The sequence below is a fragment of the Ranitomeya imitator genome, chromosome 6 (genome assembly GCF_032444005.1).
Source record: "Ranitomeya imitator isolate aRanImi1 chromosome 6, aRanImi1.pri, whole genome shotgun sequence".
Taxonomy (NCBI): Eukaryota; Metazoa; Chordata; class Amphibia; order Anura; family Dendrobatidae; genus Ranitomeya; species Ranitomeya imitator.
In genome coordinates, this window is record NC_091287.1 from 278,214,934 (window position 1) to 278,287,022 (window position 72,089).

Sequence of the window (72,089 nt, forward strand, 5' to 3'; positions counted from 1 at the left end):
ACATAGACTCCCTTGCCTAATTGACACTGCAACCTATATACTTAGTTATTAGCCCTTAAAAGGACTGTTGGATTAGCTGGATTTGTGGATTGAACACTAGTAGACCCACATTAACTAATAAATGCATAAATCTGACCCTATCTTAGCAGCTGAATGCGCCGAGCAGGGCGGTGTCAGGTCTCTTATAGACCTGATGATGCTGTGCGGCCAGCCAATCACTGTATTACCACAAAAAAGATGGCTAAGGTATTACAGTGCATGGCAGACAATTCCTGCATGTTGATTGGCGCTCTAAAGACAGCCAAAAATGCGGTTAAAATTTTTTGCTGGGTTTCGTTTCTCAGCCATACAGTATTATGTGCTCTCGGATACATTTTGTTGGTATATAAACCACCAATAAACATTTTAAAAATGTTATTGTTATTATATCGATCCCCATAGGCTATTCCTTGGTTTGAAGTCCATTTTGTTGCTATATAAACCTCCAAAAACTTGTTCCAAATTTATTGGTATCATATTGCTCACCCACAGGGGATTACATCTTCTTGGGGACATTTACTTGCTTTTTAAGCCTCCAAAAACTTGTCCAAATTTATCGATATCATATTGCTCACCCATAGGATAGTACATATTCTTGGGTACATGTCTTTGCTATAAAAGCATAAAAAACTTGTTGAAAATTTATCGATATAATTTTCCTCACCCATAGACTATTCCGTGGTCTGCAGTTCATTTTGTTGGTATGTAACCCTCAAAAAACTTGTTTAAAATGTATAAGTATTATATTGCTCATTCATATGGTATTATTTATTCTCAAGTACATTTTGTTGCTATATAACGTTCAGAAAATATGGTCAAAGTTTATCTGTATTATATTGCTCACCCATAGATTATTCCATGGTCTGGTTAATTTTGTTGCTATAAAAGCCTTAAAATAAAACTTGTTAAAAAAATGTATTGTTATTTTAGGATGCTAGCATAAGTTGCAGATTTGGTGCATTTTTGTCTCGGTTTTTCTTTGCACAGATTTGTGACAAAACCTGATGCCAGCAAACTGAATAAGAAACCGAAAGTGTCATGCACACTTTGCGGATTTTTGACTTGTAGATTTGGTGAAGAAAATAATCTGCTGCATATCAATTCTCTCTGCATTTTTGCCCTGTGTTTTTCACCATTGACTTTGCTCCAATCAATCAAAAATGCAAACAAAAAAACACCAAAAACTTGGCAAAAATATGCATTTTGCTGCTGTCTTTTTCTTGTCAAGAGATACAGAAATGGTGCAGAAATTTTACTCAACGTGCACATACCTTTACTGGTGTTATGGTGCTCACCCGTAGACTATTCCGTAGTCTGGAGCACATTTTCTTGGTCATTCTTAACTTTTTTTTCCCTGTAGAATCCAATTTCTTGTGGGTTTGGAATGTTTTATTGTCATTCCTTAAAATGGAGTAAAAGCATGACACCATTGTTCTCAGATACTATATGGGAGCCAGAAATGCTTTCAGGTGTCTTCTCCATGTTGTTCTCCTTCCATTCAGTAGTTTTTTCCATCCATTTAAACATTTTAGCTGCACACAGACCTCTTTGAAGAGTCTGCTGTAAAAACGCTTGGCTTTCCCATTGACTCTCATTATACTCGTTACTCAAAATGAGCATGCGAGTATTTTTAATTGTTCAGTTCGAGCAACAAGCACCCGAGCATTTTAGTGCTTGTCCATCTCTATTCCTAAGACAGAAAAAAATATCTTTCAAAAATGATGTTGATGTAAAGTAGATATATGTGAAATGTTATTATAAATTATTTTGTTCAGCATGACAGCATGACTAACTAGTTTCAGGATATATTCCAATATTTTCACAAATAAACGCAAACAATTTTGACCTAAATTTACAAGTAACATAAAGCACAAAGTGTCACGAAAAAACAGTCTGAAAGTCACTGGGATTTGTTGAACAGTTCCATACTTATTACCACATAAAGTAACTCTGGCCAGAATTGTAAAATTTGGCCTGGTCAGATAAGTGAAAACAGGCTTTGGGGATAAAGTGTTAAAATGAACGGGCAAGTATCTGAAGAAAATACTGTATCTACAGTGCATATGCTGCAAACATAGATTATACATTTAACTTGCACCATCATGCAAGAAATATTAATGTGTTAATTGATAAGTATTATTAGGACTTTTGCTGTCAGTTGCCACAGAGAAGATGATCATGAAGATTAAAATATAATTAGAACTGGCCGGGAATTTTGTGTTTCCCTGCTGGACTTGTTCCATAATAAAAATAATATTTATTTTGCTGCATACTGTGGATATTTTCATCATACATAATAAAAATATCAATATCATCTCAAGCTCAATATCATCTAACGTTACTTTAAAAGATCTTAGCTTAAAAACTTGATTTTATGTCAGAACAATGTAGTCTCTTGATAATCTTTCTGTTAGAGCTTATATTATACTTATTTTTGTAGATCAAATTTCACCAAAGATTCCTGCTGTTTGAATTTCTGTAGTCTCAAATATTTGCTCTCAAGGCATGGTGGCTTTGATCTAATGATATACTATGAGCAGTTCATTACGCACTGTGGGACGTCAAGTAAATACTGTGCACGCTCATGCCTCAAGCGATAAAAAATATAATATCAAAAGAAAGATATAGCTTACAAAAATGTATTAAGCACTTAGTAGGCAAGACACTGTGCAAATTCAAATTTGCAATTGTGATTTCATATTCACTATTCCTGTTACGGAACACTATTACGTATATATGATGAAATGGAGGCTAAAAATATATTCACGTTTGGTTTTTATTGTTGTTATATTGTAGTTATTAACAATAATACTATATTGTTTTCAAAGCAGTCTTAATTTTAGGATTCTGTACATTCTAAGACACCTTTCACATATATGTGTTTCCTGTACATGTGACGTCCATCTTCACCCATAGCGGAGACACGTACACAGGCACACCCATTAAAATTCATGGTGCTGCTTACATTTCCGTGTTTTCACATGGACCATGCATCTGTGTGAACCACTTGTAGACTTGTTCATTTTTTACAAGTCTATGGGTCTCTGTAAAACACTTACTGCTCACCGACGACATTCATGTGACATATGTGTGCTGTCCATGTGGCGCATTCCACAATGTAATACATTAAAAAAATACTGATTTTTAGGAGTTAAAAATGTGTAAATATAATAGATAGATAGACATGAGATATATAGATAGATAGATTGATATTAGTTTGATAGAGAGCTAGATAGATATGAGATAGAAAGATAGATAGCTAGATAGATAGCTAGATAGATAGATAGGTAATATTTGTTTGATAGATATCAAATATTTAATTCATCATAATCTTTTTTCTTCTATTAATCCACAATTAGAACAATATAAACTTGGATTGATTTTATTTTCCTACAAAAATTGTATTTACCCTTGAACAGTAATTATCCTTTTGTTGGTGTTATTCAATATGGACATTGTCATTACAAAAGGCAATAGTAAGGCTGTGTGCACACGTTCAGGATTTCTCACATTTTTTTTCGCGTTTTTTCGCTTTCAAAATGTGATAAAAATGCTTAAAAATGCATACATATGCATCCCATCATTTATAATGCATTCCGCAATTTTTGTGCATATGTTGCGTTTTTTTCCGTGAAAAAATGCATTGCGGTAAAAAACGCAGCATGTTCATTCATTTTGTGGATTTTTCGCGTTTTTACCACAATTTAATTGCATTGGGAAAGCTCCGGAAAAAAACGCAGTAAAAACACAGCAAAACATGGTAAAAACGCGAAAAAAGGCATGCGGATTTCCTGCAGAAAAATTCCGGTTTTGTTCAGGAAAATTTTGCAGAAGATCCTGACGTGTGCATATAGCCTTAATGTTTTTTCAGGATACAACAAGCTTCCTATTGGTAAAATAATGATTTGCATATTAAAATGTGCGATATGGAGAAGCTATCTGCATAACATTTACATATTTACTGTAACCATAAAACCCAGAACAATTATTAAAATATGGCCAAAACACCAGGAGGCTTAAGAATTAAAAAACCTTTTTCTACATTCTTTGGGTCCGGCTTCATTCTGTGCACCACCTGGCTCATTAGGACGTGGATTTTGTCTCCATAAAAGAGTGAGCTGAAATTGCATCTTGTTTTTACATTATAAACACATTTTCTTAGACTTTTTTCCCTAGTCCCAAAACAGGATTTCTACTTTCACTAATATAATTGCGAATCTAATACATAGTAATATAAAGGAAATGCAAGGCATCAGACTCATCTGATTGTCATGGGCAGGTAGCACGCTAAACCATGCTGTAACGGGGCCTAACAGGACACTGTAGCTGACCTACCTTTAGGTTAGTACTGAGCATGGGTCATCATTAAAACCATCAGCACCACCTGATTGTGCTTGCAGGATACTAATGGGGTTAAAAATGAAGACCCCCCTCAAACAAATACACTGTGTGCAGAATTATTAGGCAAGTTGTATTTTAAAGGATTATTTTTATTATTGATCAACAACTATGTTGTCAATCAACCCAAAAGACTCATAAATATCAAACCTTAATATTTTTGGAAGTTGGAGTGTTTTTTTTTTTTAGATTTGGCTATCTTAGGAGGATATCTGTTTGTGCAGGTAACTATTACTGTGCAGAATTATTAAGCAACTTAATAAAAACCAAATATATTCCCATCTCACTTGTTTATTTTCACCAGGTAAACCAATATAAGTGCACAAAATTTAGAAATAAACATTTCTGACATGCAAAAACAAAACCCCAAAAAATTAGTGACCAATATAGCCACCTTTCTTTATGATGACACTCAACAGCCTTCCATCCATAGATTCTGTTAGTTGCTTGATCGGTTTATGATCAACATTGCCTACAGCAGCCACCAAAGCCTTTCAGACACTGTTCCGCAAGGTGTACTGTTTTCCCTCCCTGTAGATCTCACATTTTATGAGGGACCACAGGTTCTCTATGGCATTCAGATCAGGTGAACAAGAGGGCAAGTCATTATTATTTCTTCTTTGAGACCTTTACTGGCCAGCCATGCTGTGGAGTAGTTGGAGGCATGTGATGGAGCATTGTCCTGCATGAAAATCATGTTTTTCTTGAATGATACCAAATTCTTCCTGCACCAATGCTTGAAGAAGTTGTATTCCAGAAACTGGCAGTAGGTCTCGGAGTTGAGCTTCACTCCATCCTCAACCCAAAAAGGTCCTACAATTTCATCTTTGATGATACCAGCCCTTACCAGTACCCCACCTCAACCTTGCTGGCATCTGAGTCGGAGTGGAGCTCTCTGCCCTTTACTGATCCAGCCTATGGCCCATCCATCTGGCCCATCAAGAGTCACTCTCATTTCATCAGTCCATAAAACCTTTGAAAAGTCAGTCTTAAGATATTTATTGGCCCAGTCTTGACATTTTATCTTATGTTTCTTGTTCAAAGGTGGTCATTTTCAGCCTTCCATACCTTGGCCATGTTCCTGAGTATCGCACACCTTGTGCTTTTTGTTACTCCAGTAACGTTGCAACTATGAAATATGGCAAAACTGGTGACAAATGGCATATTGGCAGCTTAACTCTCAATTCATGGGCAGTTATTTTGTGCCTTTTTTTGCCCAACATGCTTCTTGCGACCCTGTTGGCTATTTGCCATGAAACGCTTGACTGTTCGAAGATCACGCTTCAAAAGTTTGGCAGTTTCAAGACCACTGTATCCCTCTGCAAGATATCTCACAATTGGACTTTTCAGAGCCCGTCAAATCTCTTTTCTGACCCATTTTGCCAAAGGAATGGAAGGTGTCTAATAATTAAGCACACCTTATATAGGGTTTTGATGTCATTAGATAACACCCTTCCTCATTACAGAGATGCACATCACATGATTTACTTAATTGGTACTTTGCTCTCAAGCCTGAACAGCTTGGAGTAGGACAACATGTATAAAAAGCACAATGGTTTGCAGAAATGCATTGCTTGCTGCACAATACATATACAATAGATTTTTGTAAGGTGGAAAATTGTGATTTGCTTTCTTATTAACTTTTTTTCTACATTTACAATATTCAGTAGTCCCACAAGGGATCTTGAACATGCAATCCTTTGATTGCATTGATAATACACTGTGCAACCTATGTTGTAAAGTGTATTATCTAAATTGCCATTGTTTGAGTGAGAGGTAGCCACTTAGGCCTCACCTTCAGATGGATCTGATAGGCTGAGTTGTATGACATGGAGGCCATCATTAGGCCTCTTGCTGCCATAACAAATCCTCAGCAGTCAGTTCAAAAGGGTTAGTATTGTGTCCCCTTTTGTTAAGAAATGTAGCTAAAAAGGTCAGCTCTAGTGATGAGCGAATATACTCGTTAATCGAGATTTCCCGAGCGCCCTCGTGTGACTTTCAAATTTTTCTTTAGTGCTCATAGATTTAGTTTTCCTGACCTCAGCTGAATGATTTACATTTGTTAGCCAGCTTCATTACATGTGGGGATTCCCTAGCAACCAGGCAACCCCCACATGTACTTATGCTGGCTAACAGATGTAAATCATTCAGCTGCGGCAATGAAAACTAAATCTCCGAGCACTAAAAAATACTCGGAGGTCACCTGAGCGTGCTCGGGAAATCTCGAGTAACGAGTATATTCGCTCATCACTAGTCAGCTCTCTTATGTTCAAGAATATATTAGCATCACAACATTATAGATGAAATTAAATGTCTCTCTTGCCTAAAAGTTATGTAATAAATGTCATCACTTGTCAGGTTTTTTCTACTAGATTACTCTTGATTATTAGTTTTCTAGTTGCCAATCCATGAGATATTCCAGATAGTGCTGTAAATGATCAAAAAAGGTGAAAGCTATTTCACCAGTGCCAAGGTATACCCTGTTGCGACATCTCTAACCTCTAGTGTTAAAATCTTACTATATGTCAAAAATGACCTAAATGCGAATAAGTTTCTAGCAGGACCGGGCCCAATTGTGGACACCCAGCAATGGCAAACTTTATAAACGTAATGTCTATTAAAAAAAAAGGAGGCTATACCCTTACCTGCAGTGAGTGCAAAAACCTAAAGCAAAATGAAAAGAAAATAACTGATGTATAAGCATAGTGTTTGATTCACTGGCCTGGAGTGATGTCATCTGTACAATCCAATGATTATATGCTGATCTAAATACTATTGCAATGTACATATTTTGAGTAGTATTTTATTGTCTTGGTAAAGCAATATAATTCTGTTTAGGGAAAATATCTATGCTGAATCGTATGATATTATCACCTTATGTTAATTCATTTTTTTTATGATAAGTGAATCTGCTACTAGAATAGCTGACCAAATAAATCTACAAAATGAGTTAATCCCTTCTCCAATTACTGCCGGCAACTCATCACAGTAAAATATCTATTGCTGAAATAGATTTTACAGAGGCAGCATAACATATCATGTCAAGTAAAAATGAAAATTTGAATTATATGTATCCTTCATAGCCAAACCGTTCTATGCACAATGTTCTTAGTAATAAATAAGAAAAGGGCTCTGGAGATGCAGAAATATTTTACTGTAATTCAGATCTAACATTAACAGGAATATGAACATATTTGTTCTCTTCCCTATTTACTATATCTGCTTTCTCTATACAAATTGAAATATTTTAACGTATAAAAGTGTACGTAATTTATTTAATTTAATTTTTATTTGCAAGATTATTTTTAGAAAATTACTTAAAATTACCGTATATACTCGAGTATAAGCTGACCCCCCTAATTTTGCCACAAAAAACTGGGAAAACTTAATGACTCGAGTATAAGCCTAGGGTGCAAAATGCAGCAGCTATCGGTGAATGTCAAAAGAAAAAATAGATACCAATAAAAGTAAAATTAATTGAGACATCAGTAGGTTAAGTGTTTTTGAATATCCATATTGAATCAGGAGCCCCATATAATGCTCCATAAAGTTTGATGGGCCCCATTAAATTCTTCATATTAAAATATGCCCCATGTAATCCTGCATAAAGGGTAATAAGGGCCCCATAAAATGCTCCATACAGACACTTGCCCCTTATAGTGCTGCACAATCGTTATGGCCCCATAAGATGCTCCATACAGTCACTCTCCCTTATAGTGCTGCACAATCGTTATGGCCCCATAAGATGCTCCATACAGTCACTGCCCCTTAGAGTACTGCACAATCGTTATGGCCCCATACAGATGCTCCATAAAGACACTGCCCCTTATAGTGCTGCCCAATTGTTATGGCCCCATACAGATGCACTTGCTCCGTATAGTGCTGCACAATCGTTATGGCCCCATACAGATGTTCCATACAGTCACTTGCCTTTTATAGTACTGCACAATCGTTATGGCCCCATACAGATGCTCCATACAGTCACTTGCCCCTCATAGTACTGCACAATCGTTATGGCCCCATACAGATGCTCCATACAGTCACTTGCCCCTTATAGTACTGCACAATCGTTATGGCCCCATACAGATGCTCCATACAGTCACTTGCCCCTTATAGTACTGCACAATCGTTATGGCCCCATAAAGATGCTCCATACAGTCACTTGCTCCATATGCTGTGGCTGCAATAAAAAAATCATATACTCACCTGTCCGTCGCTCAGGACCCCGGCACTTTTACCTGCTCCTCGTTTGGGTGCGGCTCCGTCCTCAGCACTGACGTTCAGCAGAGGGCGCGCACTGACCACGTCACCGTGCCCTCTGACCTGAGCATCACAGCCAGAGGATGCTGATGACGGAGCTGCACCCGAATGAGGAGAGGTAAATAGCGCTCCCCCTCCCAATATACTTACCTGCTCCTGGTGCCGTCCCTGCGCGTCCCTGCTTCTCCCGACGCTGCATATTCTTCCTGTACTGAGCGGTCACCGTTACAGCTCATTACAGTAATGAATATGCGGCTCCACCCCTATGGGAGGTGGAGCCGCATATTCAATACTGTAATGAGCGGTACCATGTGACCGCTCGGTACAGGAAGAATATTTAGCGCTGGAAGAAGCAGGGACGTGCAGGGACCGCGCCAGCGGTAGGTAAGTATAATTAGTTAGCCCCCGCTCCTCCTCCCCTGTCAACCCCCGGGTATGACTCGAGTATAAGTCGAGAGGGGGACTTTCAGCCCCCAAAAATGGGCTGAAAATCTCAGCTTATACTCGAGTATATACGGTACTATTTACGGGCTGGACAAATGTTAATTTTAATACTTTCATTTTTTCCTCTCATTCTTCCAAGACCAATAACCTTTTTATTTTTTAGTTCACATAGCCCTACAAGGTTTTGTTTGGGCAGAGGGATTGTAGTTTTGAATGGTATAATTTATTTTAGCAGTTTATGTAATAAAAAAATGAGAACAAAAATGAAAGTTGGGTACATTAGAATCGGGTTAGTAGCATTTCCTCTAATGTAAGAAATTACTACATTTATGCACAGAACGCCTACATTCATGTAGGCTATAAGATAACAAGCACTTCAATATTCTTTACAGAGCTTTGGAATTCACATGCCTGTGTATGTATTTGTTTTCATTTGGTGCTGACTGAATCTCAGAAACTTGTAAGCTGTAGCTAGAGCAATTTGGAGGTACTGCTGAAATTTCCAAACTATCTTTGAGACCTCAGAATAGGCCTTTTTTGGAAAAGTGGACATTAATTTGTAAAAAGTAATAAACTTTTGCCTTAAATATGTTCTCTTCTTAAGATAATTTACCACCCTCAGTATTGTGAGATTAGTGAGAATTAAAATAACTTATGACATTCTATGCTATGTATGCTTATTAAGTTTGCTTTAAGAGAACAATTGAATTTAGCACTATCTAATCACCTATTTGATAGTTAGGGTACCGTCACACAGTGGCACTTTGATCGCTAGGGCGGCACGATCCGTGACGTTCCAGCGATATCGTTACGATCTCGCTGTGTCTGACACGCTACAGCGATCAGGGACCCCGCTGAGAATCGTACGTCTTAGCAGATCGTTTGAAACTTTATTTCGTCGCTGGATCTCTCGCTGACATCGCTGAATCGGCGTGTGTGACGCCAATTCAGCGATGTCTTCACTGGTAACCAGGGTAAACATCGGGTTACTAAGCGCAGGGCCGCACTTAGTAACCCGATGTTTACCCTGGTTACCAGCGTAAGCGTAAAAAAACAAACACTACATACTTACCTTCCGTGTCTGTCCTCCGGCGCTGTGCTTCTCTGCACTGGCTGTGAGCGCCGGCCAGCCGGAAAGCACAGCGGTGACGTCACCGCTCTGCTTTACGGCTGACCGGCGCTGACAGTGCAGAGGAAAGCACAGCGCCGGAGGACAGACATGGAATGTAGGTATGTAGTTTTTGTTTTTTTTACGTTTACGCTGGTAACCAGGGTAAACATCGGGTTACTAAGCGCGGCCCTGTGCTTAGTAACCCGATGTTTGCCCTGGTTACCCGGGGACTTCGGGATCGTTGGTCGCTAGAGAGCTGTCTGTGTGACAGCTCTCCAGCGACCACACAGCGATGAAACAACGAAGCTGCAGCAATCGGCATCATTGCATGTCGTATTTGCATGCGTTTTTGCATGTGCTTGCATTGTTTATGCGCATGCATTCGAAATTTTCAATGTTTTCCAACAGCTTTTCATTGACATGAGATGCCCAATGGGCATGTCTAATGGGAATTCTATATATTTAGACACACTGCACTGAGGAAATCCTCATCTTTGGATGCTGTATCCAGCTGCAAGATGGATCTTGACATGGAGAGCTTCTATGAAGGTATGGATTTATAATTGAAATTGGCTGCTGCCTTTGCTTTTGCTTGTCAAGAACAAAGAAGAAGAGAAAGATGGATAAGACATCGTCGCTATTGGCACAACACCCCATCCTTGAACTCCGAGAGAGTCGTGGAGCATACCACTCCTTGTACACAGAGCTACGGCAAAACCGAGAGAAGTTTTTAGACTATATGAGGATGACCGAACAGAGCTTTGATGACTTGTTGCATTGTGTCCAAGGATCCATCACCAGGCAGGACACACAGCTCCGTCGAGCAATTCCTGCTGAGGAACGGCTGTTGGTCACCATGAGGTATGTAATTTTGAAAAACAAACACCTGTCATTAGTTTTATTGTAATAAAAGCCATGTACTGATTTTATTCCTGTTCTTTTCTAAAAGCCATATTTTTATTTTAAAAAGCCATGTACTGACTTTTTTTCTCATTTTCTGTTCCGCAGATTCCTGGCTTCTGGAGAGACATTATCATCTCTTCATTTTCAATTCAGGATTGAAGTCTCCACACTGTCTGGGATTATTGGAGACACCTGCCGTGCTTTAGGTGAAGTTCTGTGTCCAGCATTCCTCACCCAACCCACAACTGAAATCTGGTTGGAAAATGCTGCCAAATTCCAGGAAATGTGTAATTTTCATAACTGCTTGTTGGCTGTGGATGGCAAACACATTAGGATTATGAAACCTTCTGGTAGTAGATCTGTGTACTTCAATTACAAAAAAACTATTGTTCTAATGGCGATTGCCGATGCTCAGTGTAGATTTGTCGCCGTAGACATTGGCTCACATGGACGAGGAAATGACTCACAAACTTTCAAAAACTTGAACATGGGTCAACAATTGTATGGTAATGACCATTTTCCACAGCAGCTACCTCTTCCCAACACTAAAGGACCACCAATGCCTTTTGTTGTGGTTGGGGATGAGGCCTTCCAAATGTGTGCCAACCTCCTAAAACCGTATTCAAGTCGGGACTTAAATCACACACAAAAAATGTACAACTACCGACTGACAAGGGCATGAAGAACTGTGGAGTGTGCCTTTGGATTGCTGGTATGTAAATGGCGCATTTTGGGAACATCTATTAATCTAAAAATTGAAACTATTGATGAGGTTGTGAAAGCATATGTTGTTCTACACAACTACATCATGGCAAAAAAGCGGCCCAACTTAGAAAATGAGGAACCTGTTACATTGCATGATTACCAAAGTCACCCTCTGAGGACTGCTGTGGAAGTTGGCCACATTAGATATAAGTTTGCCGCTTGCTTTGTGTCAGATAATGGAAGTGTGGAATGGCAAGACCAAATGGTTTAAGCAGCTAAGTAAAATTTACCTTTAATTTTAAAATGTATCTGTAATTTTAAAATGTACATGTTATGTTAAAATGTACATGTTATGCTAAAATGTACATGTAATTGTAAAACGTACCTGTTGTTAGGGCTAGCGGAACGCACCAAATAATAAGACAGATAGTGTAAGGTGCGTTCGGAGCCCGGGGTCCACCGTGCAGAGATGGAACCTGCTGCTAAGTAATGACGGACTATATGGCGGTACTCATAAGTATACACACGTGGGTTAAACTTCACCCAGCGTGAAGGAAGCGATCCTGTTGCATCACAGGATCGCGGTACCGCACATAGAAGGCGAGCAAGTAGTCAGCGAACTCAACCCCAACTAGGATTGAAGTCCGATTAGACCCTTGCTGGCACAACACCGCAACTGGGTGTGTAAGGAAGCAGAATAACAATATTAGGGCACAAGAGTGCATGTGGTGTCGCACTGACGAACGCCACTAACCACCCAGGCTTGGGTAAGGAAAGCACAGAGGAAGTGCACGGCGCCGTACTGGCGGTTACAGCAACTGGACGCTGTAACGTGTGATTAGTGCTGTAGGATAAGTCGGGCGCTAGATAGCAACCATACACCTTCCGCGAACAGACATTCAATAGGGAAGGGGTATCCAAGGACGACTTGCACTCACAACAAACACACGTAAGCAAATGTACACTAGCGCATGGCCGTGCGGTCATGCACAGTTTATATAGTTGCAGCACAGGAAGTGGCCACAGAAACTTTGCCCTTCCAAGACCTGCCAAGAGGACCAATGGAATGTGCTGCAGAGCCTGAGCACATGACCCTCGATCTCCAACGGGAGATCTTGCCCTGGGCATGCTCAGTGTGTGCAGACAAGGACTTAGTCCCAGAGAAGTCCACTCGCTGCTGACCAGCACTGGCTTTAATGGCAGATGCAGAAGAAGCAGCAGTAACTCTCTGTACAGAGTGAGACTGAGCAAGACGCTGGGACCGACGTCCCTGCTGAGCAGACTCCACTGCAGCTGGATAAGAATGGGAGACCGCAGCGGAGATGGCCCGAGATTCCCCCTGTGCAGAAGTGGGAACTCGAGACCTAACATTACCCCCCCTCCTAGGGCCCCGCCCTCCTTGGGCCTCGCTACGCTCGAAGGCAGCAATGAGCTGTGGGGCCCGAATGTTTTCAGCAGGCTCCCATGACCTGTCCTCTGGGCCATAACCCTTCCAATCCACCAGATAGAACTTTTTGCCGCGTACCACCTTGCACCCCAAAATAGCGTTCACCTCGTAATCGTCCGTAGACGAACCCGATGTCCCGGCAGATGACTCGGAAAACCGGGACATGTATACAGGTTTCAAGAGGGACACATGAAAGGTGTCGGTGATACCCAAGCGTGGAGGAAGAGCCAAACGGTAGACCACAGGATTAACCTGTTCGAGAACCTTGAAGGGACCCAAGTAGCGAGGAGCAAACTTAGTGGACTCAACTCGCAGCCTGATGTTACGGGCGGAGAGCCACACCAAGTCGCCAGGAGCAAAGGTCGGAGCGGGGCGCCGATAAACATCGGCGGAGGACCTCATTCTCTCCTTGGAGGCCCGAATGGCATCCTGCGTGCGGTCCCAAATGTCCCGTGCCTCCATAGCCCAGTTTGCCACCCTGGAGTCAGCAGAACACACAGGCATGGGCACAGGAACACGCGGATGCTGGCCGTAATTTAGGAGGAATGGAGTCTGACCGGTGGAGTCGGCTACGGCATTGTTACGTGCAAACTCTGCCCACGCTAGCAAGGATGCCCAGTCATCCTGCCTGGCAGAAACAAAATGTCGTAAATATGTGACCAAGGTCTGGTTGGCTCTCTCTACCAACCCATTCGTCTCGGGATGATATGCCGAAGAGAGATTCAACTCAATACTGAGTAGACGACAAAGCTCTCTCCAGAATCGAGACGCAAACTGGGGACCCCGGTCACTAACAATTTTGTCTGGCATACCGTGTAGGCGAAAGATATGCTTGATGAACATGACAGCCAACGACCGTGCAGAAGGTAGCCGTGGAAGAGGCACCAAGTGCACCATTTTGGAAAAATGGTCGGTGATCACCCAGATAATGGTGCAGTTACGAGACTTGGGTAAGCCCACCACAAAGTCCATCCCGACCATCTCCCAGGGCCTGTCCGCCACCGGCAGAGGAAAAAGCAAACCAGCTGGCCGCTGCCGAGGAGTCTTGTTCTTGGCGCAAGAGACACACGCCCGAACATACTCTGCGACATCACGAGCCATATGCGCCCACCAGTACGTCTTCGCCAGTAACTCAGATGTCCTTTTGGTACCAAAATGTCCACCCACCCTGGACGAGTGTGCCCAAGAGAGAACCTCCGGTCGCAAATTGGATGGAACAAAAGTCTTGCCCGGGGGCACAGACTCTAGCGAAACCGGGGCCACAGTTCTCAAGCTCTCGGTGGGGACAATAAGCCGAGGCTCCTCCTCCTCCTGCGCAGATGACACAACGGAGCGAGAGAGAGCATCGGCCCGAATGTTCTTCTCCCCAGAAAGAAAATGGAGGGTGAAATGAAACCGGGAGAAGAATAAGGACCATCTGGCCTGGCAAGAATTCAACCGCTGGGCTGTCTGCAGGTACACCAAATTTTTATGGTCTGTGAAGACTTGGAAGGGAAAACGTGCTCCCTCCAAGAGATGTCTCCACTCCGAGAAAGCCAACTTCATGGCTAGCAACTCCCTGTCCCCGATGGAATAATTCCTCTCTGCTGTTGAGAAGGTCTTGGAGAAAAAGAAGCAAGGATGCTTCCGACCTTGAGCATCCTTTTGGAAGAGGACTGCTCCAGCACCAACAGAAGAGGCATCCACCTCTATGATAAATGGCTTATCAACATCGGGGCGATGTAGGATGCGAGTGCTAGCGAAGTGTGACTTTATAGAGTTAAAGGCCTTGGAGACCTCCTCAGACCACAATTTGGGATTCGCTCCCTTCTTGGTGAGGGCAACCAAGGGAGCTACCAAAGTTGAGAAGTGCGGAATGAACTGGCGATAATAATTAATGAACCCCATAAAGCGCTGCACCGCTTTAAGAGAATGGGGTTCCTGCCAGTCCATCACAGCCTGTAGTTTGGCAGGATCCATAGCCAATCCCTGGGCAGAGATGATGTAGCCTAGGAAAGGTAGGGACTCCTGCTCAAACATACACTTCTCCAACTTGGCATAGAGGGAGTTTGCCCGTAGGAGGTCGAAGACTTTGCAAACATCTCTCCGGTGGGAGTCAATATCTGGAGAGTAGATGAGAATATCATCCAGATAGACTACGACCGAGGTGGAAAGCATATCCCGGAAGATATCATTTACAAAGTCTTGGAAAACGGCTGGGGCATTACAGAGCCCGAAGGGCATCACCAGATATTCATAGTGCCCATCCCTGGTGTTAAAAGTAGTGTTGAGCATTCCGATACCGCAAGTATCGGGTATCGGCCGATATTTGCGGTATCGGAATTCCGATACCGAATTCCGATACTTCCCGCGTATCGGATACCGGAATCGGAAGTTCCCAGAATTCAAACTGAACGCAGCAGCCAATGAGGAATGATTGGAAGTGTGGGCACATCCTGTTTAGCATGGTGGGCATGTAAGTACTGGCAAGGCTTGGATTGGCTGCTGAAATGATGTCACTCTGCACTATAAAAAACGCTGCCGCCATTTTGCGCTCACTCTGCTGTGATTTCAGTTAGGGACAGGACGCTGTGTTCTAACTGAGGGCCAGTCGAGCTAGCTAATTGCTTTATTTTCCTTTCCAAAGGCTAATTTAGCAAAACGCTGTGTGTTCTTCACTGTTCACCTTGCTCTTGCCTTGCAGTGCTGTTTTAACAGCGTTCTGCAAGGTCTCTGTGTGTGTGTGTGTGTGCAGCTCACTCTGTAGTCTGTGTGCAGCCATATACCCGGTTGTATTCAGCTCAGGGGGGGTTCACACTGCCTCACACAGTTGTCCTTTTTTGCTCTTAGTGCAGCCTGCTTCACATTTTTTCTCAAATTTCCTATTAGTGTTTTTCCACCAGTCTCCAGCTCTATTGTGGAAAAACACTACATAGGATAACCTAGAGGGGGGTTTTTGGGCCTTGCAGCGCCGTTTACGGCTGTCTGCACGGTCTCCGTGTGAGCCCAGCTCGCCCTGTAGTCTGTGTGCAGCCATAGCCGGTTGGATTCAGCTCAGGGTTCGTTACTGGCTCATACCTTGAGAAAAATTTTACTTTTTTTCAAATAGTGCAGCCTGTTTAAAATTTGAAAAAAAAAAATTCCTATTAGTGTCTTTCCACTCGTATCCAGCTAAATAGTGGAAAAACACTATATAGGATAACCTAGAGGAGGGTTTTTTGGCCTTGCAGCGCCGTTTACGGCTGTCTGCACGGTCTCTGTGTGAGCGCAGCTCGCCCTGTAGTCTGTGTGCAGCCATAGCCGGTTGGATTCAGCTCAGGGTGCGTTACTGCCTCATACCTTGAAAAACAATTTCCTTTTTTTCAAATAGTGCAGCCAGTTTAAAATTTGAAAAAAAAAATTCCTATTAGTGTCTTTCCACTCGTATCCAGCTAAATAGTGGAAAAACACTATATAGGATAACCTAGAGGAGGTTTTTTTGGCCTTGCAGCGCCGTTTACGGCTGTCTGCACGGTCTCCGTGTGAGCCCAGCTCGCCCTGTAGTCTGTGTGCAGCCATAGCCGGTTGGATTCAGCTCAGGGTTCGTTACTGCCTCATACCTTGAGAAAAATTTTACTTTTTTTCCAATAGTGCAGTCTGTTTAAAATTTGAAAAAAAAAAATCCTATTAGTGTCTTTCCACTCGTATCCAGCTAAATAGTGGAAAAACACTATATAGGATAACCTAGAGGAGGGTTTTTTGGCCTTGCAGCGCCGTTTACGGCTGTCTACACGGTCTCCGTGTGATTTAAACTAGCTCTGTAGCCCGATCTGCACCAAAAAAAAAGTTAAGTTCACCAAACACAACTTAACACTTGTGTAGGCCACATTTGAAAAATAATAAAGTTTAGTCCACAATTTACAACATTAGTGTTTCTTACACCTGTTAGGAGGAGCATTTCAGGAATAAGCACACTAAGGCCTTAGTACTTTTCTGCTTATCTTTATCTGTCAACCAAGATGAAGAGGGCAGGGAGTAAGGCACGTGGGCGTGGGCGCGGAGCAGGGAGAGGAGCATGGAGAGGACGTGGTGATTCTGTGCCTGCTGCGGGCGCCGGTGACTCGTCGTCACTCAGTTTCAGCAGGGAACAGTCCTTCATGCGCAGCTTTGTCGGAGAGGGCCGTGCACCGCTGCTACGTGAAGACCAAATTGAAGCCGTTGTCGGGTGGATGGCAGCTAACGCCTCGGCATCGACTTCAGTTAGTGCCACATCCTCTCAGGCACAGAGCACTGGAGAGCAGCCATCTGTCTCTTCACCACCTGCCAAATTGGCCAGGCAGTCAGAGAGCCCAGGACAGGAGCCGTCTCTACTTCTGTTCTCTGAATCTCTTGGCTTGGAAACAGGGGGCCAGCCAAGCAGCATTGGAGAAATGGAAGAAGAGGCAGTGTGCAGTGATGCCCAAAAGCTTTATCTCTCTGACTCTGAAGAGGCAGGTGGGCCAGTGCCTCCGGTGACCACAGCGCAGTACGCATCTGATGATGAAACTCAGGTGCCGCTTTCTGATGTGTACTGTGCTGCCGAGACTACCCAGGAGGAGCAGTTGGTGGCAGAGGGTAGTGGAGATGATGAGGTCCTTGACCCATCGTGGCGTGAGGAACAGGAAGGTGGTGGGAGCAGCTCTGAGGAAGAGCTTCCCCTTACGGGCCAAAGAGGGAGAGGGAGGGGGAAGACTGCGGAGCCTGTAGCCTCCACTTTGGCACCCGTTAGGAGCCTGTCTCTTTCCAAAGCCAAAAAGGGCGCTCCCAAGACTTGCAGTGCCTGGTCCTTTTTTGACACAGTTGCAGATGACATTTGTTTTGTCAAATGCAAGCTGTGTCATCAGAAAGTAAAAAGAGGTAAAAGTGTCAGCAACCTCAATACCACAAATATGTGGAGACATGTGCGGAACAGGCACGCGGTGGAGTTACAGAAACACAGTGAAGACGTAGGCCAACCAACAGCGGCAGCTACCACCTCTTCATCTCGTGTTGCCTCTTCCTCCACTGTTGTCCAGAGACCTAGTGTAATTCCACCCACAGCACCACCTTCCCAGTCACCCTCACACTCCCAGTCTACTCTACAGCCATCGGTAGTCCAGGCATGGGAGAAAAGGCGGGCATTCTCGGCCAACCACCCCCGAGCACAGGCTCTGAATGCAGGCATTGCCAAACTGTTGTCCCTGGAAATGCTCTCGTTCAGGCTGGTGGAGACTGACAGCTTCCGTGACTTGATGGCATTGGCAGTCCCATAGTACAAGGTGCCCAGCCGCTTTTACTTCAGCAGGCAGGCTGTCCCTGCCCTGCACAGGCATGTTGAGGCAAACATAAAACATGCGCTACTGAACGCCGTCAGTAGCAAGGTCCACCTCACCACCGATGCGTGGACCAGTCAGCATGGACAGGGGCGATATGTTTCCCTCACTGCCCATTGGGTTAATGTTGTTGAGCCAGGTACAGATCGTGCGAGTGGCGCAGGACGTGTCCTGCCCACTCCAAGGATTGCAGGAATCCAGTCTGTACGCATCGACTCCTCCTCTTACACCAGTTCCTCTGATTCCTCTCTGCAGGATCCGTCACAGTCCACCTCCACATGGACCCGTGAACGTTTACCTATGACCGACATGAGCACAGCCGTGGCCAAACGTCAGCAGGCCGTCTTGAAACTAGTTTCATTGGGGCATCGAAGCCACACAGTGCAGGAGCTCTGGAATGCCATCAAGCAGGAGAGCGATGTGTGGTTACTGCCAGCGAATCTCCAGCCAGGCATGGTAGTGTGTGACAATGGCCGAAATCTGGTGGCAGCTTTGGCCCTTGGCAACCTCACTCACATCCCATGTCTGGCACATGTGCTCAATTTGGTTGTGCAGAGTTTTCTGAGGGACTATCCGGATCTTGATGCCCTGCTGCACAAGGTCCGCCTAGAGTGTGCTCACTTGCGGCGTTCCAGCTTGGCCAGATCCCGCATTGCTGCTCTGCAGCGCCGATTCCGCCTTCCGGAACACCGCATCATATGTGACCTACCTACCCGGTGGAATTCCACGTTACATATGTTGGAGCGGTTGTGTGAGCAGCAGCAAGCAGTTATGGAGTACCAGCTGCATCAGGCGCAAAGAAGTCGCAGTCAGCGCCGATCAGACTTCACAACCACAGAGTGGGCCACTCTGAAGGACGTCTGCCAGGTTTTGCGTCCTTTTGATTATTCCACGCGGATGGCAAGTGCAGATGATGCACTAGTCAGCATGACTGTCCCCCTTATCTGCCTGCTTCAGCAAACTTTGCAAGGGTTAAGGGATGATGTGGTGGAAGAGGTGGAGGATGAGGAGTCACCTTTTCCATCAGCTTCTGGAGAGTCAGCGCCACGTGGTTCCTCACAAAGGGGTACGCAGGGGCCAATTTGTGAGGAGGATGAGGAGGAGTCAATGGAGGAGGAAGAGCTCCGTCCAGAGGAGGGAGCGACACAATTGTCCAGTGGTCAGTGTGTACAGCGAGGGTGGGGTGATGACGAGCGGGCAGAGATCATGTCTCAAGCAGGGGACAGCGTTTCTGGGCCAGTTGGCACTCTGCAGCACATGGTGGATTTCATGCTGCAGTGCCTGAGAAACGACCGCCGCATCGACCACATTCTCAACATGCCTGATTATTGGGTGTTCACCCTCCTCGATCCTCGCTACCGGGACAACGTCCAAAACCTCATCCCTGCGTTGACCCGGGAGTGTAAATTGCGGGAGTACCGCGACACACTGGTGAATTCCATCATCTTCTCCTGTCCAACTGAGAGGAGTGCTGCTAGTGCTTTACAAAGCAGCTCAGTGCGTCGAGGCAGTGGGGGAGGCTCTGCCCAAAGAGGGAGCAGAAGCAGTGCCTCTGCCCAAGGCAAGCCCAGTATGGCACAACTCTGGCACACTTTTGTGTGCCCGCCCCAAATGTCTACACCATCACCGGCGGCTCCAGTCAGCAGGAGGCAACGGTTCCGTCAGATGGTGACAGACTACATGGCTTGCCCTCTTACTGTACTCCCAGACGGCTCTTCCCCGTTCAAGTTTTGGGTCTCTAAGCTGGATACATGGCCAGAGCTAAGCCAGTATGCATTGGAGGTGCTGGCTTGCCCTGCGGCTAGTGTCTTATCGGAACGTGTCTTTAGTGCCGCAGGTGGTGTACTAACAGACCGTCGCATGCGACTATCCTCCGATAACGTTGACCGGCTTACTTTCCTGAAAATGAACCAGGCCTGGATCTCGCAGGAATTTGCCACTCCTCTGTCTGATTAAGTAATTGGGTGTCATCCAGGTCTCCTGCTGTGTTCATCTTTCTACCACCTGAACTGCTATTCCTGGGCTCCAACACCGCCAGTTGCGGCTCAGAAGTGCAGGCTGCACAGTAAAAACATACGACCCAGTGTTATTGGGTTTCAGTAACGTCAGCTGATCCCCAGCTGTGTAGCCGGCAATGTGTCCTGCGACCGCCACGCTGGCACAACAACCTAAATGTAAGGGAACCTGTCCCCCCCCCCCCCCCGTCGTTTGTTACTGAAAGAGCCATCTTGTGCAGCAGTAATGCTGCACAAGGAAAAGGTAGCTCTTTTTTTTTAGCTCTTTGCACACGCAGAACTTAACACTTATAAAATGTGTTCACTGATACCGTTATACCGTCCCGGAGCTGGGACTTTCCTTCGTAATGTGACGCAGCACAGCCGTCATTCCTACCCCCTTGGTGCCATGTGCTGCCTCCTCAGCGTTGTTTTAAGCTGTCACGGAGCCTGCGCTGTTCTGTTATCCCTTGGGCATGCCCTATTTGCGCTGCCTGTCTTCTGACATAATTTGGTGTCAGGCTGGCTGCGCCTGTGCGGCCGCGCTGCCCGAGATCCCGCCTCGCCGTGTCTTCTGATTGAGTCACACTGCGGGCCTGGGATCCATGGGCATGCGCAGTGCATATCTTCCCCTCGGGCTCTCGCTCATTTCCCTCCGCCTTCTTTAGACTGTGCGCCGTCAGCTGATCCCTAGCATGCCACGGCCGTGACACCGCACAGTCTGAAGAAGAGGGAAGGAGGGGAGTGAGAGTCGAGGTTATGCACTGTGCATGCCCATGGTTCCAAGGCCCGCAGTGGGATTACGTTAGACGAGACTGCGAGGTGGGATCTGGAGCAGCGTGGACGCACAGGCACTGACAGCCTGACACCAAATTATGTCAGAAGACAGGCAGCGCTAATTGGGCATGGCCAAGGGCTAACAGAACAGCGCAGGCTCCGTGACAGCTTAAAACAACGCTGAGGAGGCAGCGCACGGCATCAAGGGGATAGGAATGACAGCTGTGCTGTGTCCCATTACGAAGGAAATTCGCACCTCCGGAACGGTTTAACGGTATAAAGGGACACATTTTTAGTGTTTACTTCGGTGTTTGCAAGGAGCATAATTAAAAGAGCAACCTTTTCCTTTTGCATCCTTAGTGCTGCACAAGATGGCTCTTTCAGCTACAAACGTCTTGGGGGGGGGTTAAAGGTTTCCTTTCAACTTGCTCCAATCAGGCTTCGGCCTACACTCTGTTCCTCTGCTCCTCCTGCTGTCCCTGGGCTCTAACACCGCCAGTTGGTGCCTGGAAGTGCTGTGTGCACAGTCAACAGTCGCTCCTCTGTTATTGGGGTTCAGTAACGTCAGCTGATCCCCAGCTGTGTGTGCGGCAATACCTCCAATCTGCTCCTCCTGCTGTCCCTGGGCTCTAACACCGCCAGTTGGTGCCTGGAAGTGCTGTGTGCACAGTCAACAGTCGCTCCTCTGTTATTGGGGTTCAGTAACGTCAGCTGATCCCCAGCTGTGTATCCGGCAACGTGTCATGCGACCGCCACGCTGGCACAACTAAAATGTAAGGGGACCTGTCCCCCCCCCCCTAGGCGTTTGTTACTGAAAGAGTCACCATGTGCAGCACTAATACTGCACAAGGGAAAGGTCGCTCTTGAAATTATGCTCCTTGCAAACGCTGAACTACACACTCATGTAATGTGTCCCCTCACACCGTCCAACCGTCCCGGAGGTGGGACTTTCCTTTGTAATGTGACGCAGCACAGCCGTCATTGCTACCCCCTTGGCACCGTGCGCTGCCTCCTTAGCGTTGTTTGATTCCGTCATGGACCCTGCGCTGTTATGTTATCCCTTGGCCATGCACAGTTTGCGCTGCCCGTCCTCTGACATCATTTGTTGTCGTCCTGGCTGCACTTGTGCGTCCACGCTGCCCGAAATCACACCTCGCAGTGTCGTCTAATGTGATTCCACAGTGGGCCTGGTATCCATGGCCATGCGCAGTGCATATACTAGCCTCTCACTCCCCTTCTTCACGCTTCTTCAGACTAGGCGGCGTCAGCTGATCCCTAATAGCATGCCACGGCCGTGACGCCGCACAGTCTGAAGAAGCAGGAAGGAGGTGAGTGAGAGGCGATGATATGCACTGCGCATGCCCATGGATCCCTGGCCCGCAGTGGGACTACATTAGATGACACTGCAAGGTTGGATCTCGGGCAGCTTGGACGCACAGGCACTGCCAGCCTGACACCTACATGATGTCAGAAGACGGGCACCGCTAACTGTGCATTGCCAAGGGATAACATTACAGCGCGGGCTCCGTGACAGAACCAAACAACGTTGAGGAGGTGGCGCCCGGCACCAAGGGGGTTGGAATGACGGCTGTGCTGTGTCACATTACAAAGGAAAGTCCCACTTCCGGGATGGTTTGACGGTGTGAGGGGACACATTATATGAGTGTGTACTTCAGCGTTTGCAAGGAGCTTAATTTTCGGAGCCACCATTTTCCATGTGCAGTATTACTGCTGTACAAGATGGCTCTTTCAGCAACAAATGCCTGGGGGGGGGGGGTTAAAGGTTCCCTTTCAACTTGCTCCACTGCAGGCTTCGGCCTACACTCTGCTCCTCTTTGATTCCCTGGGTTTCAACACTGTCAGTTGCCACCTGGAAGTGTTGTCTACACAGAAAAAACACTAGGTGATGTGTCAGTGGGGTTCAGCACCGCCAGCTGTTCCCTGCTGTGTAGTCGGCAACGTGTCCAGCACAAGCCACGCTGGCACAACAGAACAAAAGCTGCCACCAGTGCAGGCTTCGGCCTACACTCTGCTCCTCTCCTCCTCCTGCTGACCCTGGGCTCAAACACCGCTAGTTTTTGCCCGGAAGTGCTAGCTGCACAGAGAAAAACACCAGCCAATGTGTTAGTGGGGTTCAGCAACGCCAGCTGTTCCCCTGCTGTGTAGCCGGCAACGTGACCTGCAAACGCCACGCAGGCACATGAACTGAAATTAAAGGGAACCTGGCCCCACCCCCCCAGGTGTTTCTATGTATAACAGCCACCTAGTACAGCAGTACTGCTGCATTTGTACAAGGTGGCTGACTTTTTCTCCTTGCCCACGTGGAACTCAACACGTACAAAATGTGTCTCATTGAGACCATTCCACTGTCCCTGAGGTGTGACTTTCCTTTCTAATGATACGCAGCACCCCCCTTGGTAGCGTTTCCCGTCTTTTGTCATCATGGTTAGCTGGCTGCGCCTGTGCATCCGCCCTGCTAGAAACAACGCCCCTCGTTGTCATATTTATTTTGTCAGCGAGGGTGTGGTTTATGGGCACGAGCAGTGCATATGTTCGCCTGTGTTAACTCATCTCCTTCCGCCTTCTTCAGACTGTGCGGCCTCCTGGCCGTGGTAGGCGATAAGGGATCAGCTGAGGCCGCCCAGTCTGGAGCAGGTGTAAGGACATGTGTAAGCGGCAAATCTATTTACTGCACAAGGCCACGAATCACAGCCACGCAGTGTGATTTTTTGAAAACACACTGTGGGTCTGGGATTCATGTCCATCGCTAACCGCAACGGCCGAAATGAAATGAGGTCAGAAGACAGGAAGCGCTCACAGCGCATGGCCAAGGGATCACAATAGCGCAGACTCCTGTACAGCAAATAACAACGCTCAGGAATCTGCGCCCAGTACCTAGGTGCAAATTTTGACACCTGTGCTGTGTCTCCTTAAAAAGACAAGTCACGCCTCCACAACTGTTTGACAGTATAATGGGCTAAATAGTATACGTGTTTTAGTCAGCGTGTGCAAGGAGCAAAACAAATAGAGCAACCTTTTACTTGTGCAGCATTAATGCTGCACAAGGTGTGGCTCTTGTACCTTGCAACACCTGAGGGGGGTTAAAGGTAACCTTTGAAATTGGTTCAACTAGGCTTCGGCCTACACTCTGGTCCTCTCCTGCTGACCCTGGGCTCAAACACCGCTAGTTTTTGCCCGGAACTGCTAGCTGCACAGAGAAAAACACCAGTCAATGTGTTAGTGAGGTTCAGCACCGCCAGCTGTTCCCCTGCTGTGTAGTCGGCATCGTGTCCAGCACAAGCCACGCTGGCACAACTGACCAAAAGCTGCCACCAGTGCAGGCTTCGGCCTACACTCTGCTCCTCTCCTCCTCCTGCTGACCCTGGGCTCAAACACCGCCAGTTTCTGCCCGGAAGTGCTAGCTGCACAGAGAAAAACACCAGCCAATGTGTTAGTGGGGTTCAGCACCGCCAGCTCTTCCCCCGCTGTGTAGCCGGCATCGTGTCCAGTACAAGCCACGCTGGCACAACTGACCAAAAGCTGCCACCAGTGCAGGCTTCGGCGTACACATTGCTCCTCTCCTCCTCCTGCTGACCCTGGGCTCTAACACCGCCAGTTTTTGCCCGGACATGCGAGCTGCACAGAGAAAAACACCAGTCAATGTGTCAGTGGGGTTCAGCACCGCCAGCTGTTCCCCTGCTGTGTAGCCTGCAACGTGACCTGCAAACGCCACGCAGGCACATGAACTGAAATTGAAGGGAGCCTGCCCCCCACCCCCAGGTGTTTCTATGTAAAACAGCCACCTAGTACAGCAGTACTGCTGCATTTGTACAAGGTGGCTGACTTTTTCTCCTTGCCCACGTGGAACTCAACACGTACAAAATGTGTCTCATTGAGACCATTCCACTGTCCCTGAGGTGTGACTTTCCTTTCTAATGATACGCAGCACCACCCTTGTTAGCGCTGCCCGTCTTTTGACATCATTGGTTAGCTGGCTGCGCCTGTGCGACTGCCCTGCTCGAAACAACGCCCCTCGGTGTCTTATTTTTTTGAACAGCGAGGGTGTGATTGATGGGCATGTGCAGTGCATATGTTCCCCTGTCTTCACTCCCCTCCTTCCGCCTTCTTCTGACTGTGCGGCCTCATGGCCGCGGCATGCGATAAGGGATCAGCTGAGGCCGCCCAGTCTGAAGCAGGTGTAAGGACATGTGTGAGCGGCGAACATATTTACTGCACAAGGCCACGAATCCCAGCCACGCAGTGTGATTTTTTGAAAACACACTGTGGGTCTGGGATTCATGTCCATCGCTAACCGTAACGGCCGACATTAAATGAGGTCAGAAGACAGGAAGCGCTCACAGCGCATGGCCAAGGGATCCCAATAGCGCAGACTCCTGTACAGCAAATAACAACGCTCAGGAATCTGCGCACAGCAGCTAGGTGTAAATTTTGACACCTGTGCTGCATCTCCTTAAAAAGACTAGTAGTCACGCCTCCACTACTGTTTGACAGTATAATGGGATAAATAGTGTACGTGTTTTATTCAGCGTGTGCAAGGAGCAAAATTAAATAGAGCAACCTTTGACTTGTGCATCATTAATGCTGTTCAAGGTGTGGCTCTTGTACCTTGCAACACCTGAAGGGGGGGTTAAAGGTAACCTTTGAAATTGGTTCAACTAGGCTTCGGCCTACACTCTGCTCCTCTACTCCTCCTGCTGACCCTGGGCTCAAACACCGCTAGTTTCTGCCCGGAACTGCTAGCTGCACAGAGAAAAAACACCAGTCAATGTGTTTGTGGGGTTCAGCACCGCCAGCTGTTCCCCTGCTGTGTAGTTGGCATCGTGTCCAGCACAAGCCACGCTGGCACAACCGACCAAAAGCTGCCACCAGTGCAGGCTTCGGCCTACACTCTGCTCCTCTCCTCCTCCTGCTGACCCCGGGCTCAAACACCGCCAGTTTCTGCCCGGACATGCTAGCTGCACAGAGAAAAACACCAGTCAATGTGTTAGTGGGGTTCAGCACCGCCAGCTGTTCCCCTGCTGTGTAGTCGGCATCGTGTCCAGCACAAGCCACGCTGGCACAACTGAACAAAAGCTGACACCAGTGCAGGCTTCGGCCTACACTTTGCTCCTCTCCTCCTCCTGCTGACCCTGGGCTCAAACAACGCCAGTTTCTGCCCGGACATGCTAGCTGCACAGAGAAAAACACCAGCCAATGTGTTAGTGGGGTTCAGCACCACCAGCTGTTCCCCTGCTGTGTAGCTGGCAACGTGTCCTGCAAACGCCACGCAGGCACATGAACTGAAATTGAAGGGAGCCTGCCCCCCACCCCCCCAGGTGTTTCTATGTATAACAGCCACCTTGTACAGCAGTACTGCTGCATTTGTACAAGGTGGCTGACTTTTTCTCCTTGCACAGGTGGAACTCAACAAGTACAAAATGTGTCTCATTACAGACCATTACAATGTCCCTGAGGTGTGACTTTCCTTTTTAATGACACGCAGCACCCCCATTGTTAGCGCTGCCCGTCTCCTGACATCATTGGTTGGCTGGCTGTGCCTGTGCGTCCCCCCTGCCCGACACAACGCCCCCCGTTGTCTCATATATTTTGACTGCGAGGGTGTGATTGATGGGCACGAGCAGTGCATATGTTCCCCTGTCTTCACTCCCCTCCTTCCGCCTTCTTCTGACTGTGCGGCCTCATGGCCGCGGCATGCGATAAAGGATCAGCTGAGGCCGCCCAGTCTGAAGCAGGTGTAAGGACATGTGTGAGCGGCGAACATATTTACTGCACAAGGCCACGAATCCCAGCCACGCAGTGTGATTTTTTGAAAACACACTGTGGGTCTGGGATTCATGTCCATCGCTAACCGTAACGGCCGACATTAAATGAGGTCAGAAGACAGGAAGCGCTCACAGCGCATGGCCAAGGGATACCAATAGCGCAGACTCCTGTACAGCAAATAACAACGCTCAGGAATCTGCGCACAGCAGCTAGGTGTAAATTTTGACACCTGTGCTGCATCTCCTTAAAAAGACTAGTAGTCACGCCTCCACTACTGTTTGACAGTATAATGGGCTAAATAGTGTACGTGTTTTATTCAGCGTGTGCAAGGAGCAAAATTAAATAGAGCAACCTTTGACTTGTGCATCATTAATGCTGTTCAAGGTGTGGCTCTTGTACCTTGCAACACCTGAGGGGGGGTTAAAGGTAACCTTTGAAATTGGTTCAACTAGGCTTCGGCCTACACTCTGCTCCTCTACTCCTCCTGCTGACCCTGGGCTCAAACACCGCTAGTTTTTGCCCGGAACTGCTAGCTGCACAGAGAAAAACACCAGTCAATGTGTTAGTGGGGTTCAGCAACGCCAGCTGTTCCCCTGCTGTGTAGTCGGCAACGTGTCCAGCACAAGCCACGCTGGCACAACAGAACAAAAGCTGCCACCAGTGCAGGCTTCGGCCTACACTTTGCTCCTCTCCTCCTCCTGCTGACCCTGGGCTCAAACAACGCCAGTTTCTGCCCGGACATGCTAGCTGCACAGAGAAAAACACCAGCCAATGTGTTAGTGGGGTTCAGCACCGCCAGCTGTTCCCCTGCTGTGTAGCCGGCAACGTGTCCTGCAAACGCCACGCAGGCCCATGAACTGAAATTGAAGGGAGCCTGCCCCCCACCCCCAGGTGTTTCTATGTATAACAGCCACCTTGTACAGCAGTACTGCTGCATTTGTACAAGGTGGCTGACTTTTTGTCCTTGCCCACGTGGAACTCAAAACGTACAAAATGTGTCTCATTGAGACCATTCCACTGTCCCTGAGGTGTGACTTTCCTTTCTAATGATACGCAGCACCCCCCTTGGTAGCGCTTCCCGTCTTCTGACATCATTGGTTGGCTTGTTGCGCCTATGCGTCCGCCCTGCCTGAAACAATGCTCCTCGTTGTCTTATTTTGACTGCGAGGGTGTGATTGATGGGCACGAGCAGTGCATATCTTCACCTGTCTTAACTCATCTCCTTCCGCCTTCTTCAGACTGTGCAGCCTCATGGCCGCGGCATGCGAGAAGGGATCAGCAGAGGCCTCCCAGTCTGAAGCAGGTGTAAGGACGTGTGTGAGCGGCCAAAATATTTACTGCTCAAGGCCACGAATCACAGCACCGCAGTGTGACTTTATGAAAAGGCACTGTGGGTCTGGGATTTATGGCCATCGTTAACCGCACCGGCCAACATGAAATGAGGTCATAAGACGGGCAGCTCTAACAGGGCATTGCCAAGGGATAACACAAGAGCGCAGACTCCTGTACAGCAAATAACAACGCTCAGGAAGCTGCGCCAAGCACCAAGGCGTTATTTGGGACACCTGTGCTGCGTCTCCTTAAAAAGCCAAGTCACGCATCCACTACAGTTTGACTGTAGAATGGGCTAAATTGTGTACGTCTTTCATTCAGCGTGTGCAAGTAGACAAATTAATAGAGCAACCTTTCACTTGTGCAGCATTAATACTGCACAAGGTGTGTCTCTTGTACTTTGTAACACCTGAGGGGGGGGTTAAAGGTTTCCTTTGAAATTGGTTGAAATAGGCTTCGGCCTACACTCTGCTCCTCTACTCCTCCTCCTGCTTCAACACGGGCTCTAACATCGCTAGTTTTTGACCGCAAGTGCTAGCTGCACAGAGAAAAACACACGCCATTGTGTTAGTGGGGTTCAGCAACGCCAGCTGTTCCCCCACTGTGTAGCCGGCAAAGTGTCCTGCAAACGCAACGCAGACACAAAGCTGCCTCCAGTGCAGGCTTCGGCCTACACTCTGCTCCCCCTGCTTACCCTTAGCTCCAACACCGCTAGTTGGGGCTCTAGGAAGACAATCTTTAATAGGCAACGCATCTGGGTTCCAGCACCGCCAGCTGGTTCTCGGCAGTGTTCTTGTCACAGGTACTCCCTCGTGCCAAGCCTGGTTTCAGCACCGTCAGCTGTTTCCGGGTTGTGTCAAGCTCACTGAGACGCCTATGCTTGCCCCATTGTGGTGCGGTCGGGTTAGCCAACTCCAGGGTGCCTCCAGTTTAGGAGCTTCCTATGTGGGCTGCGTGAACTGGCAGTCAAGGCTGGTTCTGTAGTGCCAGTAGGCCCAGCTCCCCCTGTAGGACTGTTGGGGTTCGGTAACTGCGGCTGCCTCGCGGCCTAGCTGTTCTCTCCTCTCCTGTGGGCCTTGGGGTCCACCACCTGGTTCCAGCATCGTCAGCTGGTTCCGGGCCGAGCCTTTGGCTTAGGTGCCTCCTCCTGGGTATCCGAGTTCCGCCAACGTCAGGCGGTCCTTGGTAGTGCTTTTAAGCGCGGGCACCTACAGCTTAGTAACCGGGTTCCAGCACCGCCAGCTGGTCCTCGGTCGTGCCATTGGCTCTTGCACACTGGGGCAACGCATCTGGGTTCCAGCACCGCCAGCTGGTTCTCGGCAGTGTTCTTGTCACAGGTACTCCCTCGTGCCAAGCCTGGTTTCAGCACCGTCAGCTGTTTCCGGGTTGTGTCAAGCTCACTGAGACGCCTATGCTTGCCCCGTCGTGGTGCGGTCGGGTTAGCCAACTCCAGGGTGCCTCCAGTTTAGGAGCTTCCTATGTGGGCTGCGTGAACTGGTAGTCAAGGCTGGTTCTGTAGTGCCAGTAGGCCCACAGCTCCCCCTGTAGGACTGTTGGGGTTCGGTAACTGCGGCTGCCTCGCGGCCTAGCTGTTCTCTCCTCTCCTGTGGGCCTTGGGGTCCACCACCTGGTTCCAGCACCGTCAGCTGGTTCCGGGCCGAGCCATTGGCTTAGGTGCCTCCTCCTGGGTATCCGAGTTCCGCCAACGTCAGGCGGTCCTTGGTAGTGCTTTTAAGCGCGGGCACCTACAGCTTAGTAACCGGGTTCCAGCACCGCCAGCTGGTCCTCGGTCGTGCCATTGGCTCTTGCACACTGGGGCAACGCATCTGGGTTCCAGCACCGCCAGCTGGTTCTCGGCAGTGTTCTTGACACAGGTACTCCCTCGTGCCAAGCCTGGTTTCAGCACCGCCAGCTGTTTCCGGGTTGTGTCAAGCTCACTGAGACGCCTATGCTTGCCCCATCGTGGTGCGGTCGGGTTAGCCAACTCCAGGGTGCCTCCAGTTTAGGAGCTTCCTATGTGGGCTGCGTGAACTGGCAGTCAAGGCTGGTTCTGTAGTGCCAGTAGGCCCAGCTCCCCCTGTAGGACTGTTGGGGTTCGGTAACTGCGGCTGCCTCGCGGCCTAGCTGTTCTCTCCTCTCCTGTGGGCCTTGGGGTCCACCACCTGGTTCCAGCACCGTCAGCTGGTTCCGGGCCGAGCCTTTGGCTTAGGTGCCTCCTCCTGGGTATCCGAGTTCCGCCAACGTCAGGCGGTTCTTGGTAGTGCTTTTAAGCGCGGGCACCTACAGCTTAGTAACCGGGTTCCAGCACCGCCAGCTGGTCCTCGGTCGTGCCATTGGCTCTTGCACACTGGGGCAACGCATCTGGGTTCCAGCACCGCCAGCTGGTTCTCGGCAGTGTTCTTGTCACAGGTACTCCCTCGTGCCAAGCCTGGTTTCAGCACCGTCAGCTGTTTCCGGGTTGTGTCAAGCTCACTGAGACGCCTATGCTTGCCCCGTCGTGGTGCGGTCGGGTTAGCCAACTCCATGGTGCCTCCAGTTTAGGAGCTTCCTATGTGGGCTGCGTGAACTGGTAGTCAAGGCTGGTTCTGTAGTGCCAGTAGGCCCAGCTCCCCCTGTAGGACTGTTGGGGTTCGGTAACTGCGGCTGCCTCGCGGCCTAGCTGTTCTCTCCTCTCCTGTGGGCCTTGGGGTCCACCACCTGGTTCCAGCACCGTCAGCTGGTTCCGGGCCGAGCCTTTGGCTTAGGTGCCTCCTCCTGGGTATCCGAGTTCCGCCAACGTCAGGCGGTCCTTGGTAGTGCTTTTAAGCGCGGGCACCTACAGCTTAGTAACCGGGTTCCAGCACCGCCAGCTGGTCCTCGGTCGTGCCATTGGCTCTTGCACACTGGGGCAACGCATCTGGGTTCCAGCACCGCCAGCTGGTTCTCGGCAGTGTTCTTGACACAGGTACTCCCTCGTGCCAAGCCTGGTTTCAGCACCGCCAGCTGTTTCCGGGTTGTGTCAAGCTCACTGAGACGCCTATGCTTGCCCCGTCGTGGTGCGGTCGGGTTAGCCAACTCCAGGGTGCCTCCAGTTTAGGAGCTTCCTATGTGGGCTGCGTGAGCTGGCAGTCAAGGCTGGTTCTGTAGTGCCAGTAGGCCCAGCTCCCCCTGTAGGACTGTTGGGGTTCGGTAACTGCGGCTGCCTCGCGGCCTAGCTGTTCTCTCCTCTCCTGTGGGCCTTGGGGTCCACCACCTGGTTCCAGCACCGTCAGCTGGTTCCGGGCCGAGCCTTTGGCTTAGGTGCCTCCTCCTGGGTATCCGAGTTCCGCCAACGTCAGGCGGTCCTTGGTAGTGCTTTTAAGCGCGGGCACCTACAGCTTAGTAACCGGGTTCCAGCACCGCCAGCTGGTCCTCGGTCGTGCCATTGGCTCTTGCACACTGGGGCAACGCATCTGGGTTCCAGCACCGCCAGCTGGTTCTCGGCAGTGTTCTTGTCACAGGTACTCCCTCGTGCCAAGCCTGGTTTCAGCACCGTCAGCTGTTTCTGGGTTGTGTCAAGCTCACTGAGACCCCTATGCTTGCCCCGTCATGGTGCGGTCGGGTTAGCCAACTCCAGGGTGCCTCCAGTTTAGGAGCTTCCTATGTGGGCTGCGTGAACTGGTAGTCAAGGCTGGTTCTGTAGTGCCAGTAGGCCCAGCTCCCCCTGTAGGACTGTTGGGGTTCGGTAACTGCGGCTGCCTCGCGGCCTAGCTGTTCTCTCCTCTCCTGTGGGCCTTGGGGTCCACCACCTGGTTCCAGCACCGTCAGCTGGTTCCGGGCCGAGCCTTTGGCTTAGGTGCCTCCTCCTGGGTATCCGAGTTCCGCCAACGTCAGGCGGTCCTTGGTAGTGCTTTTAAGCGCGGGCACCTACAGCTTAGTAACCGGGTTCCAGCACCGCCAGCTGGTCCTCGGTCGTGCCATTGGCTCTTGCACACTGGGGCAACGCATCTGGGTTCCAGCACCGCCAGCTGGTTCTCGGCAGTGTTCTTGACACAGGTACTCCCTCGTGCCAAGCCTGGTTTCAGCACCGTCAGCTGTTTCCGGGTTGTGTCAAGCTCACTGAGACGCCTATGCTTGCCCCGTCGTGGTGCGGTCGGGTTAGCCAACTCCAGGGTGCCTCCAGTTTAGGAGCTTCCTATGTGGGCTGCGTGAACTGGTAGTCAAGGCTGGTTCTGTAGTGCCAGTAGGCCCAGCTCCCCCTGTAGGACTGTTGGGGTTCGGTAACTGCGGCTGCCTCGCGGCCTAGCTGTTCTCTCCTCTCCTGTGGACCTTCAGGTCCACCACCTGGTTCCAGCACCGTCAGCTGGTTCTCGGCAGTGTCTTTTGCTCTTGTACCTTCTGCTCCCCATCCTGGTTCCAGTACCGTCAGCTGGTTCCGGGCAGAGCCTTTGGCTTAGGTGCCTCCTTCTGGGTATCCAAGTTCCACCAACGTCAGGTGGTCCTTGGTAGTGCTTTCGGGCACGGGTACCTCCTGCTTAGTAACCGGGTTCCAGTAACGTCAGCTGGTCCTCGGTAGTTCCATTGGCTCTTGGACCTTCGGCTACCCATCCGGGTTCCAGTACCGTCAGCTGGTTCTCGGCAGTGTCTTTTTCTCTTGTACCTTCTGCTCCCCATCCTGGTTCCAGTACCGTCAGCTGGTTCCGGGCAGAGCCTTTGGCTTAGGTGCCTCCTTCTGGGTATCCGAGTTCCGCCAACGTCAGGCGGTCCTTGGTAGTGCTTTCGGGCACGGGTACCTCCTGCTTAGTAACCGGGTTCCAGTAACGTCAGCTGGTCCTCGGTAGTTCCATAGGCTCTTGAACCTTCGGGTAGCCATCCGAGTTCCAGTTCCATCAGCTGGTTCTTGGCATTTTCTCAGCCTTCTTGTACCTTCTGCTACATTTCCAAGTTGAAGACCCTAAAGTCGACGACCCGGAAGACCACCCCGATGACGACGACGACGACGGCGGAGACGACGACGGCTGAGACGACGACGGCGGAGATGACGACACTGGAGACGACGACCCTGGAGACGACGACATGGAAGACCGAGAAGCAGAAGAACAAGAGGCTGCAGAACAAAGAGCAGAAGAGCATTAAGCATAAGACTTAATATCAGAGCAAAAGATATTATCTAAATTATATGCAGAAGAAGACTAAGCAGTGTATGGGGGTGAGTCCGTTCCTCCTCGTGGTGCCCCTGGATAAAGCCTGATGCTGCAGGCCAAACTGAACGCGGACAAATGTAACTTTTGTGACTGGCAGAACGGAAGGTGTAATCTTCCAACTTTTATAGATAACAACTACGGGAATGCCTGTCACAAATGAGAATATGATGAAGAAGTAGAATAGGAAGAATAATAACAGTGGAATAAAAAGAATATGTAGAATAGGAAGAATAATAATAGTTGAATAAAATGAATATGAAGAATGTAATAAAAAAAAAAAAATAGGTAGAAGATGAAGAAGATGAATAAGGTGAAGAAGAAGTTGATGTCAAAGATGCTGATGATGATGAAGATGAAAGTGTGGGAAAAGTAAAAAAAAAAAAGAAAAAAAAAGAAGGGGAAGGGCGTGGAATAGTGAAACATCAATATCTGACAAAATAAAAAAAAATTTACATACTCAATATCTTTTTCACTCCGAACGTCTTAAAAAAAAAAAAAAAACATGCTATTCTATTTGATTGGGCTAAACCTCATTGCCTTTAATGTCTCCGCCACCTCCCACAATACATCCTACATTATTCTTAGTTGTTTTCTTTCATGTAGAATGAACCTACAAGGCAAGAAAGGGTTCATTTTAATTCCGATATTTTGGTCCCATTGACTTGCATTGGGATCGGGGATCGGTATCGGCGATATCCGATATTTTTTGAATATCGGCCGATCTTATCCGATACCGATACTTTCCGATATCGGAAGGTATCGCTCAACACTAGTTAAAAGCCGTCTTCCATTCGTCCCCCTCACGGATGCGAATCAGGTTGTAAGCACCCCGCAGATCTAGTATAGTAAATACCCTTGCTCCCCGAAGCCTATCGAAGAGCTCAGATATCAAGGGCAAAAGATACTTATTGTTAACGGTGATAGCGTTAAGACCCCTGTAGTCTATGCATGGACGCAATTCTCCATTCCTCTTCTGCACGAAGAAGAACCCTTCCCCAGCAGGTGACACTGACTTCCTAATGAATCCTCTTACCAGATTTTCTTGGATGTACTGTGACATTGCCTACGTCTCCGGGAGAAATAGCGGATAGACTCGACCCCGGGGAGGCTCAGCACCAGGCAAGAGATCAATAGGACAGTCATAGGGGCGATGGGGCGGAAGGATCTCCGCCGCCTTTTTGGAGAACACGTCTGCATAAGACCAATACTGCTTGGGGAGAGAGGAAAGATCCGCGGGTACCTCTGTAGTAGCAACCTGAACGCACTCCCTCTGACACCTACCCCCACAAGATTCACCCCATCCCAGGATTCTGCCAGAGGACCACTCGACATGAGGAGAGTGGTACCATAGCCAAGGTATTCCCAACAGGACCTCATCAATTCCCTCTGGAATGACGAGCAGAGATATAATCTCCTGATGAGATGGCGACATGGACAGAGTAAAAGGGATGGTCTGGTGTGTTATCTGTGAGGGCAGTGTCGACCCATTCACCACTCGTACCGTTACTGGTTGAGCTAGCATAACCAGGGGTATTGCGTGACGTTGGGCGAAGGCAGAAGACATAAAATTGCCCTCCGCCCCAGAATCCACGCAGAGCTCTACCGAGTGGGAGAATGAGCCTATAGTAATTGTCCCCTTAAAGGACAATTTAGAGGCAAACGTCGCCGTGTCTAGTGTACCTCCACCTACTACCACTAGACGCTGACGTTTCCTCGACCGCTGAGAACATCTGGTGGCTAGATGTCCTGACTGCTGGCAAACATGACAGACCTTGAGTGCACAAGCGGTCCGAGACTTAGATCCCGCTTGTGACACTTCCCTGGCCTCATGTGACTCAGGAACCAGGACCGGAGATTCCAGAGGTTTGGCGAAGGTAGGAGCCAGCCGAAACCTCTGCCTACACTGGGCTCGCTCTAACCTCCGCTCGTTAAAACGGAGGTCAATTAGAGTGGAGACAGTTATTAACTCCTCCAGTGTGGCAGGAATCTCCCTAGTGGCCAGAGCGTCCTTAACGTGGTCAGCCAGGCCCCTCCAAAATATGGGGATAAGAGCTTTATCCGACCAATCCAGCTCAGAAGCTAAAGTGCAGAATTGGACGGCAAAATGACTGACCAAGGACTCACCCTGAGTTAATGCCAGCAGTTGGAGCGCAGTATCATGGGTGACTTGAGGTCCTAAAAAGACCTGTTTCAGAGTGCTCACAAACAGCGGAGCACTCTGCACCACATGATCACCACGCTCCCACAGCAGCGTAGCCCATTCCAACGCCCTGTCCGACAATAGAGACACTATAAATCCCACCTTAGCCCGCTCTGTGGGAAAACGTGCAGCCAGGAGCTCGAGGTGAATAGAGCACTGACTCACAAATCCCCTACAAAACTTGCTATCACCAGAAAATTTTTCTGGCAGCGGGAGGCGAGAAAATGTCGGAGCAGGGGTGGCAAAGGACAGGGTTGCTGCAGCCACGCTAGCAGCCTGTACAGCAACTGCGGTAACATCCACAGCTGAGGTTGCGCTCTCAAAAGCCGCCAACCTACCCTCCAGCTGTTGGATATACCGCAAGGATTGCTGTTTGTCCGTCATTACTAGCCAGACCCTGGCGCTAATGTAATGTTAGGGCTAGCGGAACGCACCAAATAATAAGACAGATAGTGTATGGTGCGTTCGCAGCCCGGGGTCCACCGTGCAGAGATGGAATCTGCTGCTAAGTAATGACGGACTATATGGCGGTACTCATAAGTATACACACGTGGGTTAAACTTCACCCAGCGTGAAGGAAGCGATCCTGTTGCGTCACAGGATCGCGGTACCGCACATAGAATGCGAGCAAGTAGTCAGCGAACTCAACCCCAACTAGGATTGAAGTCCGATTAGACCCTTGCTGGCACAACACCACAACTGGGTGTGTAAGGAAGCAGAATAACAATATTAGGGCACAAGAGTGCATGCGGTGCCGCACTGACGAACGCCACTAACCACCCAGGCTTGGGTAAGGAAAGCACAGAGGAAGTGCACGGCGCCTGTTGTGAATTCTGTGGCAGAGCTCCCTCCTGTGGTCACAAGTGGTACTTTGGCTGATTCTCTCTGTGAGCTTCTGTTGGTGGAGGGAAGTGGTACTGCGGCTTCTGTGTTTCCTCCCTCAGGTGATCTGGTGAGGTCGTTAGGTGCTTCTCTACTTAACTCCACCTAATGCTTTGATCCTGGCTTCCTGTCAATGTTCCAGTGTTGGTCTTGCTTTTCCCTGGATCATTCCTGTGGCCTGCTGCTCTGCATAGCTAAGTTCTTCTTTGCTATTTGTTTGCTATTTTTTCTGTCCAGCTTGTCTAATTTGTTGCTGGAAGCTCTGGGACGCAAAGGGTGTACCTCCGTGCCGTTAGTTCGGTACGGAGGGTCTTTTTGCCCCCTTTGCGTGGTTTTCTTTAGGGTTTTGTGTAGACCGCAAAGTTACCTTTTCTATCCTCGATCTGTTAAGAAAGTCGGGCCTCACTTTGCTGAATCTATTTCATCTCTACGTTTGTCTTTTCATCTTAACTCACAGTCATTATATGTGGGGGGCTGCCTTTTCCTTTGGGGTATTTCTCTGAGGCAAGGTAGGCTTATTTTCTATCTTCAGGCTAGTTAGTTTCTCAGGCTGTGCTGAGTTGTATAGGCAGAGTTAGGCGCAATCCACGGCTGCCTATAGTGTTGTTTGGAGAGGATTAGGGATTGCAGTCTGCAGAGTTCCCACGTCTCAGAGCTCGTTCTATGATTTTGGGTTATTGTCAGATCGCTGTATGTGCTCTGTCCGCTATGTCCATTGTAGTACTGAATTGCCTTTTATATCAGGCGCCGTACTGGCGGTCACAGCAACTGGACGCTGTAACGTGTGATTAGTGCTGTAGGATAAGTCGGGCGCTAGATAGCAACCATACACCTTCCGCGAACAGACATTCAATAGGGAAGGGGTATCCAAGGACGACTTGCACTCACAACAAACACACGTAAGCAAATGTACACTAGCGCATGGCCGTGCGGTCATGCACAGTTTATATAGTTGCAGCACAGGAAGTGGCCACAGAAACTTTGCCCTTCCAAGACCTGCCAAGAGGACCAATGGAATGTGCTGCAGAGCCTGAGCACATGATCCTCGATCTCCAACGGGAGATCTTGCCCTGAGCATGCTCAGTGTGTGCAGACAAGGACTTAGTCCCAGAGAAGTCCACTCGCTGCTGACCAGCACTGGCTTTAATGGCAGAAGCAGAAGAAGCAGCAGTAACTCTCTGTACAGAGTGAGACTGAGCAAGACGCTGGGACCGACGTCCCTGCTGAGCAGACTCCACTGCGGCTGGATAAGAATGGGAGACCGCAGTGGAGATGGCCCGAGATTCCCCCTGTGCAGAAGCGGGAACTCGAGACTTAACACCTGTTATATTAAAACTTACAAGTTCCCTCAAAAATAAAATAGACACATGTATGTGTTTGCAGTGTCGACGCAAAAATCAAAGAAAAGACGAGATATTGTGGAAAAACTATACAAATTTTATTTACAATAATAACAAAAAAGGGTGGTAAGATTCGGGGTGGTGAATGGATTTAGGGTTCGGGTGTATCAGAGGGTGAAATGGGGTGGACCTTGGGGGTATGGAGCTGTGAGGATTGGGCGGTAGTTGAGGAAGGGGTTACAGGGGAAGGGGATACAAATTGAAGGATTGGATCAGGGATGCGAGTGGACACATTGGAGAAGCAAGATAGTGAAACATTTGTAGGTAAGAGTGAAGGTGGTGGGTCCAATTTTGGGAGGGATTTCTGCCTCCGTGTCTTCATCCTGGTCCTATGATGATGTGTTTTGGTCCTCTTTTTTGTTGGCCCAGTGGGAGTGGTTACTTCTGTCGAAGTCATTGGCCATGGTGCTGGAGTGGGCAGGGGTGCTGGAGTGGGCATGGGTGCTGGAGTGGGCAGGGGTGCTGGAGTGGGGAGAGATGCTGGAGTGAGAAGGGGTGCTGGACTCGGCAGCTTGGTGGATAGGTGAACTGGAAGCAGTGGTGGTGGAGGAGGATAGTTCGGTGCTGCAGAAGTTGGAAAGATGATCGGCCTCTGGATTGAAGCTTTGGGACTGCTGCAGGGACTGCTGTTGAAATGCATAGCTGTAAGCAGCCTGGCAGGACTGCATCACGTTCAGCTGGAGTTGAGGTGTAAGCTTTTCTGACAAGCTCCGCTCAAAGGCTGAAAACAAATATTGCATTGGTCTCTCAAGGTCGTCTTCTAGGCAGTCAAGGCATTTGTTGACATCCTGTAAAAGTGTGTTCACATAACAGAAAGCTTTTTTCTTGGGTCAATTTCAGAAGTTCTCAACACACTGTTTGCACATTTTATGAGGCGCCCAAACTTTATCTTGTACTGCAAGTTTTAGTCTGAAGTATGCAAAGTATACTTTTTTAACAAAGTCTGTAATATTCAGCTGTTGATTCAACACTGTATATTCACCACAAATGAGACAGAAACGGTTGATGATAAACACCAGTTTTCCGAAAAACCTATATGTTTGTGGCAAGTCTTGACGTTTCGGATTTTTTTCTTTTTTTTTTTCATTATAAAAACACCAAATTACATGAAATTGTATGAAAATAATCAATCAGATCTGTGTAATTTTTCAAGAGTGTTGTGTGTTTTCTAGTACTGTTGCAAATAAATAATTGGCATCAGTCATCTTGTTGCCATTTCAGGACCAAACAAATAATTTATCTGGACCAGTGTGTGTTTTCTAGAAGTCTGTGGAATAAATAATTAACAACAGCCATCTTGTTTCAATGTATATACCAAACAAATATTTCTAAACAAGTGTATGTTTTATATTTGTGTGGGAAATAAATAATTGGCATCGTCCATCTTGTTGCAATTTTAAGGCCAAATAAATCATTTTTTGAAACCCGTGTGTGTGTCCTCTAGTAGTTTGGGAAATACATAATTGGCATCAGCCATCACATTGCCATTTCTAGGCCAAAGAAATACATTTTCTCGACTGGTGTGTGTTTTCTAGCAGCCCAGGAAATACATAATTGGCATCAGTCATCTCGTTGCCATTAATAGGCCAAATAAATAATATTTTCTAGACAGCTGTGTTTTTTCGATTAATGTTGCAAATAAATAATTGGAATCGGCCTTATCATTTTCATTTTTAGGGCAAACAAATATTTTTTTCTAGACCAGTGTGTTTTCTAGTAGTTTGGGAAATAAATATTTGGCATCAGATACCTTGTTGACAATTCTAGGCCAAATATATAGTTTGTGAAAACTGGTAAACGTTTTCTAGTAGTCTGGGAAATAAATAATTGGCATCAGCCATCTCATTCCCATTTCAAGGCTGATGAAACACATTTTTTGGACTGGTGTGTGTTTCCTAGTAGTCTGGGAAATAAATAATTGACATCAGCCATCTCACTGCCATTAGTATTCCAAAGAAATAATATTAATTTTTCTTGTATTTTCTAGGAGTGTTGTAAATAAATAATTGGTATCACCCATTTTGTTGCATTTATAGGCCAAACAAATAACTTTTCAGGACCTCTAAGTGTTTTCTGGTACTGTTACAAATAAATAAATTGATTCTTCCACCATCTGCTTGTGAGTAGTGTGGAAACAGGAACACATGGGCTACTTGCACAGTGAACAAGTCTGTATGATCATGTTCACACACCACCAAGAAACCTGAAGACACAAAAGAGAATAGTAAAACCAAAAACACTCAGTTTGAAAAAATGTTGCAGTAATCCGCAAGTGCTAGTAAAAGATGTAAAAAACAGGGTATTTGGTTGATACGTTTTTTGCAAAAAATGTATACTAAGCTGCTCTACCAATCTTCACGGTATACCCTTATCAGAGCAGTCCTAACTAATGTATGCAATCCCTATCTGATGTATTTAAAAACCTGATCATCTGTATATAACCTGTGTGAACAGGGTTCAGAGAGGAAAAATCCATGTGTGCATACAGGGTAGAACAGCTTTTGTGCAGATAGCCCAAGAGGAGTGGTGGAACTCCCCAGTCTTGTAGACACAAGAGAACAATTATGGAAACAGGAACACATGGGCTACTTGCACAGTGAACAAGTCTGTATGATCATGTTCACACACCACCAAGAAACCTGAAGACACAAAAGAGAATAGTAAAACCAAAAACACTCAGTTTGAAAAAATGTTGCAGTAATCCGCAAGTGCTAGTAAAAGATGTAAAAAACAGGGTATTTGGTTGATACGTTTTTTGCAAAAAATGTATACTAAGCTGCTCTACCAATCTTCACGGTATACCCTTATCAGAGCAGTCCTAACTAATGTATGCAATCCCTATCTGATGTATTTAAAAACCTGATCATCTGTATATAACCTGTGTGAACAGGGTTCAGAGAGGAAAAATCCATGTGTGCATACAGGGTAGAACAGCTTTTGTGCAGATAGCCCAAGAGGAGTGGTGGAACTCCCCAGTCTTGTAGACACAAGAGAACAATTATGGAAACAGGAACACATGGGCTACTTGCACAGTGAACAAGTCTGTATGATCATGTTCACACACCACCAAGAAACCTGAAGACACAAAAGAGAATAGTAAAACCAAAAACACTCAGTTTGAAAAAATGTTGCAGTAATCCGCAAGTGCTAGTAAAAGATGTAAAAAACAGGGTATTTGGTTGATACGTTTTTTGCAAAAAATGTATACTAAGCTGCTCTACCAATCTTCACGGTATACCCTTATCAGAGCAGTCCTAACTAATGTATGCAATCCCTATCTGATGTATTTAAAAACCTGATCATCTGTATATAACCTGTGTGAACAGGGTTCAGAGAGGAAAAATCCATGTGTGCATACAGGGTAGAACAGCTTTTGTGCAGATAGCCCAAGAGGAGTGGTGGAACTCCCCAGTCTTGTAGACACAAGAGAACAATTATGGAAACAGGAACACATGGGCTACTTGCACAGTGAACAAGTCTGTATGATCATGTTCACACACCACCAAGAAACCTGAAGACACAAAAGAGAATAGTAAAACCAAAAACACTCAGTTTGAAAAAATGTTGCAGTAATCCGCAAGTGCTAGTAAAAGATGTAAAAAACAGGGTATTTGGTTGATACGTTTTTTGCAAAAAATGTATACTAAGCTGCTCTACCAATCTTCACGGTATACCCTTATCAGAGCAGTCCTAACTAATGTATGCAATCCCTATCTGATGTATTTAAAAACCTGATCATCTGTATATAACCTGTGTGAACAGGGTTCAGAGAGGAAAAATCCATGTGTGCCTACAGGGTAGAACAGCTTTTGTGCAGATAGCCCAAGAGGAGTGGTGGAACTCCCCAGTCTTGTAGACACAAGAGAACAATTATGGAAACAGGAACACATGGGCTACTTGCACAGTGAACAAGTCTGTATGATCATGTTCACACACCACCAAGAAACCTGAAGACACAAAAGAGAATAGTAAAACCAAAAACACTCAGTTTGAAAAAATGTTGCAGTAATCCGCAAGTGCTAGTAAAAGATGTAAAAAACAGGGTATTTGGTTGATACGTTTTTTGCAAAAAATGTATACTAAGCTGCTCTACCAATCTTCACGGTATACCCTTATCAGAGCAGTCCTAACTAATGTATGCAATCCCTATCTGATGTATTTAAAAACCTGATCATCTGTATATAACCTGTGTGAACAGGGTTCAGAGAGGAAAAATCCATGTGTGCATACAGGGTAGAACAGCTTTTGTGCAGATAGCCCAAGAGGAGTGGTGGAACTCCCCAGTCTTGTAGACACAAGAGAACAATTATGGAAACAGGAACACATGGGCTACTTGCACAGTGAACAAGTCTGTATGATCATGTTCACACACCACCAAGAAACCTGAAGACACAAAAGAGAATAGTAAAACCAAAAACACTCAGTTTGAAAAAATGTTGCAGTAATCCGCAAGTGCTAGTAAAAGATGTAAAAAACAGGGTATTTGGTTGATACGTTTTTTGCAAAAAATGTATACTAAGCTGCTCTACCAATCTTCACGGTATACCCTTATCAGAGCAGTCCTAACTAATGTATGCAATCCCTATCTGATGTATTTAAAAACCTGATCATCTGTATATAACCTGTGTGAACAGGGTTCAGAGAGGAAAAATCCATGTGTGCATACAGGGTAGAACAGCTTTTGTGCAGATAGCCCAAGAGGAGTGGTGGAACTCCCCAGTCTTGTAGACACAAGAGAACAATTATGGAAACAGGAACACATGGGCTACTTGCACAGTGAACAAGTCTGTATGATCATGTTCACACACCACCAAGAAACCTGAAGACACAAAAGAGAATAGTAAAACCAAAAACACTCAGTTTGAAAAAATGTTGCAGTAATCCGCAAGTGCTAGTAAAAGATGTAAAAAACAGGGTATTTGGTTGATACGTTTTTTGCAAAAAATGTATACTAAGCTGCTCTACCAATCTTCACGGTATACCCTTATCAGAGCAGTCCTAACTAATGTATGCAATCCCTATCTGATGTATTTAAAAACCTGATCATCTGTATATAACCTGTGTGAACAGGGTTCAGAGAGGAAAAATCCATGTGTGCATACAGGGTAGAACAGCTTTTGTGCAGATAGCCCAAGAGGAGTGGTGGAACTCCCCAGTCTTGTAGACACAAGAGAACAATTATGGAAACAGGAACACATGGGCTACTTGCACAGTGAACAAGTCTGTATGATCATGTTCACACACCACCAAGAAACCTGAAGACACAAAAGAGAATAGTAAAACCAAAAACACTCAGTTTGAAAAAATGTTGCAGTAATCCGCAAGTGCTAGTAAAAGATGTAAAAAACAGGGTATTTGGTTGATACGTTTTTTGCAAAAAATGTATACTAAGCTGCTCTACCAATCTTCACGGTATACCCTTATCAGAGCAGTCCTAACTAATGTATGCAATCCCTATCTGATGTATTTAAAAACCTGATCATCTGTATATAACCTGTGTGAACAGGGTTCAGAGAGGAAAAATCCATGTGTGCATACAGGGTAGAACAGCTTTTGTGCAGATAGCCCAAGAGGAGTGGTGGAACTCCCCAGTCTTGTAGACACAAGAGAACAATTATGGAAACAGGAACACATGGGCTACTTGCACAGTGAACAAGTCTGTATGATCATGTTCACACACCACCAAGAAACCTGAAGACACAAAAGAGAATAGTAAAACCAAAAACACTCAGTTTGAAAAAATGTTGCAGTAATCCGCAAGTGCTAGTAAAAGATGTAAAAAACAGGGTATTTGGTTGATACGTTTTTTGCAAAAAATGTATACTAAGCTGCTCTACCAATCTTCACGGTATACCCTTATCAGAGCAGTCCTAACTAATGTATGCAATCCCTATCTGATGTATTTAAAAACCTGATCATCTGTATATAACCTGTGTGAACAGGGTTCAGAGAGGAAAAATCCATGTGTGCATACAGGGTAGAACAGCTTTTGTGCAGATAGCCCAAGAGGAGTGGTGGAACTCCCCAGTCTTGTAGACACAAGAGAACAATTATGGAAACAGGAACACATGGGCTACTTGCACAGTGAACAAGTCTGTATGATCATGTTCACACACCACCAAGAAACCTGAAGACACAAAAGAGAATAGTAAAACCAAAAACACTCAGTTTGAAAAAATGTTGCAGTAATCCGCAAGTGCTAGTAAAAGATGTAAAAAACAGGGTATTTGGTTGATACGTTTTTTGCAAAAAATGTATACTAAGCTGCTCTACCAATCTTCACGGTATACCCTTATCAGAGCAGTCCTAACTAATGTATGCAATCCCTATCTGATGTATTTAAAAACCTGATCATCTGTATATAACCTGTGTGAACAGGGTTCAGAGAGGAAAAATCCATGTGTGCATACAGGGTAGAACAGCTTTTGTGCAGATAGCCCAAGAGGAGTGGTGGAACTCCCCAGTCTTGTAGACACAAGAGAACAATTATGGAAACAGGAACACATGGGCTACTTGCACAGTGAACAAGTCTGTATGATCATGTTCACACACCACCAAGAAACCTGAAGACACAAAAGAGAATAGTAAAACCAAAAACACTCAGTTTGAAAAAATGTTGCAGTAATCCGCAAGTGCTAGTAAAAGATGTAAAAAACAGGGTATTTGGTTGATACGTTTTTTGCAAAAAATGTATACTAAGCTGCTCTACCAATCTTCACGGTATACCCTTATCAGAGCAGTCCTAACTAATGTATGCAATCCCTATCTGATGTATTTAAAAACCTGATCATCTGTATATAACCTGTGTGAACAGGGTTCAGAGAGGAAAAATCCATGTGTGCATACAGGGTAGAACAGCTTTTGTGCAGATAGCCCAAGAGGAGTGGTGGAACTCCCCAGTCTTGTAGACACAAGAGAACAATTATGGAAACAGGAACACATGGGCTACTTGCACAGTGAACAAGTCTGTATGATCATGTTCACACACCACCAAGAAACCTGAAGACACAAAAGAGAATAGTAAAACCAAAAACACCCAGTTTGAAAAAATGTTGCAGTAATCCGCAAGTGCTAGTAAAAGATGTAAAAAACAGGGTATTTGGTTGATACGTTTTTTGCAAAAAATGTATACTAAGCTGCTCTACCAATCTTCACGGTATACCCTTATCAGAGCAGTCCTAACTAATGTATGCAATCCCTATCTGATGTATTTAAAAACCTGATCATCTGTATATAACCTGTGTGAACAGGGTTCAGAGAGGAAAAATCCATGTGTGCATACAGGGTAGAACAGCTTTTGTGCAGATAGCCCAAGAGGAGTGGTGGAACTCCCCAGTCTTGTAGACACAAGAGAACAATTATGGAAACAGGAACACATGGGCTACTTGCACAGTGAACAAGTCTGTATGATCATGTTCACACACCACCAAGAAACCTGAAGACACAAAAGAGAATAGTAAAACCAAAAACACTCAGTTTGAAAAAATGTTGCAGTAATCCGCAAGTGCTAGTAAAAGATGTAAAAAACAGGGTATTTGGTTGATACGTTTTTTGCAAAAAATGTATACTAAGCTGCTCTACCAATCTTCACGGTATACCCTTATCAGAGCAGTCCTAACTAATGTATGCAATCCCTATCTGATGTATTTAAAAACCTGATCATCTGTATATAACCTGTGTGAACAGGGTTCAGAGAGGAAAAATCCATGTGTGCATACAGGGTAGAACAGCTTTTGTGCAGATAGCCCAAGAGGAGTGGTGGAACTCCCCAGTCTTGTAGACACAAGAGAACAATTATGGAAACAGGAACACATGGGCTACTTGCACAGTGAACAAGTCTGTATGATCATGTTCACACACCACCAAGAAACCTGAAGACACAAAAGAGAATAGTAAAACCAAAAACACTCAGTTTGAAAAAATGTTGCAGTAATCCGCAAGTGCTAGTAAAAGATGTAAAAAACAGGGTATTTGGTTGATACGTTTTTTGCAAAAAATGTATACTAAGCTGCTCTACCAATCTTCACGGTATACCCTTATCAGAGCAGTCCTAACTAATGTATGCAATCCCTATCTGATGTATTTAAAAACCTGATCATCTGTATATAACCTGTGTGAACAGGGTTCAGAGAGGAAAAATCCATGTGTGCATACAGGGTAGAACAGCTTTTGTGCAGATAGCCCAAGAGGAGTGGTGGAACTCCCCAGTCTTGTAGACACAAGAGAACAATTATGGAAACAGGAACACATGGGCTACTTGCACAGTGAACAAGTCTGTATGATCATGTTCACACACCACCAAGAAACCTGAAGACACAAAAGAGAATAGTAAAACCAAAAACACTCAGTTTGAAAAATGTTGCAGTAATCCGCAAGTGCTAGTAAAAGATGTAAAAAACAGGGTATTTGGTTGATACGTTTTTTGCAAAAAATGTATACTAAGCTGCTCTACCAATCTTCACGGTATACCCTTATCAGAGCAGTCCTAACTAATGTATGCAATCCCTATCTGATGTATTTAAAAACCTGATCATCTGTATATAACCTGTGTGAACAGGGTTCAGAGAGGAAAAATCCATGTGTGCATACAGGGTAGAACAGCTTTTGTGCAGATAGCCCAAGAGGAGTGGTGGAACTCCCCAGTCTTGTAGACACAAGAGAACAATTATGGAAACAGGAACACATGGGCTACTTGCACAGTGAACAAGTCTGTATGATCATGTTCACACACCACCAAGAAACCTGAAGACACAAAAGAGAATAGTAAAACCAAAAACACTCAGTTTGAAAAAATGTTGCAGTAATCCGCAAGTGCTAGTAAAAGATGTAAAAAACAGGGTATTTGGTTGATACGTTTTTTGCAAAAAATGTATACTAAGCTGCTCTACCAATCTTCACGGTATACCCTTATCAGAGCAGTCCTAACTAATGTATGCAATCCCTATCTGATGTATTTAAAAACCTGATCATCTGTATATAACCTGTGTGAACAGGGTTCAGAGAGGAAAAATCCATGTGTGCATACAGGGTAGAACAGCTTTTGTGCAGATAGCCCAAGAGGAGTGGTGGAACTCCCCAGTCTTGTAGACACAAGAGAACAATTATGGAAACAGGAACACATGGGCTACTTGCACAGTGAACAAGTCTGTATGATCATGTTCACACACCACCAAGAAACCTGAAGACACAAAAGAGAATAGTAAAACCAAAAACACTCAGTTTGAAAAAATGTTGCAGTAATCCGCAAGTGCTAGTAAAAGATGTAAAAAACAGGGTATTTGGTTGATATGTTTTTTGCAAAAAATGTATACTAAGCTGCTCTACCAATCTTCACGGTATACCCTTATCAGAGCAGTCCTATCTAATGTATGCAATCCCTATCTGATGTATTTAAAAACCTGATCATCTGTATATAACCTGTGTGAACAGGGTTCAGAGAGGAAAAATCCATGTGTGCATACAGGGTAGAACAGCTTTTGTGCAGATAGCCCAAGAGGAGTGGTGGAACTCCCCAGTCTTGTAGACACAAGAGAACAATTATGGAAACAGGAACACATGGGCTACTTGCACAGTGAACAAGTCTGTATGATCATGTTCACACACCACCAAGAAACCTGAAGACACAAAAGAGAATAGTAAAACCAAAAACACTCAGTTTGAAAAATGTTGCAGTAATCCGCAAGTGCTAGTAAAAGATGTAAAAAACAGGGTATTTGGTTGATACGTTTTTTGCAAAAAATGTATACTAAGCTGCTCTACCAATCTTCACGGTATACCCTTATCAGAGCAGTCCTAACTAATGTATGCAATCCCTATCTGATGTATTTAAAAACCTGATCATCTGTATATAACCTGTGTGAACAGGGTTCAGAGAGGAAAAATCCATGTGTGCATACAGGGTAGAACAGCTTTTGTGCAGATAGCCCAAGAGGAGTGGTGGAACTCCCCAGTCTTGTAGACACAAGAGAACAATTATGGAAACAGGAACACATGGGCTACTTGCACAGTGAACAAGTCTGTATGATCATGTTCACACACCACCAAGAAACCTGAAGACACAAAAGAGAATAGTAAAACCAAAAACACTCAGTTTGAAAAAATGTTGCAGTAATCCGCAAGTGCTAGTAAAAGATGTAAAAAACAGGGTATTTGGTTGATACGTTTTTTGCAAAAAATGTATACTAAGCTGCTCTACCAATCTTCACGGTATACCCTTATCAGAGCAGTCCTAACTAATGTATGCAATCCCTATCTGATGTATTTAAAAACCTGATCATCTGTATATAACCTGTGTGAACAGGGTTCAGAGAGGAAAAATCCATGTGTGCATACAGGGTAGAACAGCTTTTGTGCAGATAGCCCAAGAGGAGTGGTGGAACTCCCCAGTCTTGTAGACACAAGAGAACAATTATGGAAACAGGAACACATGGGCTACTTGCACAGTGAACAAGTCTGTATGATCATGTTCACACACCACCAAGAAACCTGAAGACACAAAAGAGAATAGTAAAACCAAAAACACTCAGTTTGAAAAAATGTTGCAGTAATCCGCAAGTGCTAGTAAAAGATGTAAAAAACAGGGTATTTGGTTGATACGTTTTTTGCAAAAAATGTATACTAAGCTGCTCTACCAATCTTCACGGTATACCCTTATCAGAGCAGTCCTAACTAATGTATGCAATCCCTATCTGATGTATTTAAAAACCTGATCATCTGTATATAACCTGTGTGAACAGGGTTCAGAGAGGAAAAATCCATGTGTGCATACAGGGTAGAACAGCTTTTGTGCAGATAGCCCAAGAGGAGTGGTGGAACTCCCCAGTCTTGTAGACACAAGAGAACAATTATGGAAACAGGAACACATGGGCTACTTGCACAGTGAACAAGTCTGTATGATCATGTTCACACACCACCAAGAAACCTGAAGACACAAAAGAGAATAGTAAAACCAAAAACACTCAGTTTGAAAAAATGTTGCAGTAATCCGCAAGTGCTAGTAAAAGATGTAAAAAACAGGGTATTTGGTTGATACGTTTTTTGCAAAAAATGTATACTAAGCTGCTCTACCAATCTTCACGGTATACCCTTATCAGAGCAGTCCTAACTAATGTATGCAATCCCTATCTGATGTATTTAAAAACCTGATCATCTGTATATAACCTGTGTGAACAGGGTTCAGAGAGGAAAAATCCATGTGTGCATACAGGGTAGAACAGCTTTTGTGCAGATAGCCCAAGAGGAGTGGTGGAACTCCCCAGTCTTGTAGACACAAGAGAACAATTATGGAAACAGGAACACATGGGCTACTTGCACAGTGAACAAGTCTGTATGATCATGTTCACACACCACCAAGAAACCTGAAGACACAAAAGAGAATAGTAAAACCAAAAACACTCAGTTTGAAAAAATGTTGCAGTAATCCGCAAGTGCTAGTAAAAGATGTAAAAAACAGGGTATTTGGTTGATACGTTTTTTGCAAAAAATGTATACTAAGCTGCTCTACCAATCTTCACGGTATACCCTTATCAGAGCAGTCCTAACTAATGTATGCAATCCCTATCTGATGTATTTAAAAACCTGATCATCTGTATATAACCTGTGTGAACAGGGTTCAGAGAGGAAAAATCCATGTGTGCATACAGGGTAGAACAGCTTTTGTGCAGATAGCCCAAGAGGAGTGGTGGAACTCCCCAGTCTTGTAGACACAAGAGAACAATTATGGAAACAGGAACACATGGGCTACTTGCACAGTGAACAAGTCTGTATGATCATGTTCACACACCACCAAGAAACCTGAAGACACAAAAGAGAATAGTAAAACCAAAAACACTCAGTTTGAAAAAATGTTGCAGTAATCCGCAAGTGCTAGTAAAAGATGTAAAAAACAGGGTATTTGGTTGATACGTTTTTTGCAAAAAATGTATACTAAGCTGCTCTACCAATCTTCACGGTATACCCTTATCAGAGCAGTCCTAACTAATGTATGCAATCCCTATCTGATGTATTTAAAAACCTGATCATCTGTATATAACCTGTGTGAACAGGGTTCAGAGAGGAAAAATCCATGTGTGCATACAGGGTAGAACAGCTTTTGTGCAGATAGCCCAAGAGGAGTGGTGGAACTCCCCAGTCTTGTAGACACAAGAGAACAATTATGGAAACAGGAACACATGGGCTACTTGCACAGTGAACAAGTCTGTATGATCATGTTCACACACCACCAAGAAACCTGAAGACACAAAAGAGAATAGTAAAACCAAAAACACTCAGTTTGAAAAAATGTTGCAGTAATCCGCAAGTGCTAGTAAAAGATGTAAAAAACAGGGTATTTGGTTGATACGTTTTTTGCAAAAAATGTATACTAAGCTGCTCTACCAATCTTCACGGTATACCCTTATCAGAGCAGTCCTAACTAATGTATGCAATCCCTATCTGATGTATTTAAAAACCTGATCATCTGTATATAACCTGTGTGAACAGGGTTCAGAGAGGAAAAATCCATGTGTGCATACAGGGTAGAACAGCTTTTGTGCAGATAGCCCAAGAGGAGTGGTGGAACTCCCCAGTCTTGTAGACACAAGAGAACAATTATGGAAACAGGAACACATGGGCTACTTGCACAGTGAACAAGTCTGTATGATCATGTTCACACACCACCAAGAAACCTGAAGACACAAAAGAGAATAGTAAAACCAAAAACACTCAGTTTGAAAAAATGTTGCAGTAATCCGCAAGTGCTAGTAAAAGATGTAAAAAACAGGGTATTTGGTTGATACGTTTTTTGCAAAAAATGTATACTAAGCTGCTCTACCAATCTTCACGGTATACCCTTATCAGAGCAGTCCTAACTAATGTATGCAATCCCTATCTGATGTATTTAAAAACCTGATCATCTGTATATAACCTGTGTGAACAGGGTTCAGAGAGGAAAAATCCATGTGTGCCTACAGGGTAGAACAGCTTTTGTGCAGATAGCCCAAGAGGAGTGGTGGAACTCCCCAGTCTTGTAGACACAAGAGAACAATTATGGAAACAGGAACACATGGGCTACTTGCACAGTGAACAAGTCTGTATGATCATGTTCACACACCACCAAGAAACCTGAAGACACAAAAGAGAATAGTAAAACCAAAAACACTCAGTTTGAAAAAATGTTGCAGTAATCCGCAAGTGCTAGTAAAAGATGTAAAAAACAGGGTATTTGGTTGATACGTTTTTTGCAAAAAATGTATACTAAGCTGCTCTACCAATCTTCACGGTATACCCTTATCAGAGCAGTCCTAACTAATGTATGCAATCCCTATCTGATGTATTTAAAAACCTGATCATCTGTATATAACCTGTGTGAACAGGGTTCAGAGAGGAAAAATCCATGTGTGCATACAGGGTAGAACAGCTTTTGTGCAGATAGCCCAAGAGGAGTGGTGGAACTCCCCAGTCTTGTAGACACAAGAGAACAATTATGGAAACAGGAACACATGGGCTACTTGCACAGTGAACAAGTCTGTATGATCATGTTCACACACCACCAAGAAACCTGAAGACACAAAAGAGAATAGTAAAACCAAAAACACTCAGTTTGAAAAAATGTTGCAGTAATCCGCAAGTGCTAGTAAAAGATGTAAAAAACAGGGTATTTGGTTGATACGTTTTTTGCAAAAAATGTATACTAAGCTGCTCTACCAATCTTCACGGTATACCCTTATCAGAGCAGTCCTAACTAATGTATGCAATCCCTATCTGATGTATTTAAAAACCTGATCATCTGTATATAACCTGTGTGAACAGGGTTCAGAGAGGAAAAATCCATGTGTGCATACAGGGTAGAACAGCTTTTGTGCAGATAGCCCAAGAGGAGTGGTGGAACTCCCCAGTCTTGTAGACACAAGAGAACAATTATGGAAACAGGAACACATGGGCTACTTGCACAGTGAACAAGTCTGTATGATCATGTTCACACACCACCAAGAAACCTGAAGACACAAAAGAGAATAGTAAAACCAAAAACACTCAGTTTGAAAAAATGTTGCAGTAATCCGCAAGTGCTAGTAAAAGATGTAAAAAACAGGGTATTTGGTTGATACGTTTTTTGCAAAAAATGTATACTAAGCTGCTCTACCAATCTTCACGGTATACCCTTATCAGAGCAGTCCTAACTAATGTATGCAATCCCTATCTGATGTATTTAAAAACCTGATCATCTGTATATAACCTGTGTGAACAGGGTTCAGAGAGGAAAAATCCATGTGTGCATACAGGGTAGAACAGCTTTTGTGCAGATAGCCCAAGAGGAGTGGTGGAACTCCCCAGTCTTGTAGACACAAGAGAACAATTATGGAAACAGGAACACATGGGCTACTTGCACAGTGAACAAGTCTGTATGATCATGTTCACACACCACCAAGAAACCTGAAGACACAAAAGAGAATAGTAAAACCAAAAACACTCAGTTTGAAAAAATGTTGCAGTAATCCGCAAGTGCTAGTAAAAGATGTAAAAAACAGGGTATTTGGTTGATATGTTTTTTGCAAAAAATGTATACTAAGCTGCTCTACCAATCTTCACGGTATACCCTTATCAGAGCAGTCCTATCTAATGTATGCAATCCCTATCTGATGTATTTAAAAACCTGATCATCTGTATATAACCTGTGTGAACAGGGTTCAGAGAGGAAAAATCCATGTGTGCATACAGGGTAGAACAGCTTTTGTGCAGATAGCCCAAGAGGAGTGGTGGAACTCCCCAGTCTTGTAGACACAAGAGAACAATTATGGAAACAGGAACACATGGGCTACTTGCACAGTGAACAAGTCTGTATGATCATGTTCACACACCACCAAGAAACCTGAAGACACAAAAGAGAATAGTAAAACCAAAAACACTCAGTTTGAAAAATGTTGCAGTAATCCGCAAGTGCTAGTAAAAGATGTAAAAAACAGGGTATTTGGTTGATACGTTTTTTGCAAAAAATGTATACTAAGCTGCTCTACCAATCTTCACGGTATACCCTTATCAGAGCAGTCCTAACTAATGTATGCAATCCCTATCTGATGTATTTAAAAACCTGATCATCTGTATATAACCTGTGTGAACAGGGTTCAGAGAGGAAAAATCCATGTGTGCATACAGGGTAGAACAGCTTTTGTGCAGATAGCCCAAGAGGAGTGGTGGAACTCCCCAGTCTTGTAGACACAAGAGAACAATTATGGAAACAGGAACACATGGGCTACTTGCACAGTGAACAAGTCTGTATGATCATGTTCACACACCACCAAGAAACCTGAAGACACAAAAGAGAATAGTAAAACCAAAAACACTCAGTTTGAAAAAATGTTGCAGTAATCCGCAAGTGCTAGTAAAAGATGTAAAAAACAGGGTATTTGGTTGATACGTTTTTTGCAAAAAATGTATACTAAGCTGCTCTACCAATCTTCACGGTATACCCTTATCAGAGCAGTCCTAACTAATGTATGCAATCCCTATCTGATGTATTTAAAAACCTGATCATCTGTATATAACCTGTGTGAACAGGGTTCAGAGAGGAAAAATCCATGTGTGCATACAGGGTAGAACAGCTTTTGTGCAGATAGCCCAAGAGGAGTGGTGGAACTCCCCAGTCTTGTAGACACAAGAGAACAATTATGGAAACAGGAACACATGGGCTACTTGCACAGTGAACAAGTCTGTATGATCATGTTCACACACCACCAAGAAACCTGAAGACACAAAAGAGAATAGTAAAACCAAAAACACTCAGTTTGAAAAAATGTTGCAGTAATCCGCAAGTGCTAGTAAAAGATGTAAAAAACAGGGTATTTGGTTGATACGTTTTTTGCAAAAAATGTATACTAAGCTGCTCTACCAATCTTCACGGTATACCCTTATCAGAGCAGTCCTAACTAATGTATGCAATCCCTATCTGATGTATTTAAAAACCTGATCATCTGTATATAACCTGTGTGAACAGGGTTCAGAGAGGAAAAATCCATGTGTGCATACAGGGTAGAACAGCTTTTGTGCAGATAGCCCAAGAGGAGTGGTGGAACTCCCCAGTCTTGTAGACACAAGAGAACAATTATGGAAACAGGAACACATGGGCTACTTGCACAGTGAACAAGTCTGTATGATCATGTTCACACACCACCAAGAAACCTGAAGACACAAAAGAGAATAGTAAAACCAAAAACACTCAGTTTGAAAAAATGTTGCAGTAATCCGCAAGTGCTAGTAAAAGATGTAAAAAACAGGGTATTTGGTTGATACGTTTTTTGCAAAAAATGTATACTAAGCTGCTCTACCAATCTTCACGGTATACCCTTATCAGAGCAGTCCTAACTAATGTATGCAATCCCTATCTGATGTATTTAAAAACCTGATCATCTGTATATAACCTGTGTGAACAGGGTTCAGAGAGGAAAAATCCATGTGTGCATACAGGGTAGAACAGCTTTTGTGCAGATAGCCCAAGAGGAGTGGTGGAACTCCCCAGTCTTGTAGACACAAGAGAACAATTATGGAAACAGGAACACATGGGCTACTTGCACAGTGAACAAGTCTGTATGATCATGTTCACACACCACCAAGAAACCTGAAGACACAAAAGAGAATAGTAAAACCAAAAACACTCAGTTTGAAAAAATGTTGCAGTAATCCGCAAGTGCTAGTAAAAGATGTAAAAAACAGGGTATTTGGTTGATACGTTTTTTGCAAAAAATGTATACTAAGCTGCTCTACCAATCTTCACGGTATACCCTTATCAGAGCAGTCCTAACTAATGTATGCAATCCCTATCTGATGTATTTAAAAACCTGATCATCTGTATATAACCTGTGTGAACAGGGTTCAGAGAGGAAAAATCCATGTGTGCATACAGGGTAGAACAGCTTTTGTGCAGATAGCCCAAGAGGAGTGGTGGAACTCCCCAGTCTTGTAGACACAAGAGAACAATTATGGAAACAGGAACACATGGGCTACTTGCACAGTGAACAAGTCTGTATGATCATGTTCACACACCACCAAGAAACCTGAAGACACAAAAGAGAATAGTAAAACCAAAAACACTCAGTTTGAAAAAATGTTGCAGTAATCCGCAAGTGCTAGTAAAAGATGTAAAAAACAGGGTATTTGGTTGATACGTTTTTTGCAAAAAATGTATACTAAGCTGCTCTACCAATCTTCACGGTATACCCTTATCAGAGCAGTCCTAACTAATGTATGCAATCCCTATCTGATGTATTTAAAAACCTGATCATCTGTATATAACCTGTGTGAACAGGGTTCAGAGAGGAAAAATCCATGTGTGCCTACAGGGTAGAACAGCTTTTGTGCAGATAGCCCAAGAGGAGTGGTGGAACTCCCCAGTCTTGTAGACACAAGAGAACAATTATGGAAACAGGAACACATGGGCTACTTGCACAGTGAACAAGTCTGTATGATCATGTTCACACACCACCAAGAAACCTGAAGACACAAAAGAGAATAGTAAAACCAAAAACACTCAGTTTGAAAAAATGTTGCAGTAATCCGCAAGTGCTAGTAAAAGATGTAAAAAACAGGGTATTTGGTTGATACGTTTTTTGCAAAAAATGTATACTAAGCTGCTCTACCAATCTTCACGGTATACCCTTATCAGAGCAGTCCTAACTAATGTATGCAATCCCTATCTGATGTATTTAAAAACCTGATCATCTGTATATAACCTGTGTGAACAGGGTTCAGAGAGGAAAAATCCATGTGTGCATACAGGGTAGAACAGCTTTTGTGCAGATAGCCCAAGAGGAGTGGTGGAACTCCCCAGTCTTGTAGACACAAGAGAACAATTATGGAAACAGGAACACATGGGCTACTTGCACAGTGAACAAGTCTGTATGATCATGTTCACACACCACCAAGAAACCTGAAGACACAAAAGAGAATAGTAAAACCAAAAACACTCAGTTTGAAAAAATGTTGCAGTAATCCGCAAGTGCTAGTAAAAGATGTAAAAAACAGGGTATTTGGTTGATACGTTTTTTGCAAAAAATGTATACTAAGCTGCTCTACCAATCTTCACGGTATACCCTTATCAGAGCAGTCCTAACTAATGTATGCAATCCCTATCTGATGTATTTAAAAACCTGATCATCTGTATATAACCTGTGTGAACAGGGTTCAGAGAGGAAAAATCCATGTGTGCATACAGGGTAGAACAGCTTTTGTGCAGATAGCCCAAGAGGAGTGGTGGAACTCCCCAGTCTTGTAGACACAAGAGAACAATTATGGAAACAGGAACACATGGGCTACTTGCACAGTGAACAAGTCTGTATGATCATGTTCACACACCACCAAGAAACCTGAAGACGCAAAAGAGAATAGTAAAACCAAAAACACTCAGTTTGAAAAAATGTTGCAGTAATCCGCAAGTGCTAGTAAAAGATGTAAAAAACAGGGTATTTGGTTGATACGTTTTTTGCAAAAAATGTATACTAAGCTGCTCTACCAATCTTCACGGTATACCCTTATCAGAGCAGTCCTAACTAATGTATGCAATCCCTATCTGATGTATTTAAAAACCTGATCATCTGTATATAACCTGTGTGAACAGGGTTCAGAGAGGAAAAATCCATGTGTGCATACAGGGTAGAACAGCTTTTGTGCAGATAGCCCAAGAGGAGTGGTGGAACTCCCCAGTCTTGTAGACACAAGAGAACAATTATGGAAACAGGAACACATGGGCTACTTGCACAGTGAACAAGTCTGTATGATCATGTTCACACACCACCAAGAAACCTGAAGACGCAAAAGAGAATAGTAAAACCAAAAACACTCAGTTTGAAAAAATGTTGCAGTAATCCGCAAGTGCTAGTAAAAGATGTAAAAAACAGGGTATTTGGTTGATACGTTTTTTGCAAAAAATGTATACTAAGCTGCTCTACCAATCTTCACGGTATACCCTTATCAGAGCAGTCCTAACTAATGTATGCAATCCCTATCTGATGTATTTAAAAACCTGATCATCTGTATATAACCTGTGTGAACAGGGTTCAGAGAGGAAAAATCCATGTGTGCATACAGGGTAGAACAGCTTTTGTGCAGATAGCCCAAGAGGAGTGGTGGAACTCCCCAGTCTTGTAGACACAAGAGAACAATTATGGAAACAGGAACACATGGGCTACTTGCACAGTGAACAAGTCTGTATGATCATGTTCACACACCACCAAGAAACCTGAAGACACAAAAGAGAATAGTAAAACCAAAAACACTCAGTTTGAAAAAATGTTGCAGTAATCCGCAAGTGCTAGTAAAAGATGTAAAAAACAGGGTATTTGGTTGATACGTTTTTTGCAAAAAATGTATACTAAGCTGCTCTACCAATCTTCACGGTATACCCTTATCAGAGCAGTCCTAACTAATGTATGCAATCCCTATCTGATGTATTTAAAAACCTGATCATCTGTATATAACCTGTGTGAACAGGGTTCAGAGAGGAAAAATCCATGTGTGCATACAGGGTAGAACAGCTTTTGTGCAGATAGCCCAAGAGGAGTGGTGGAACTCCCCAGTCTTGTAGACACAAGAGAACAATTATGGAAACAGGAACACATGGGCTACTTGCACAGTGAACAAGTCTGTATGATCATGTTCACACACCACCAAGAAACCTGAAGACACAAAAGAGAATAGTAAAACCAAAAACACTCAGTTTGAAAAAATGTTGCAGTAATCCGCAAGTGCTAGTAAAAGATGTAAAAAACAGGGTATTTGGTTGATACGTTTTTTGCAAAAAATGTATACTAAGCTGCTCTACCAATCTTCACGGTATACCCTTATCAGAGCAGTCCTAACTAATGTATGCAATCCCTATCTGATGTATTTAAAAACCTGATCATCTGTATATAACCTGTGTGAACAGGGTTCAGAGAGGAAAAATCCATGTGTGCATACAGGGTAGAACAGCTTTTGTGCAGATAGCCCAAGAGGAGTGGTGGAACTCCCCAGTCTTGTAGACACAAGAGAACAATTATGGAAACAGGAACACATGGGCTACTTGCACAGTGAACAAGTCTGTATGATCATGTTCACACACCACCAAGAAACCTGAAGACACAAAAGAGAATAGTAAAACCAAAAACACTCAGTTTGAAAAAATGTTGCAGTAATCCGCAAGTGCTAGTAAAAGATGTAAAAAACAGGGTATTTGGTTGATACGTTTTTTGCAAAAAATGTATACTAAGCTGCTCTACCAATCTTCACGGTATACCCTTATCAGAGCAGTCCTAACTAATGTATGCAATCCCTATCTGATGTATTTAAAAACCTGATCATCTGTATATAACCTGTGTGAACAGGGTTCAGAGAGGAAAAATCCATGTGTGCATACAGGGTAGAACAGCTTTTGTGCAGATAGCCCAAGAGGAGTGGTGGAACTCCCCAGTCTTGTAGACACAAGAGAACAATTATGGAAACAGGAACACATGGGCTACTTGCACAGTGAACAAGTCTGTATGATCATGTTCACACACCACCAAGAAACCTGAAGACACAAAAGAGAATAGTAAAACCAAAAACACTCAGTTTGAAAAAATGTTGCAGTAATCCGCAAGTGCTAGTAAAAGATGTAAAAAACAGGGTATTTGGTTGATACGTTTTTTGCAAAAAATGTATACTAAGCTGCTCTACCAATCTTCACGGTATACCCTTATCAGAGCAGTCCTAACTAATGTATGCAATCCCTATCTGATGTATTTAAAAACCTGATCATCTGTATATAACCTGTGTGAACAGGGTTCAGAGAGGAAAAATCCATGTGTGCCTACAGGGTAGAACAGCTTTTGTGCAGATAGCCCAAGAGGAGTGGTGGAACTCCCCAGTCTTGTAGACACAAGAGAACAATTATGGAAACAGGAACACATGGGCTACTTGCACAGTGAACAAGTCTGTATGATCATGTTCACACACCACCAAGAAACCTGAAGACACAAAAGAGAATAGTAAAACCAAAAACACTCAGTTTGAAAAAATGTTGCAGTAATCCGCAAGTGCTAGTAAAAGATGTAAAAAACAGGGTATTTGGTTGATACGTTTTTTGCAAAAAATGTATACTAAGCTGCTCTACCAATCTTCACGGTATACCCTTATCAGAGCAGTCCTAACTAATGTATGCAATCCCTATCTGATGTATTTAAAAACCTGATCATCTGTATATAACCTGTGTGAACAGGGTTCAGAGAGGAAAAATCCATGTGTGCATACAGGGTAGAACAGCTTTTGTGCAGATAGCCCAAGAGGAGTGGTGGAACTCCCCAGTCTTGTAGACACAAGAGAACAATTATGGAAACAGGAACACATGGGCTACTTGCACAGTGAACAAGTCTGTATGATCATGTTCACACACCACCAAGAAACCTGAAGACACAAAAGAGAATAGTAAAACCAAAAACACTCAGTTTGAAAAAATGTTGCAGTAATCCGCAAGTGCTAGTAAAAGATGTAAAAAACAGGGTATTTGGTTGATACGTTTTTTGCAAAAAATGTATACTAAGCTGCTCTACCAATCTTCACGGTATACCCTTATCAGAGCAGTCCTAACTAATGTATGCAATCCCTATCTGATGTATTTAAAAACCTGATCATCTGTATATAACCTGTGTGAACAGGGTTCAGAGAGGAAAAATCCATGTGTGCATACAGGGTAGAACAGCTTTTGTGCAGATAGCCCAAGAGGAGTGGTGGAACTCCCCAGTCTTGTAGACACAAGAGAACAATTATGGAAACAGGAACACATGGGCTACTTGCACAGTGAACAAGTCTGTATGATCATGTTCACACACCACCAAGAAACCTGAAGACACAAAAGAGAATAGTAAAACCAAAAACACTCAGTTTGAAAAAATGTTGCAGTAATCCGCAAGTGCTAGTAAAAGATGTAAAAAACAGGGTATTTGGTTGATACGTTTTTTGCAAAAAATGTATACTAAGCTGCTCTACCAATCTTCACGGTATACCCTTATCAGAGCAGTCCTAACTAATGTATGCAATCCCTATCTGATGTATTTAAAAACCTGATCATCTGTATATAACCTGTGTGAACAGGGTTCAGAGAGGAAAAATCCATGTGTGCATACAGGGTAGAACAGCTTTTGTGCAGATAGCCCAAGAGGAGTGGTGGAACTCCCCAGTCTTGTAGACACAAGAGAACAATTATGGAAACAGGAACACATGGGCTACTTGCACAGTGAACAAGTCTGTATGATCATGTTCACACACCACCAAGAAACCTGAAGACACAAAAGAGAATAGTAAAACCAAAAACACTCAGTTTGAAAAAATGTTGCAGTAATCCGCAAGTGCTAGTAAAAGATGTAAAAAACAGGGTATTTGGTTGATATGTTTTTTGCAAAAAATGTATACTAAGCTGCTCTACCAATCTTCACGGTATACCCTTATCAGAGCAGTCCTATCTAATGTATGCAATCCCTATCTGATGTATTTAAAAACCTGATCATCTGTATATAACCTGTGTGAACAGGGTTCAGAGAGGAAAAATCCATGTGTGCATACAGGGTAGAACAGCTTTTGTGCAGATAGCCCAAGAGGAGTGGTGGAACTCCCCAGTCTTGTAGACACAAGAGAACAATTATGGAAACAGGAACACATGGGCTACTTGCACAGTGAACAAGTCTGTATGATCATGTTCACACACCACCAAGAAACCTGAAGACACAAAAGAGAATAGTAAAACCAAAAACACTCAGTTTGAAAAATGTTGCAGTAATCCGCAAGTGCTAGTAAAAGATGTAAAAAACAGGGTATTTGGTTGATACGTTTTTTGCAAAAAATGTATACTAAGCTGCTCTACCAATCTTCACGGTATACCCTTATCAGAGCAGTCCTAACTAATGTATGCAATCCCTATCTGATGTATTTAAAAACCTGATCATCTGTATATAACCTGTGTGAACAGGGTTCAGAGAGGAAAAATCCATGTGTGCATACAGGGTAGAACAGCTTTTGTGCAGATAGCCCAAGAGGAGTGGTGGAACTCCCCAGTCTTGTAGACACAAGAGAACAATTATGGAAACAGGAACACATGGGCTACTTGCACAGTGAACAAGTCTGTATGATCATGTTCACACACCACCAAGAAACCTGAAGACACAAAAGAGAATAGTAAAACCAAAAACACTCAGTTTGAAAAAATGTTGCAGTAATCCGCAAGTGCTAGTAAAAGATGTAAAAAACAGGGTATTTGGTTGATACGTTTTTTGCAAAAAATGTATACTAAGCTGCTCTACCAATCTTCACGGTATACCCTTAATAGAGCAGTCCTAACTAATGTATGCAATCCCTATCTGATGTATTTAAAAACCTGATCATCTGTATATAACCTGTGTGAACAGGGTTCAGAGAGGAAAAATCCATGTGTGCATACAGGGTAGAACAGCTTTTGTGCAGATAGCCCAAGAGGAGTGGTGGAACTCCCCAGTCTTGTAGACACAAGAGAACAATTATGGAAACAGGAACACATGGGCTACTTGCACAGTGAACAAGTCTGTATGATCATGTTCACACACCACCAAGAAACCTGAAGACACAAAAGAGAATAGTAAAACCAAAAACACTCAGTTTGAAAAAATGTTGCAGTAATCCGCAAGTGCTAGTAAAAGATGTAAAAAACAGGGTATTTGGTTGATACGTTTTTTGCAAAAAATGTATACTAAGCTGCTCTACCAATCTTCACGGTATACCCTTATCAGAGCAGTCCTAACTAATGTATGCAATCCCTATCTGATGTATTTAAAAACCTGATCATCTGTATATAACCTGTGTGAACAGGGTTCAGAGAGGAAAAATCCATGTGTGCCTACAGGGTAGAACAGCTTTTGTGCAGATAGCCCAAGAGGAGTGGTGGAACTCCCCAGTCTTGTAGACACAAGAGAACAATTATGGAAACAGGAACACATGGGCTACTTGCACAGTGAACAAGTCTGTATGATCATGTTCACACACCACCAAGAAACCTGAAGAAACAAAAGAGAATAGTAAAACCAAAAACACTCAGTTTGAAAAAATGTTGCAGTAATCCGCAAGTGCTAGTAAAAGATGTAAAAAACAGGGTATTTGGTTGATACGTTTTTTGCAAAAAATGTATACTAAGCTGCTCTACCAATCTTCACGGTATACCCTTATCAGAGCAGTCCTAACTAATGTATGCAATCCCTATCTGATGTATTTAAAAACCTGATCATCTGTATATAACCTGTGTGAACAGGGTTAAGAGAGGAAAAATCCATGTGTGCATACAGGGTAGAACAGCTTTTGTGCAGATAGCCCAAGAGGAGTGGTGGAACTCCCCAGTCTTGTAGACACAAGAGAACAATTATGGAAACAGGAACACATGGGCTACTTGCACAGTGAACAAGTCTGTATGATCATGTTCACACACCACCAAGAAACCTGAAGACACAAAAGAGAATAGTAAAACCAAAAACACTCAGTTTGAAAAAATGTTGCAGTAATCCGCAAGTGCTAGTAAAAGATGTAAAAAACAGGGTATTTGGTTGATACGTTTTTTGCAAAAAATGTATACTAAGCTGCTCTACCAATCTTCACGGTATACCCTTATCAGAGCAGTCCTAACTAATGTATGCAATCCCTATCTGATGTATTTAAAAACCTGATCATCTGTATATAACCTGTGTGAACAGGGTTCAGAGAGGAAAAATCCATGTGTGCATACAGGGTAGAACAGCTTTTGTGCAGATAGCCCAAGAGGAGTGGTGGAACTCCCCAGTCTTGTAGACACAAGAGAACAATTATGGAAACAGGAACACATGGGCTACTTGCACAGTGAACAAGTCTGTATGATCATGTTCACACACCACCAAGAAACCTGAAGACACAAAAGAGAATAGTAAAACCAAAAACACTCAGTTTGAAAAAATGTTGCAGTAATCCGCAAGTGCTAGTAAAAGATGTAAAAAACAGGGTATTTGGTTGATACGTTTTTTGCAAAAAATGTATACTAAGCTGCTCTACCAATCTTCACGGTATACCCTTATCAGAGCAGTCCTAACTAATGTATGCAATCCCTATCTGATGTATTTAAAAACCTGATCATCTGTATATAACCTGTGTGAACAGGGTTCAGAGAGGAAAAATCCATGTGTGCATACAGGGTAGAACAGCTTTTGTGCAGATAGCCCAAGAGGAGTGGTGGAACTCCCCAGTCTTGTAGACACAAGAGAACAATTATGGAAACAGGAACACATGGGCTACTTGCACAGTGAACAAGTCTGTATGATCATGTTCACACACCACCAAGAAACCTGAAGACACAAAAGAGAATAGTAAAACCAAAAACACTCAGTTTGAAAAAATGTTGCAGTAATCCGCAAGTGCTAGTAAAAGATGTAAAAAACAGGGTATTTGGTTGATACGTTTTTTGCAAAAAATGTATACTAAGCTGCTCTACCAATCTTCACGGTATACCCTTATCAGAGCAGTCCTAACTAATGTATGCAATCCCTATCTGATGTATTTAAAAACCTGATCATCTGTATATAACCTGTGTGAACAGGGTTCAGAGAGGAAAAATCCATGTGTGCATACAGGGTAGAACAGCTTTTGTGCAGATAGCCCAAGAGGAGTGGTGGAACTCCCCAGTCTTGTAGACACAAGAGAACAATTATGGAAACAGGAACACATGGGCTACTTGCACAGTGAACAAGTCTGTATGATCATGTTCACACACCACCAAGAAACCTGAAGACACAAAAGAGAATAGTAAAACCAAAAACACTCAGTTTGAAAAAATGTTGCAGTAATCCGCAAGTGCTAGTAAAAGATGTAAAAAACAGGGTATTTGGTTGATACGTTTTTTGCAAAAAATGTATACTAAGCTGCTCTACCAATCTTCACGGTATACCCTTATCAGAGCAGTCCTAACTAATGTATGCAATCCCTATCTGATGTATTTAAAAACCTGATCATCTGTATATAACCTGTGTGAACAGGGTTCAGAGAGGAAAAATCCATGTGTGCATACAGGGTAGAACAGCTTTTGTGCAGATAGCCCAAGAGGAGTGGTGGAACTCCCCAGTCTTGTAGACACAAGAGAACAATTATGGAAACAGGAACACATGGGCTACTTGCACAGTGAACAAGTCTGTATGATCATGTTCACACACCACCAAGAAACCTGAAGACACAAAAGAGAATAGTAAAACCAATACACTCAGTTTGAAAAAATGTTGCAGTAATCCGCAAGTGCTAGTAAAAGATGTAAAAAACAGGGTATTTGGTTGATACGTTTTTTGCAAAAAATGTATACTAAGCTGCTCTACCAATCTTCACGGTATACCCTTATCAGAGCAGTCCTAACTAATGTATGCAATCCCTATCTGATGTATTTAAAAACCTGATCATCTGTATATAACCTGTGTGAACAGGGTTCAGAGAGGAAAAATCCATGTGTGCATACAGGGTAGAACAGCTTTTGTGCAGATAGCCCAAGAGGAGTGGTGGAACTCCCCAGTCTTGTAGACACAAGAGAACAATTATGGAAACAGGAACACATGGGCTACTTGCACAGTGAACAAGTCTGTATGATCATGTTCACACACCACCAAGAAACCTGAAGACACAAAAGAGAATAGTAAAACCAAAAACACTCAGTTTGAAAAAATGTTGCAGTAATCCGCAAGTGCTAGTAAAAGATGTAAAAAACAGGGTATTTGGTTGATACGTTTTTTGCAAAAAAATGTATACTAAGCTGCTCTACCAATCTTCACGGTATACCCTTATCAGAGCAGTCCTAACTAATGTATGCAATCCCTATCTGATGTATTTAAAAACCTGATCATCTGTATATAACCTGTGTGAACAGGGTTCAGAGAGGAAAAATCCATGTGTGCATACAAGGTAGAACAGCTTTTGTGCAGATAGCCCAAGAGGAGTGGTGGAACTCCCCAGTCTTGTAGACACAAGAGAACAATTATGGAAACAGGAACACATGGGCTACTTGCACAGTGAACAAGTCTGTATGATCATGTTCACACACCACCAAGAAACCTGAAGACACAAAAGAGAATAGTAAAACCAAAAACACTCAGTTTGAAAAAATGTTGCAGTAATCCGCAAGTGCTAGTAAAAGATGTAAAAAACAGGGTATTTGGTTGATACATTTTTTGCAAAAAATGTATACTAAGCTGCTCTACCAATCTTCACGGTATACCCTTATCAGAGCAGTCCTAACTAATGTATGCAATCCCTATCTGATGTATTTAAAAACCTGATCATCTGTATATAACCTGTGTGAACAGGGTTCAGAGAGGAAAAATCCATGTGTGCATACAAGGTAGAACAGCTTTTGTGCAGATAGCCCAAGAGGAGTGGTTGAACTCCCCAGTCTTGTAGACACAAGAGAACAATTATGGAAACAGGAACACATGGGCTACTTGCACAGTGAACAAGTCTGTATGATCATGTTCACACACCACCAAGAAACCTGAAGACACAAAAGAGAATAGTAAAACCAAAAACACTCAGTTTGAAAAAATGTTGCAGTAATCCGCAAGTGTTCTCTTGTGTCTACAAGACTGGGGAGTTCCACCACTCCTCTTGGGCTATCTGCACAAAAGCTGTTCTACCCTGTATGCACACATGGATTTTTCCTCTCTGAACCCTGTTCACACAGGTTATATACAGATGATCAGGTTTTTAAATACATCAGATAGGGATTGCATACATTAGTTAGGACTAGTGTTGAGCATTCCGATACCGCAAGTATCGGGTATCGGCCGATACTTGCGGTATCGGAATTCCGATACCGAGATCCGATATTTTTGTGATATCGGGTATCGGTATCGGAAGTGTAAAATAAAGAATTAAAATAAAAAATATTGTTATATTCACCTCTCCGGCGGCCCCTGGACATCAGCGGGAGGATCCGGCGTCCGGCACGGCTTCTTTCTTCAAAATGCGCGCCTTTAGGACCTGTGGTATGATGTCCTGGCTTCTGATTGGTCGCGTGCCGCCCATGTGACCGCCACGCGACCAATCAGAAGCCGCGACGTCATTCCTCAGCTAAAGTCCTAGAATGAGCGCCTTTTAGGACCTGAGGAATGACGTCGCGGCTTCTGATTGGTCGCGTGGCGGTCACATGGGCGGCATGCGACCAATCAGAAGCCGGGACGTCATTCCACAGGTCCTAAAGGCGCGCATTTTGAAGAAAGAAGCCGTGCCGGACGCCGGATCCTCCCGCTGATGTCCAGGGGCTGCCGGAGAGGTGAATATAACAATATTTTTTATTTTAATTCTTTATTTTACACTTTAATATGGATCCCAGGGCCTGAAGGAGAGTTTCCTCTCCTTCAGACCCTGGGATCCATGAGGATACATTCCGATACTTGATGTCCCATTGACTTGTATTGGTATCGGATATCGGTATCGGCGATATCCGATATTTTTCGGGTATCGGCCGATACTATCCGATACCGATACTTTCAAGTATCGGACGGTATCGCTCAACACTAGTTAGGACTGCTCTGATAAGGGTATACCGTGAAGATTGGTAGAGCAGCTTAGTATACATTTTTTGCAAAAAACGTATCAACCAAATACCCTGTTTTTTACATCTTTTACTAGCACTTGCGGATTACTGCAACATTTTTTCAAACACTCTTTTGTGTCTTCTTGTGAGTAGTTTGCAGAAAAAACACTTCCAAAAATGAAAGTGAGGCAGGTGTAGCTGCTGCTGATGGTGGTGGGGCACCTGATGCAGGGAAAGGACATTGTCATTCTGTACCTGCAACATGTCCTAAAAAAACACCTTTGTCTGGTGTATGCAGGAGACAAGATGTCATGCGAACTTTCATAGGCCTGAATGGTGAGGCCACAAAATGTTAAAAAGTAGAGTTGAGCGACTTTTACTTTTTTAGGATCGAGTCGGGTTTTGCGAAACCCGACTTTCTCAAAAGTCGGGTCGGGTGAAATCGGCCGATTATTTTGAAAAGTCGGTGGCCGACTGAAATACGAAACCCAATGCAAGTCAATGGGAAATCAAAGTCGGCAGTGAGTGGAGGACAGGAAACACCTGCAGTGCCCATTTTAATGCCAAAAACATCAATTCTTATTTCTTAAGCTTGTCAATCTTAATTTACTTTATAATAATGGTTAGGCATTGAAAACAGGGGGTCATTTGGCTACAGTTGTGGGGGGATAGGGCTGGCTCAAGATTTTCGTGGGCCCAGGAAACGCAGAATACATCACGGCGGTGGAGCAGAGAGAGGTAAGTATTTCAACTTTGCAAGTGTTGTGATCCTCAGCAAGCAGGGGGGGCCCACTAGTTGGCACTGGCATGGGGCCCCTCATAGTACGGCGGTGTGTTTGATGGCGGGTGGCACCTCCCACTGCCAGAGACACTTTTGCATACTATGAGGGGCCATGTGCTAGTGCCAACGAGTATGCCCCCCCTGATGAAGGAACCTGCACTTTCATCTGCACCTTCCTCTTTGTCCCCGTGTAAGGTGGTATAGTATGTGGGAAGGGGAACCTGACTTTCAGCAGGGTCAGATTCTGGCTGTGTAGAGTGCAAGGGGAATGTAGTGGTCTGGGTCAATGTACCAGCAGATTCATCTAGCAGTGGATGGGCAATGGGCAGGATGAGGAGGAAACACAGATATAGCCCCAAAATAAAAAAGCAGGCTAAAAGCATTTCAAAATTGGTAACAGGACTAAACAGGCGGCATAGTTTGTTAAGTGGAGGACAATTGTAATGAGTGGCGCAGACACAGGTAGTAGGCCCAAAATACAAAAGTAGGCTAAATCCAATTCAAAATTGGTAACAGGACTAAACAGATGGCATAGCTTTGTTCTGTGGAGGACAATTGTAGTGAATAGCGCAGACATAGGTAGTAGGCCCAAAATACAAAAGTAGGCTAAATGCAGTTCAAAATTGGTAACAGGACTAAACAGGCGGCATAGCTTTGTTAAGTGGAGGACAATTGTAATGAGTGGCGCAGACACAGGTAGTAAGCCCAAAATACAGAAGTAGGCTAAATTCAGTTCAAAATTGGTAACAGGTCTAAACAAATGGCATAGCTTTGTTAAGTGGAGGACAATTGTAATGAGTGGCGCAGACACAGGTAGTAGGCCCAAAATACAAAAGTAGGCTAAATCCAATTCAAAATTGGTAACAGGACTTAACAGGCGGCATAGCTTTGTTAATTGGAGGACAATTGTAATGAGTTGTGCAGACACAGGTAGTAGGCCCAAAATACAAAAGTTGGCTAAATTCAGTTCAAAATTGGTAACAGGACTAAACAGGTGGCATAGCTTTGTTAAGTGGAGGACAATTGTAATGAGTGGTGCAGACACAGGTAGTAGGCCCAAAATACAAAAGTAGGCTAAAAGAAGTTCAAAATTGGTAACAGGACTAAACAGGCGGCATAGCTTTGTTCTGTGGAGGACAATTGTAACGAATAGTGCAGACATAGGTAGTAGGCCCAAAATATAAAAGTAGGCTAAATGGAGTTCAAAAATTGGTAACAGGACTAAACAGGCGGCATAGCTTTGTTAAGTGGAAGACAATTATAATGAGTGGCGCAGACACAGGTAGTAGGCCCAAAATACAAAAGTAGGCTGAATTCAGTTCAAAATTGGTAACAGGACTAAACAGGCGGCATAGCTTTGTTAAGTGGAGGACAATTGTAATGAATGGCGCAGACACAGGTAGTAGGCCTAAAATAAAAAAGTAGGCTAAATTCAGTTCAAAATTGGTAACAGGACTAAACAGGCGGCATAGCTTTGTTAAGTGGAGGACAATGGCAATGAGTGGCTCATACACAGGTAGTAGGCCCCCCCCAAAAAATTAGGCTAAATTCAGTTCAAAATTGGTAACAGGACTAAACAGGCGGCATAGCTTTGTTAAGTGGAGGACAATTGTAATGAGTGGCGCAGACACAGTTAGTAGGCCCAAAATGAAAAAGTAGGTTAAATGCAGTTCAAAAATGGTAACAGGACTAAACAGGCGGCTTAGCTTTGTTCAGTGGAGGACAATTGTAATGAGGGACAGACACATGTAGTAGGCTCAAAATACAAAAGTAGGCTAAAGGCAGTTCAAAATTGGTAACAGGACTAAACAGGCGGCATAGCTAGGTACTGGGGTGGGCTCTTCTGCTGAGTAGCAGACAGTGGTAGTAGGCACAAAGTATTAACTGGTCTAAATGGAGACCAGGGCCCCTGTATATTTTAACTATCATCTATCATTTCAACAATATGTATTGACAGTGCCATTGAAGGATTTAACAGCACAGACTACACAGTGGTGGAACAGGGAGAGGTAAGTATTGCAAGTGTTAAAGCACTGTTCAAGCTGGGGGGAACACTCTCGTGGGCGGCGGTACTGGCGCAGGGCCCCTCATATTACGACGGTGTGTCTGACATTGGTTGTGCACCACCACTGTCAGAGACATTTCATTGTACTATGAGGGACCCTGTGCCAGTGCCGTCACCCAAGAGTGGTGGCACCAACCTGTCCAGGCAAACGGCACTCGCCAGGTGGTGACCACGGCCCTGTGGGGGGAGTCAGCCCATTTAGGGAGGTATAAAAATGGCCTATGGTGGACATTCAGCAGCTGCAAATGGAGGAATTGGAGAAGTCAGTAAGAGTAGGCCAAAAGCAAGACATTTTTCAGGCAAGCTACGTGTCAGCAGGAGAAGGTGGAGCAAAATAATTTGAAATCCATGATTGGTTCATTTTAATGAAGGTTAGATCATCAACATTCTGGGTAGCCAGACGTGTCCTTTTTTGGTCTGTATTGAACCAGCAGCACTGAAGACTCTTTCTGATAGCACACTAGAAGCAGGGCAAGCAAGCTCCTGTAATGCATATTCTGCCAATTCAGGCCAGGTGTCTATTTTAGATGCCCAGTAATCAAAGCGGAATGACCTGTGAGGGAGAACATCGATAAGGGAGGAAAAGTAGTTTGTAACCATACTGGACAAATGATGTCTCCTGTCACTTTGAATCGATACAGCACTACCTGGCTTGTCAGCAGTCATTGCGAAATCACTCCACAACCTGGTCATAAAACCCCTCTGTCCAATGCCACTACGGATTTGTGCACCTCTAACACCTCTGCCATGTTGCCCCCTACGGCTCGTATGAGAACCATCACCACCGCTGTGTGCTGGGAAAGCCTGAATCAAACGGTCTACAAGAGTTGTTTGTTTGGTAGCCAATATTTGCTCAAGGTTCTCATGTGGCATGATATTTTGTAATTTTCCTTTATATCGTGGATCGAGGAGGCAGGCCAACCAGTAATCGTCATCGGTCATCATTTTGATAATGCAGGGGTCCTTTTTTAGGATACGCAAGGCATACTCAGCCATGTGAGCCAATGTTCCAGGTGTCAATTCACTGCTTGTGCTGGGTAGAGGAGCACTTTATTGCAAATCAACATCACTTGTGTCCAGCAAAAACCCTGTACCTGACCTTGCAACACCACCAGTTTCTATTGCCCCCTGAGAAGCATCCTCCTCCCATAAATATTCATCCCCATCATCCTCCTCCTCCTCTTTGTCCGCCACCTCGTCCAGGAGAGTTCCCTGAGCAGACAATGGCTGACTGTCATCAAGGCTTCCCTCCTCCTCGGCTGCAGACACCAGCTCCTTAATGCGCATCAAACTTTGCATCAGCAGACGCATTAGTGGGATGCTCATGCTTATGATGGCGTCGTCTGCACTGACCAGCCGTGTGCATTCCTCAAAATATTGAAGGACTTGACAGAGGTCTTGGAGCTTCGACCGCTGCACACCAGACAACTCCATGTCTGCCATCCAACTGCCTGTCTGTGTATGTGTATCCTCCCACAAATTAAATAGCTTCTGTTTGGTAAATGTGAAAATATGCTCTGTGGATAAAATTTGTTATCAGCCTCTGTGGGGAAAATGTGGAAGCATGCTCTGTCGGTGAAATTTTTTTATCAGTTTATGTATTGGTAATGTGAAAACATGCTCTGTGGGTGATAATTGTTATCAGTTTATGTGGGGAAATGTGAAAACATGCACTGTGGGTGAAATTTGTTATGAACTTGTTTGGAAACATGCTTGGACGGTGAAATTTGTAATCATCTTCTGTGATGGAAATGTGAAAACATGCTCTGTGTGTGAAATTTATCAGCTTCTGTGGGAGTATTGCTCTAAAAGTAGCTTTGTGCATTCTTTAACCCATATCTGTGGGAATGCTGTGCCTTTAAGCTGCTATGTGTACTCTGCAACCCTTCCTATGGAGGTACTGTGCCCCTTTATCTGGGTGTGAAACTTTAAATCAGCATCTCTGGGGGATATGTGAAAACATGCTCTTTGGGTGCAATTTGTTGTTATTAGCGTCTGTGTTAGAAATGAGGAAACATGTTTGATGAGTGAAATGTATTATCAGCTTTGGTGGGGGAAATGCTAAAACATACTCTGTGGGTGAAATTAATTTATCAGACTCTGTGGGGGAAATGTTGAAATATTTTCTGAGGGGGAAATTTGTTATCAGCTTCTGTATTGGTAATGAGCTGTGGGTAAAATGTGTTACCAGCTTGTTTGGGGAAAAGTGAAAATATGCTTTTTCGGTGAAATTTGCAATCAGCTTTTGTATGGGAAATGTGAAAACATTCACTGTGGGTGAAATTTATTATCAGCTTCTGTATGGTAAATGTAAAAATATGCTCTGTGGGGGAAATTTGTTGCTTCTGTAAGGGAAATGTGAAAACATGCTTTGCAAAATTTTTAACCGGACTGGCAGTAGCAAGCCTCAGTCTCTGTGAATCTCTGTGAAGGCACATTACAAGTTTCATTATTCATTTAATTCCTATTTTACCATGATTGCTTTGGTGACAGAACCCCGTTAAGCCATTTTACTATCTACATTTGTTTGCAGGGCAATTGTCCTGCTTTTACCTCAATTTTTCT